Raw genomic sequence first — 72,089 nt, 5'->3', positions numbered from 1 at the left:
CTTCGTCACTCAGGAATATGCGGAGAAGTGCGCCATCAAGAGACCGTGGGGAGATGTATTATACAAAAATCTCGTACCCAAGTCCAAAGACGAAGCCATTGCTCAAGGATTCTATCCATGCATGGTGAGAGGACCACAGCCAGCTGAGGCACATCCGTCATCACTTCTCTGGTGCCGCGATGATAATCTCTTCAAGCGCAACTTTCAGTTTGCACAACAGTCAGCGAAGATAAACAAGAAGAAATTTGGGCTTGAATTCAACCCTGGTCCCTCCTCACCAAGGGCAGATGGCACACGCAACGCCAATCCAAATATCATCGGGCCGTATGCCAATCTTGCAGGCCTCATCACTCGCATCCTAGTCCAAGGGACTGCTGTGAATGACCCTCCAGTAGATACTGAGTCAGATGACGCCCCTGCTGCTCTGAAGCCAAAGCAGAAGAAGCCAAAAGCTCCAAAAGCTTCAAAACCAGTCGCTTCTCCCAAGATCGCAAGAGTGAAGCCTTTAGCAACTGCACCTCCTGAAGCCAGTGTGCAGTCAGAAGGCTTATCACGAGTGTCCAAGCCCCAAAAAGCCAAGAAGCCTCAGCCACACACAGGCAAAGAGCTCACAGCTGTTGACATTCTGCGCTGCGAAGCCATTGATCTCTCAAGCGATGAAGATCTTGGAGATGATGCTCTTGAGCAGCTCATCAAGAGCAAGGAGGAGGCTGAAATCTTCAATAATCTGCCTCTGTTTGATGTCGCCATCATCACAACTTCATCGATGAATGGTTTGACACACCAGACATAAGCTTCAATGATCTGCAGCTACCCATAGGCCTCAGCGTTGCCTTTCAAGGTGCAATCGCTTCAGAACTTGCAATAGCCCAGCGAATTGTAGAACTGAAGCAGAAAATTGATCATGAAAAGGCTCAGTTCAAGAAGCACGTGGCCAAGCTCAGTGTGCAAGAAGTGAAAAACTTCAAGATCATGTTGCACGAGCTGAAAGAAAACTTCCTGAAGACGCGTGCCGAAGCTCAAGGCTCACGAGAACGCATGAAGACTTTGGCTGAACGTTGCGTGCAAGCCTACAATGAGGCAGAAAAGCGCAAGGCACTTGGGCGTCCCGACATTGACCCCAGGATGGCCGCGAAGAAGAAAAAGAAGGCGGCTGTGCCTGAACCTGAAGCGCCAAGGTCAGAACCTGATGCTCCGATTGTCTTCCCCGCTGCAACGACTGGCTCGAAGCCAAAGAGTCAATCAACCGCCTCACAGCACAAGAAGACACGGACTGCAGAGGCTAAGGCTAAGAAGAGAAAACATTCTGAAGCCTCTCCTTCTGAACCCATTATCAAGAAGCGCAAGACCAAGAAATCTCGGGCTGCTCCCACAGAGCCCCTGATAGTTGAACCACTCTGCGTCCGCTATCCTGACGCAGATCGTCAGATGACAGTGCATGAGCCTGGTTACATAGAGGCTCCGCACGCTGAAGACATTCCAGCAGCCAACCCTAATGCTGCTGAAGACATTGGTCCCCAAGACAATGTGCAAGGTGATGCAGCCCTTCCTCAGCTTGAGACAAGCGAACAGATCAGTATTGGTCGTCCATTGACGCCAATCATGCAAGATGTGTCGTGGGCAGATCGCCCACAGGAGGAAGATGAGCCCCAACCCACTGCAACTCCACCAGCGCCTACCCTCCATAGGCTTCGCAGAGGGCCAAGGGCTCAGGCTGTTGAAGACATTCCGGCTGCATCAGCCGAAGAGCAAGCAGAAATACCACAAGCTCCAACTCCCCCGCACCAACAAGAAGCAGTTCTCAAGGAGAACGTGCCTGAAGCTGAAAATGTTGAGGCTGCCACAAACAATGCCGAAGCAAATGTGGAGCCCTCCCCAACAACAGCTTCAGAAAACACCGAAGCTACTGCTCCTGAACATTCTGTGCCTGAGTCTGCTGCCGGACCACAATTCCACTATCATATTGCGCACAGGCCCCAGGTCCAGAAGCCGATCCCACGACTACCAAGGTTCCCAGGTCCTGCATCAGCTCCTGGTTCCTTCAACATCAACGGCTTCAGGGCAGATAACACGTTTTTCGACCGCTCCAAGAACCCTTATTCAAGGGAACGGATTGTATCAGATAGGTTCTGGAGCCATCAACAGCGCAACTATTATTCATGCATCCTCTACAACCAAGGCCGCATCTTTCCTCACAAGCGCCTTGAGGTTGAAGCTGTTGAAGGTCTGCCTGGTCTAGAAGAAGCATTGGATTGCTTCAAGCAAGTGGGTTTGCTGCCATTTATCACTGACGAAGAGCACTGGAACGAAGAGCTTCTGCTCCAGTTCTATGCCACTTTGCATATCAAAGGCTATAACAGAGATCCGAAGACATGGATCCTGGAGTGGATGACAGGCAATATCCATCATGAAGCCAATGCTTTCGACCTAATTGAGCTTACCGGCCTTCCCACTCCTGGCGAATTCTTTGAAGAAGGGTGCCAACTCCATGCTGAAGCCATTGAGAGCATATTTCAGCGTCCTGAGCCAGATATGAGTCAGATGCTCTCAATGATGAAGCCATTTCCTCCAAATGCACCCTATCCAACTAGGTTCTTCGTTGAAGACTTAGAGTACCTGCCCAGAACAATATATCACATCATAAGGCAGACTCTCTGGTCAGTCAAGGGACACTCTCGATATGCAACGATTGATGGTGCAATGAAGACTCTCATCTTCTGCATTCTTCATGGCAAATGCTTCAATGCACAGGATCTCTTCATCCGTCAATTTGCTGCGTCTGCTTCAGAACTGTTTGGCTTAAAGTTTTATGCTCCTTGGGTTATGAGGCTAATCAAGCTTCACTCTGCAATCTCCTATCAACCCTCAGCCCGCAATCATAGGATATTTTTGCCCGATATGGACACATCTGCTGAAGCAATATATCCAGAGCCGGCCAAGCAACCACTAAGTCTCCAGAATGCAGAACACCAGAGCTTCACTCAAAATATTGAAGGTGTTGAAGCTCTCTCTCGCGTGTATCCAATGGCAGGCACCACACGTGCCCCTGCCTCAACTGAAGCCACCAACAGCACAGCTGCCAAGAGACCCAAGAAGCGCACTCGTGCACTCAATGACCGAGAGCTTCTTGTGGCTCTTCACCAAAAGCAAGATAGGCATCACGACTGGCTCAAGAGGCAGATGAGAAGCATCATGCAAGACGTCAATCGCCTCAGAAATATGGCAACCAAGAATGCATTTGTCACACACGAGACCTGTCGCCGCACTTGGAAGGGCCTCACCATGATGTGCCCTGAAGCTGAACTGCATGAGGATGGCTTCACAGAGCACTTCAAATTTGACTCCACGCCTCCAAGAAGAGCGGTGATGCGCAGCACACCATCACTTGAAGAGTCAGAGTTCTCTTCTTCTGCTGCCACCGTGTTTGCCCGTATTATTGAAGAAGAAGACGACGCGACATCATCTCCACCTGCTTCAACGCGCGTCGAATCTGCACCAAGCTCGTCTGCACCACCGCCAAACAACTCCACCGACCCGGCTGCGCCTGGGAACGCGTAGAAACCTCTATGTCTTCAAACCTTTTTGGTCATCACTGACAAAAGGGGGAGAAGCATATGATGGTTATAGTCTCCAAGCGGGTCACTTTGGGCGGGTGCCACTATATTTTGCTACAATTTTGCTTCGTGCTTACAACTCCCGTTCTTGCTACATTTGCTTCTTGAGTTGTAACACTTAGCCTTGATGGTCGTCTGCTACCTGCTTGTCACTCCGTTATGCGAAGATAAATTCCGCATGTGCGATGATAAATTCCGCACTTATCTCTTACTGCAGACGTCCATTTTCCATTATGCATGACATTATCTTCATATACTTTCACATGCATAATGGATTGTCATCATAAGTTGAAGTGGATCTCCACAAGTACAACCTGCCATGTGCATTTGCATTCAAAAGGCAAATTACTTATATGCACATCTTCAGGGGGAGCCCTTGCAACTTATGAAGACAAATTCCTTTACTATTTCACAAATTATGTTCCCCGTTGAAAACTTCAACTAGTTTGTCATCAATCACCAAAAAGGGGGAGATTGTAAGTGCATCTAGTGCCACCCCTAGTTGGTTTTGGAGTATTGACGACAAACCTAGTTGAGGGACTAATGTGTTTGTGAGAATTGCAGGAAAACACAGGTAGAAGTCCCTCATTGATTCGGTTTTACTACCAGAGATGACCCCTAAAAATGTACGAAGACATTGAAGACAATGGTGGTTTATGAAGATATTCATATTGAAGACAATGACATGAGAAGACTCCCTATGAAGCTTTTGAAACTCGAAGACCTAGATCCTTCGTAGTTTTATTTCATTCATGTTGCGTCATAGGAACCACCGTACTGTCAAGTGGGGTCGAAGAGAACCAGTCAGAATGACTGAAGTGATGCCTAATTCAAATCCTATGTCTTCGAGCGAAGCCTATGAGAGAAAATCTTGTCCAGAGTCAGACAAGTCAGCTTTACTTGTAGCCCAAGTAAAGTTGTCGTGTGAGTTCGAAATCCGACCGTTGGTACACGTGTCAATTCCTTAGTGACCCAGGGTCATTTCGGACAGATCAGGTCGGGTTGCCAAGTGGCTATAAATAGTCCACCCCCCCACAACCTTAAACGGTTGGCTGCTCAAATTTTAGTGCACGGCTTTTGTCGTTTGAGAGCAACCCACCTCGAAGCCTTTGAAAGAAAAATTCCCAGTGAGGAGAAAACCCCTAACCAGCCAGAGCCAGAGTAAATTGGGCATCACTTAAGTCCTCGTGTCTGTGTGATTTGAAGACTTATTACACTTGAGGACTGTGCATCCTCCATACGGTTAGGCGTCGCGTTCTGAGCATCCAAGAGAAATTGTGGATTGCCAGTGAACGAAGTCTGTGAAGGTTTGGGAGTCTACCTTGAAGACTTACCAGAGTGATTGGGCGAGGTCTGTGTGACCTTAGCTCAAGGAGAAAACGGTGAGGACTGGGTGTCTTGGACTAAGTGTCCTTGACTGGGTGTCCGGGACTGTGTGTCCTTCGGTTTAAATACCTAGCCGCTCCAACCAGACGTACTGTTGTCACAGCAACTGGAACTGGTCCAACAAATCATTGTCTTCAACGTGTCACTGGTTTCATCTTCACTTCCCTTCATTTACAGTTATTCATTGTGAAGCCATTGCATGCTTGCTTTATCTTTTGTCTTCACAACATGAATGTATGATCTGTTCGGCTTCATAACTTCTTCCTACCTGATCCTTATTACACTGAAGCTGTTTGTCATTGAGCTTTCACTCTATTGAATACATGACCATGGCTGCCCTGGTGTAACCTAACTTCCGCTGCATAGTAATAGGCATAATCTTCACTATTTGTCTTCATAACTCTCACGTTTTGAAGACTTTCATAAAAATCGCCTATTCACCCCCCCTCTAGTCGATATAACGCACTTTCAGTCATCGCGTGAACTTTGCCCTCAGGCCGACCTAAGTACAAAACTCATGTCTGGCTTGTTGTTCGTGGTAGTTTTGAAGATTACCATGCTTTGGTTTGGATCCAGATGCAGTAGAAAAGATTTCACAGGCCTAGTAAGTTTCTGATCACTAACTTTGAGAGGTTACTTAGGTCAAACGGCTGGGAGTTGGTAGATGGGCTTTGGAGGTTAGCAATCATCTACTAAGGTGATGTTGCACAAGAAAAATCAGCCACATTAGAGCAAGTAAAATCAGCCACCATTTCTGTCCAGAACAGAAAATATTTTCTGTAGCAAAAATATTCCAAAACGTGATGAAATATTTTTTTCTCAGGAAGGTGCCCTAGGGTTCAAAGAGTATTTGTGAATTTTTTTTCATATTTTTGTGGGCAAGAAAAATTGGGGTTGCTTTGGAGCACATTGAGCTAGCTAGGGTTTAAGAGAGGAAAATGAATATTTTTCATTTAAGAAAAATATTCCAATAATTGTTTTGAGATGAACCAGAATGGGACTGAGGGTTATAGAGGGAAATGGGACACTTGGGTGAAAGCCAAGGGGTGCCCAAGTGTTTAAGTCCGTATGACAAGATTCAAAACTCCAAATTTCAAATTCAAACCAACTAAAAACCAGTCAAAGAAAAGAGGGCAAAAACCAGGCTGTCACAAACCTCCCCCACTTAGATTGAATCTCGTCCTCGAGATTCAGTTGCTTGGGAAAACCATTCTGGATAATGAGCCTTAATAAATTCCTCCCGTTCCCTTGTTCATTCTGATTCTGTGTGATGCTCCCACTGAACCTTGTAGAACTTTCTTACTTTGCTACGAGTGACCCTTTCCATCTGATCCAGAAATTTAATTGGTCTCTCTTCATATGTTAATTCCTTTGCGAACTCTATCTCAGTCATAGCAGTCTTTTTCTCAGGCAGCGATATGCATCGGCTCAACTGTGAAACGTGAAATACGTTGTGCACGTTTGACAACTCAGGGGGTAGTTCCAACTGATATGCAATAGTACCCACTCATGACATAACTAGAAATGGACCAATAAATATGGGTGCCAACCTTCCACGAGTCTGAAATCTCTTGATTCCTTTCATAGGAGTGACTCGGAGGTATACGTGTTATCCGGGTTCAAAGCTGATCTAACGGTGCTTTGCATCATAATAACTCTTCTGTCGGGGTTTGGCCAATTGCAATCTGTCTCTAATTTCCTTAACTTGTTTCTCAGCTTCCATCATGAGATCTGTTCCGAAGATACGGCTATCTCCGGTTTGAGACCAATTTAATGGAGTGCGGCACTTACGGACATACAAAGCCTCATATGGTGACATTTTTAGACTGGTCTGGAAGCTGTTGTTGTAAGAGAAATCGGCATACGACAGGCACTCTTCCCATTTTGGTCCTTGGGACAAAGCACAGGCTCGCAACATATCTTCGAGTATTTGATTTACTCGCTTTGTCTATCCATCAGTCTGAGGATGATAAGCAGTACTGTATTTCAGGGCTGTCCCCAAGGCTTGATGGAGACGTGACCAAAAAACAGAGGTAAAAAGTGAACCTCGGCAGACGTGATAGTTCGGGGCACTCCATGCAGACTGACTATTCTGGATACATACAGCTGAGCAAGTTGATCTGCTCGATATGTGGTTCTGATTGGAATAAAGTGAGCAACCTTGGTTAAGGTGTCCACTATGACCCAGATTGTATTATTGCCTCGCTGAGTCTTGGGTAGTCCTGTGATGAAATCCATGCAGAGATCATCCCATTTCCATTGTGAAATTGGCAACGGTTGGAGAAGTCCGGCTGGCTTTTGATGCTCCACCTTTACCTTGTTGCATATGTCGCAACAGGCCAAAAAATAGACAATGTCTTTCTTCATTCCATCCCACCAGAATATTTGTCGAAGGTCTTCATACATTTTTGTACCTCCATGGTGAATAGAATACGAAGATTCGTGTGCTTCTGACAGGATTTTTTGCTTTAACTCCGTTTGATTGGGTACACAAAGCCTTCCACGGAAACGGAGGGTACCAAATTGATCCTTCGAGAAGTCTGAAGACTGTCCTACCACCATGTTCTTGGCACACTTCTGCAGGACAGTGTCAGCTGGTTGGGCCTTGCGGATCTCTTCCTCAAGTGTGGGGGCTACTTCCAAAATATTAGCAAGGCCGGCATCAACTATGACCAGGTTGAGCTGAGAAATGTCCTCTTGATGTTCAGGAGGCAAGGATTTCAATATGACATTCAGGCTGACAGGCTTTCAACTGAGTGCATCGGCAACCACGTTGGCCTTACCGGGGTGGTAATTTATTCCAAATTCATAATCCTTGACTAACTCAAGCCATCTTTGTTGACGAAGATTTAAATCTGGCCGAGTAAATATATACTTGAGACATTTGTGATCGGTAAAAATTTGGCACCTCTTCCCGATGAGATAGTGTCTCCAAATTTTTAGGGCATGAACCACCGCGGCCAATTATAGGTCATGAGTAGGATAATTTCCCTCATGGGGTCGTAACTGTCGTGATGCATAGGCTACTACCTTGCTGTCTTGCATAAGCACGCATCCAAGTCCTTGTCTGGAGGCGTCATAGTATACATCAAAACTACGGTAGATATCAGGAAGAGTCAGCACAGGTGCAGTCGTTAGTCGGACCTTTAGCTCATTGAAACTTTTCTCAAAGTCCTCAGTCCATTCAAACTTCTTATCCTTTTTGAGCAGCTCCATCATGGGTTTAGCAATCTTGGAAAACCCTTCAATGAAACGACCGTAGTAACCGGATAATCCAAGAAAACTCCGAATCTATGATACAGTTGTAGGTGGCAACCAATCGAGCACATCCTTTACTTTGCTCGGGTCCATGGCTATACCCTCGGCAGATAGCATGTATCCAAGAAATCCAACCTACTTGAGCCAAAATTAGCATTTACTGAATTTGGCATATAACTGATGGTCGCGGAGCCGTTGTAACATTGCTCGGAGGTGTTCTTTGTGATCTTCTTCACTTCTTGAGTAAATAAGTATGTCATCGATGAAGACTACCACAAACTTATCGAGGAAGTCCATGAATACTTTGTTCATCATATGCATGAAAAAGGCAGGGACGTTGGTGAGACCAAAGGACATAACTGTATATTCATAAAGACCATATCGAGTGGTAAATGCGACCTTAGAAATATCTTCCTTTTTAATCTTGAGCTGATGATATCATGTTCGTAAATCAACCTTGGAGAATACATTGGCCCCACTGAGCTAATCAAACAAGTCATGAGTCCTTGGAAACGAATATTTGTTTTTGATGGTGACATCATTCAGCTGACAGTAATCCACACACATGCGGAGACTGCCATCCTTTTTGTCCACGAAGACAGCAGGTGATCCCCATGGTGAAGAGCTGGGATGGATATATCCTTTCTGGAGCATTTCATCGAGTTGTTTCTTTAGCTCCACTAATTCTGATGAGGGCATCCGGTAATACTTCTTGTATAACGGTGCGGTTCCGGGCACAAGATCTATTGCGAACTCAAGCTCTCGATCTGGTGGCATGCCTGGCAGCTCTTTTGGAAATACATTAGGAAATTCACTAACCACAGGAATTAATTCCAATTCAGCCACAACAGTGAAGACCATTTCTTTCTAGGGTATGCTTCTGCGAGCATAGAATTTAGTAGTCTGCCCCTTCTGACTGGTCAAAGTGACTTCTCAGGTCGCGCAATTTATGCATACTTGATATTGAGTCAGCCAATTCATACCCAAGATAACATCCAGCTTAGCAGACTCAATAATTATCAAAGAAGTTGAAAAACAGTGATATTGATTTCCAAATTACGGCAGACCAGATTGCTCCTGATTAAGGATCCCGGGGTTTGTACCAGCATATTTTTGCCCAAAAGCGAGCAAGGAAATTTGTTTTGGGCAACAAAACTCCGAGAGATAAAAGAGTGGGAACCCCAGAGTCAAATAAAATTACTACAGGTATGCTATTAACAGGAAACATACCAATGACGACTTCGGGGTTTTCTTGGGCTTCATCTGCGGAGAGGTGATGAACGTGCCCAGTGATGTTTTGCTGGTTCGGGCATGATTCCATAAAGTTGACTTGTGATCTGAATAGAGCATTTGCCTTGCTGTTGTTGGGACATTCTCTGGCATAATGTCCGCTTTGCCCACAACTAAAGCAAGAATTGTTGCGCTGTCGCTCCTCATGGACTGGGTTGGTCACGAAATTCTTGACTTGAGTGGTGGTCTTGTTAACAATCTATTGCCAATTGGGCTTATATTCCACCTAAGTCTACTGCAGGTATGAGCCTTTTGCACAAGTTGCCCATCCTTCTTTGGTTCAAACTTGCGCTTGTGGTCATTGCTAGCAGGCTTATTATCTGATACAAGCATGTGTTCCCTTTCAGCAATGAAAGCCTTGTTCACCAGAGTTTGGAAATCTAGGAAATCAAACATACTGAGAGTACACCGGAGTTGCGGGTTTAATCCACCAAGAAATCTGTCAATCTTTCTTTCTTAAGTAGCCATGTCATGAAGGGAGTAACGTGACAGATGATTCAATTTTTGCAAATATTCACCCACAGACTGATTCCCTTGGTGGAGCACGAGAAATTCTTGCTGCTTAGTCTTCATAATTCCAGTAGGGATATGATACTTTCGGAACCGATCCTTGAATTTTGACCAGGTGATTTCTTCATTAGCAGGCCACATGGCTTTTACATTTTCCCACCATATGGCAGCAGCGCCTTCAAGATAATGAGTTGCAAATGGAACTTTATCACCTTCTTTAGTAGGAGCAATCTCAAGTTTCTTCTCAATGGTTCGCAGCCAATCGTATGCTTCCAAGGCGTCAACAACCTGATTGAAACTGGGAGGCTTGGTCCTTTGAAAATCTGATAGCTTGGAGTGATTTCCATTCTGATTCCCATTCTGCCCAATCATAGCTTGCACACTTCTTAAAATTTCAATCAGATCATTACTCCGTCTTTCCTCAAACATTCTCAGAATTTTCTCGGTGGAGGGAGGATTTGGCGGTGGAGGCGGTGGTGGAACGTACGGCTCGAGGGAGTGTCCTGCCTGTCGTGCGGAACGACGAATAGGAGTACCCTCGCGAACGTTGCTACTACTGCCTCCCCGCGGCATCCTATTGTGATTTTCCCAAGACAACGCAACCGAGATGAGAAGCATTCAAAATAAAATGGGGTAAAGCCGGCAACAAAAGCCCGAGGAAAACCGAAATGACGAAAAAAGGCAATTAAAATAGAGTCACAACATAATTATACATAGACCCATACATGAAAGATACATAACATGCCAGGTTCAACTACTCTCATACATGAAATGAAACCTCATGACTCGTACGACTACACTCGTACACCATCCCGGCGATTGTGAATACTCAGAAGCTCTACTGCTCGGCTGGTGCGGCGGCGTCCTCTCCTGAAGTGGACTCGGATCCTGAACTGACGAGGTTAACTGAGACCTCCGAGTTAAAGGTAACACGGCGACGCTACCTCGAGGGCTCTCCCTTAGGGGCAGGGGTAGGGTGAAGCATCGGAGCTGCAGGAGTAGTGAGAAGTGAAACCCACTCAACAGGGGTACTGAGAGGACTCATGGTCGCGGCACCCGAGCTACTCAGAGGAGTAACCGGTGAAACAGGGGAACTAGAACTGGCTGGAATATAAGGATTAAATCCCAGGGAGGATGGAGTAGTGGCAGATCTAGTAGAGACTAGAGCAGAGGCTAAAGCAGTACGGGCACGAGTCAGCTCTCGAGCCAGCTCGTGGATCATAAGATAGCTAGCGGTGATATAACGAGCAAGATGACTAGCAACACTATCAGCCTCCGGATCAATGATAGGGAAGCGAACACGACCATTGTCGTGCAGAGAAGGATAGTAGTAAAAACCTGGGTGGTTCTGCATTCGGACCTCGTTGTAACGAAGTTCGACAAGGACCTCGAATGCAGCAAAATGGACAGCCTGGGAAGCGGCAGAAGCGTAACCGCTCCTAGAGGTACAAGTGTAAGTGCTGGAGTCGGAACTGGTGCGTAGAGTGACCACTACGTGATACTCATACACTGGGTCAGCTAGACAGTACACATGATAGACTAGATCGTCACCGAGGGGGTACAGCCGAAGCCACATGTTACGAAGGAGATGCGGCGAGGTGAACGGCATCAGCTGCAACTGGCACAGATACCGCACCGGAGCCATCTACACTCACAACCATTAGTAGGTTAGCATAAACATAAAACAAGTGTATGCAATGCAACAACCAGCTACCAAGGCTACCGGCACTCAACTAAACTCGTATCTACTGTCCAGTTAACATGTCTTAGTCTAGCGTGGCCTACAGTCAGCGCGGCTCTGATACCAAGCATTGTGGCACCCCAGCTCAGAGCAACCGGTTTACCATGCATTGCCAGCCCAGAGACCATGTCTTCTGGCAACACACAACATCTTGGTACAGAAAATAACAGCTTTATTGATGCTAGCGGATCAAAGTTTATGTTACAACAGGTGGCGAGTCCAAGCGGCACACACGGTGCGGCTGAACAATATGTACATAATTTAGTGAACATAAAGGCCTCGATCATAACAACTATGTGGCAGCGAAACAACTTCATAGCGGAACTCCATAACACAGGGACACCGATGTGGACACGATCTAGACTCGGACGACACTCCTTTCCGACAATGCTTTCCTGAAATCTAGCATGACACGCCAGGTCAGAACACTGAATGTACTTGCAAGCTCACAATAGACATAAACATAATGACAGACAATATCATGATAATTAACCAATTATTAATAATGCAACAGTATAACCAACATGCTGTGATCATGCTCTTGAGAGAAAAATCCCTTTTTCCAACGGTGATCACTTCTTGGATCACAACAGTACCATCCTCAAAATCTTAACTAGGAATATCTCGTGATCTTTCCGGAGTTCAAAATCACGGCCCAAATTTGGTCTAAAACGATGATCCTTCCGGCGATCACAACCACGGCCAACACTTGATCTTATCCAACCCGGTGGCCTTCCCGCCATCATCAACAGTGCAGAGTTCATAACTTAGTGTGCAAGATTTATTAAATGTTGACCCATGGTGTGACCTACTTTCGAGCGTGTCCATAACAGTGGACTCGGCTATCGATAGATTAATACACTCTGCAGAGGTAGCGCACTGTACCCACATCAGGGAACCCATGGCCTCGCACTCCCATTCAGGTGGACCAACGGTGTTCCGACGAAACCCCTCCATTGCCATGACACTCTCCTGGCCACTCCGACTCACTCCCCTCTAGGCTAGTCCTGGGTGGCCCCGTGTCTACCAAAGACACATGACCACCGTCGTGGCCAACACATAAACTATCCCACACAGGGACACGGTTCCAAAAATCTCAACAACGGGCACACAAGGTTATGTTTGCTTACCGGGCCAGGGTACCGGACGCCTATAACCTTCCCTCGTTGGAGGCACCGGCCAGAGGCATGACAATGGACCGAATAAAGGCCTTACCATAAAGGCAAATGTGGTTGCACTGGAAAAACTCGATTCAATGGTACCATGACCCGGTCAACGATATATTCAAGTTGATTTATTATCAGCTTCAACTTAAAGTGAAAATAACCGGTGTCATAATATGCCATGAAATGCACCACTAACATATGCATCACATATCAACTGAAATGACTGAGTCAACTATCTCCATACCAAGCAAAAACATCAACAACTCATGATACTTCTCTGGTTAGGATCAAACCTTACTTCAACCAAAATCTTTTCTAGCAAGTTTATCATTTTCTCAAGCAAGAAAATAACTCCATATAATTAGTCATATCCATAACTATATTACTCTACCATAACAAACTTTAATTCTAGTTTCTCTACCAACTTAGTTATCTTTAAACTTTCTGTAAATCAAGCATATTAACTTAACCATGCAACTATAGAATATAAATATCATAATAGTTATCTAAATGCATGGATTAAGTCATTCATTCAAGGAGGAAAATCACAAATATTTTAATGGCACCATGAAAATGTTGTTGTGGCTTGCCTTAGTGTAGATGAGGATCACAAGCCTCCTGGTGATCCTCAAGACAAGCCTCACCCTCTGAAAATAACTATAAACACAAACATAAAACATCAAGAACCCTTCTGAAATTCACCAGAAAATCTAGACAGCAGGGAAAAATCCCATTTTTGGTGAGCTGCTGGATTTCTTTACAAAGAACACAATGCAAAAAGAATCAATTCATTTTGACTTATGGTTAAAGAGTTTTGGCTGTTTGAAGCTCTCTAAAAATATATGAAATTTGAATTAAATAGAAACAGACTGGGGGCTGACGTCGAAGGCGTAAAGCCTCGGGGCGCCACCACTCGTACTTCTTCGCGCGCGTACTGAGTTGCTGACTAGCGGGCCCCGCTAGTCAGGTGAGGGGGAGAGGGGAGAGAAACAGGGGATGGTGCAGGTTCACCGGTGCAAATGACGGCGACGTGGGATCCTTGGCCAAAACAAGAGGGGGGTCGAGAGAGGAGATGGAGGCACACCTGCCCGTACCTGTAGAGTAGCTAGGGGTGGTCGGATGGCGTCGGAATCGTCCTCTCTAGCGGAGACAGGAAGCAGAGCTCGCCGGAGACGAAGACGATGACGAGCAGAGGCGACTCCAGGGGTTCCAACCGGGCGGAACGGCACCACAGCAGAGTGGCGGAGGCCCTGGAAGGATTGCCCAGGCCTGGGAGGGGCTGGAGCTACAGAGACGACCCGAGGGGATCGCCGGCGAGCTCGAGCTCGGGGACAGCGGCTCGCGGCCTGCCCGGCTGGGCTACGGTTCTCTACGAGGTTGTGGAGTGTGTGGGAGTGGAGGATGGTGCTCGAGGAGGCTAGGGAGGGATCCATTTATAGGCGACCATCGAGGGGGGGATCGGGCTCCGCCGGTGACACCTGGACACGGCACCCGACGACGAGTGGCGTCAGAGAGAGAGGGAGAAAGCGACGCAGCTCACGCGAGGACTGTGGGCGAACGGGGATGAGCACAGGATCGAGAGGAAGGCGACGAGCACAGTGCAGAGCGCACTGTTGTGGTGGTCGGACCGTGCCCGTGCTCGCTGCGGCGAGCTCCGGCGTTGGCGAGTGCCAGGGGAGAGTTAAGGGAGCTTGCACAAAGATTGTGGCGAGGTTTGGCAAGGCTAGGCAGTCGGGGAAGCGACCACGTGAGCAACAGAGGCTCGGCGGCACTCAGAGCGCGTCGACACACAGGTTGGCATCATGTACACGCGTGGTCACCACGTGAACTTTGCCCTCAGGCCGACCTAAGTCCAAAACTCATTTCTGGCTTGTTGTTCATGGTAGTTTTGAAGATTGTCACGCTTTGCTTTGGATCCAGACACAGTAGAAAAGATTTCACAAGCCTAGTAAGTTTCTGATCAGTAACTTTGAGAGGTTACTGAGTTTAAACGGATGGGAGTTGGGAGCTGGGCTTTGGAGGTTAGCAATCATCTACTAAGGTGATGATGCACAAGAAAAATCAGCCACATTGGAGCAAGTAAGATGGTAGTTGCTATAGAAATCACCATTTCTGTCCAGAACAGAAAATATTTTCTGTAGCAAAAATATTCCAAAAATTGATGAAATATTTTTTCTCAGGAAGGTGCCCTATGGTTCAAAGAATATTTGTGAATTTTCTCAGATTTTTGTGGGCAAGAAAAATTGGGGTTGCTTTGGAGCACATTGAGCTAGCTAGGGTTTAAGAGAGGAAAATGAATATTTTTCATTTAAGAAAAATATTCAAATAATTGTTTTGAGATGAACCAGAGTGGGAATGAGGGTTAGAGAGGGAAATGGGACACTTGGGTGAAAGCCAAGGGGTATCCAAGTGTTTAAGTCCATATGACAAGATTCAAAACTCCAAATTTCAAATTCAAACCAACTAAAAACCAGTCAAAGAAAAGAGGGCAAAAAACGAGGCTGTCACATTCTGGAAGTCATGTTACTTGACCATGAAGAACCTACGAACTATGAGGAAGCGATGATGAGCCCAGATTCCATGAAATGGCTTGAAGCCATGAAATCTGAGATGGGATCCATGTATGAGAACAAAGTATGGACTTTGGTTGACTTGCCCGATGATCAGCAAGCCATCAAGAATAGATGGATCCTCAAGAAGAAGACTGACGCTGACGGTAATATTACTGTCTACAGAGCTCGACTTGTAGCAAAAGGTTTTTGACAAGTTCAAGGAGTTGATTATGATGAGACCTTCTCATCCGTAGCGATGCTTAAGTCTGTCCAAATCAAGTTAGCGATTGCCACATTTTATGATTATGAAATTTGGGAAATGGTTGTAAAGACCACATTCCTGAATGGATTTCTGGAAGAAGAGTTGTATATGATGCAACCTGAAGGTTTTATGGATCCAAAGGGTACTAACAAAGTGTGCAAGCTCCAGCGATCCATTTATGGACTGGTGTAAGCATCTCGGAGTTGGAATAAATGTTTTGATAGTGTGATCGAAGCATATGGTTTTATACAGACTTTCGGAGAAGCCTGTATTTACAAGAAAGTGAGTGGGAGCTCTGTAGCATTTCTAATATTATATGTGGATGACATATTATTGATTGGAAATGATATAGAATTTCTGGATAGCATAAAAGGATACTTGAATAAAAGTTTTTCGTTGAAAGACCTCGGTGAAGCTGCTTATATATTAGGCATCAAGATCTATAGAGATAGATCAAGATGCTTAATTGTACTTTCACAAAGCACATACCTTGATAAAGTTTTGAAGAAGTTCAAAATGGATCAAGCAAAGAAAGGGTTCTTGCCTGTGTTACAAGGTGTGAAATTGAGTCAGACTCAATGCCCGACCACTGCATAAGATAGAGAGAAAATGAAAGTCATTCCCTATGCTTCAGCCATAGGTTCTATCATGTATGCAATGTTGTGTACCAGACCTGATGTGTGCCTTGCTATTAGTTTAGCAGGGAGGTACCAAAGTAATCCAGGAGTAGATCACTGGACATTGGTCAAGAACATCCTAAAATACCTGAAAAGGACTAAGGATATGTTTCTCATTTATGGAGGTGACAAAGAGCTCATCGTAAAAGGTTAGGTCGATGCAAGTTTTGACACTGATCCAGATGATTCTAAGTCAAAAACCGGATACGTATTTATATTGAACGGTGGAGCTGTCAGTTGGTGCACTTCTAAGCAAAGCGTTGTGGCGGGGTCTACGTGTGAAGCAGAGTACATAGCTACATCGGAAGCAGCAAATGAAGGAGTCTGGATGAAGGGGTTCATATCTGATCTAGGTGTCATACCTAGTGCATCGGGTCCAATGAAAATCTTTTGTGACAATAATGGTGCAATTGCCTTGGCAAAGGAATCCAGATTTCACAAGAGAACCAAGCACATCAAGAGACGCTTCAATTCCATCCACGGTCAAGTCAAGGAGGGAGACATATAGATTTGTAAGATAGTACAGATCTGAATATTGCAGACCCGTTGACTAAGCCTCTCTCACGAGCAAAACATGATGAAATACCAAGACTCCATGGGTGTTAGAATCATTACTGTGTAATCTAGATTATTGACTCTAGTGCAAGTAGGAGACCGAAAGAAATATGCCCTAGAGGCAATAATAAAGTTGTTATTTATATTTCCTTATATCATGATAAATGTTTATTATTCATGCTAGAATTGTATTAACCAGAAACTTAGTACATGTGTGAATACATAGACAAACAGAGTGTTACTAGTATGCCTCTACTTGACTAGCTCGTTGAATCAAAGATGGTTAAGTTTCCTAGCCATAGACATGAGTTCTCATTTGATTAACGGGATCACATCATTAGAGAATGATGTGATTGACTTGACCCATTCCGTTAGCTTAGCACTTGAACGTTTTGTATATTGCTATTGCTTTCTTCATGACTTATACATGTTCCTATGACTACGAGATTATGCAAGTCCTGAGTACCGGAGGAACACTTTGTGTGCTACCAAACATCACAACGCAACTGGGTGATTATAAAGGTGCTCTACAGGTGTCTCTAATGGTGTTTGTTGAGTTCGCATATATCGAGATTAGGATTTGTCACTCCGACTATCGGAGAGGTATCTCTGGGCCCTCTCGGTAATGCACATCACTATAAGCTTTGCAAGCAATGTGACTAATGAGTTAGTTGCGGGATGATGCATTACGGAACGAGTAAATAGACTTGCCGGTAACGAGATTGAACTAGGTATTGAGATACCGACGATCGAATCTCGGGCAAGTAACATACCGATGAGAAAGGGAACAACATATGTTGTTATGCGGTTTGACCGATAAAGATCTTCGTAGAATATGTGGGAGCCAATATGAACATCCAGGTTCCTCTATTGGTTATTGACCCAAGATGAGTCCCAGTCATGTCTACACAATTCCCGAACCTGTAGATTCCGCACGCTTAACATTCGGTGACGATCGGTATTAGGAGTTTATGTATTTTGCTGTACCGAAGGTAGTTCGGAGTCCCGGATATGATCACGGACATGATGAGGAGTCTCAAAATGGTCGAGACATCAAGATTGATATATTGGACGACTATATTCAGACACCGGAAGTGTTCCGGGTGATTTCGGAGAAAATCGGAGTGCAAGAGGCTTACCGGACCCCCCCCCCCAGGAACTAATGGGACACATGGGCCTTAGTGGAGAGAGAGAGGGCCAGCCAGGGCAGGCCGCGCGCCCCTCTGGTCCGAATTGGACTTGGGAAGGGGGGCGGCGCCCCCTGTCGGTGTCAAAACCGGCGGATCTCGGGTAGGGGGTCCCGAACTGTGCGTCTAGGCCGGATGGTAACAGGATGCAGGGGACACAATGTTTTACCCAGGTTCAGGCCCTCTTGATGGAGGTAAAACCCTACGTCCTACTTGATTAATATTGATGATATGGGTAGTACGAGAGTAGATCTACCACGAGATCATAGAGGCTAAACCCTAGAAGCTAGCCTATGGTATGATTGTATGTTGTAGTTGTTGTCCTACGGACTAAAACCCTCCGGTTTATATAGACACCGGAGAGGGCTAGGGTTACACAAGGTCGTTTACAAATGAGGAGATATCCATATCTATATTGCCTAGCTTGCCTTCCACTCCAAGTAGAGTCCCATCCGGACACGAGACGAAGTCTTCAAACTTGTATCTTCAAAGTCTAACAGTCCGGCCAATGGTTATAGTCCGGCAGTCCGGAGACCCCCTAATCTAGGACTCCCTCAGTAGCCCCTGAACCGGGGTTTCAATGACGATGAGTCCGGCGCGCAGTGTTGTCTTCAGCATTGCAAGGCGGGTTCCTCCTCCGAATACACCACGGAAGAATTTTGAATATAAGGATAGTGTCCGACCCTGCAAAATAAGTTCCACATTCCATCATAGAGAGAATAATACTTCCACAAATCTTCAATCTGCTGACGCATTTTGGCAACATGACATTACGTCACGGCCCGGTGATTATTTGAACTGTTTCCTTTAACTAGCCCCGCACATAACGCGAGCCAGTTTTTTGACACGTCTTGTCAAAGCAGAGATCGTGTCCCCTGATTACGGGATTCTCACCAATACGGGTGTGGGTAACCCAATCGCGCCATCAATTACGACACTTGGGGGACAAGCGAGTTTTACCAGGCTAGTGGGGACGCTTAGCTACGGCCGCCCATATAAAGGGATAAGGATTCACCTTTTCATCCACGCCTTCTTCCTCCTTTGCTTATCCGTTTTCGCGCACTCGAGCTCCAGCGCCCAAGTCCGCATTCCCCACCTCAACCTTCTCCAGCCATGTCCGGAGCGGGAGGCAAGTGTATGGTCTCGTCCGTCATGGAGGGAGACATCAAGAAGCTGAGGAGAGCCGGATACCTGCCCGACGACATCATGCACCGGCTCCCAGATGAGGGGCAGCTCATCCCCACCCCCAGGCCCCATGAGAGGGTGGTGTTTCTCACCCATTTCCTCCGCGGACTGGGATTTCCTCTCCACCCATTTGTTCGGGGGCTCATGTTCTACTATGGCCTGGATTTCCATGATCTGGCCCCGAACTTCATCCTCAACATCTCGGCGTTTATCGTCGTGTGCGAGGCCTTCCTCCGCATCAAGCCCCACTTTGGCTTATGGCTGAAGACTTTCAATGTCAAGCCGAAGGTAGTGGGCGGCTGCCAGGCGAAGTTCGGAGGCGCCATGGTGGGCAAGATGCCCAACGTCACATGGCTCGAGGGCTCCTTTGTGGAGACAATAAAGGGGTGGCAATCGGGGTGGTTCTATATCATCGAGCCGCATGACCCTACATGGGTAGCGGCCTCTGAGTTCCGATCCGGCTTCCCCACATGGCTCACCTCCTGGCAAGAGAAGGGCCTGTCCTGGGGTAGTCCGCGAGAGCTGACCGGACTCCAAACATGCATTCAGAGCATGGTGAACAAGAAGCTCAAACTTGTCAACGTAGTCCAAGTTATGCTCATCCGCCGGATCCTCCTGTGCCAACAACGGGCCTTCAACTTGTGGGAGTTTGACCCGTCGCAGCATCGAACTCTGAACAGGCTCTTCAACACCACTCACAAAGATGCCTGGAGGGTGCTGTTCAAGAGCGCTGAGGTCCCCCCTCCTACTACTGAGGATCGCGGATTCAGCGCGAAGCGCCAAGCCAGAGCGGTAAGCTGCCTTTATCTCTTACAGGATAGATGTTTTTCATAGCTTGGCTCCATGCAGGATGTAAACTCCCTTACCTTTGACAGGATTGGCAGGAGACGGCCGGACAGATCAACTGTCCGGCTCCTTTTCCTGAAGGCCCAGTAAACGCTCTTCTGACGAAGATGCTGACTCCGGCACCTTATACGGTGCCGGAGAAGACCAAGAAGGCCAAGGGAACCCGAAAGAGTTCCCGACGCCAGGCGTCACTGGACTTACCGTCCGAGGACTCTATGGTGCAATCCTCCCCCGAAGACGAGGAGGACGCTCCCCCTCCAGACGGGGGAGACAAGAAAAGGAAGGCCGCCCAAACTGGGGAGGCCGGAGGGTCCATGAAAGGGCGAACCCTCCCTACGGACTACTCCACCGCCGCCGCCGACAGCAAAGACGAGTGGATGCCCAGGGCCAAGCCCCTGGGGAAGTCGTAAGTATTCGGATACAAGAGTAAGTCATAGTATTCCTTTGCCACACTGCTTTCCCTAACGCCGAAATATGATTATGCAGGCCGCCACGAACCAGTATCGATGTATCATCAGACGACTCCCTAGGCTCGTCGAACATGGATAGCGATCCAGTCCCGACCGCCACCTCCCCTCATCCTGCTGACGACGCCGAGGTGCCGTCTCAAGAGGCACTGGGTCGAGGGGAGACAGCCCCGGAGGCGCCTCAAGGCGACCTTCCGGACTCCCAGAGCCGAGGGGACGGGGCCCCTGAGAGCTCCGAGTTCGGCCCTCAGCCGAACAACGCGCCGGAACATCCAGTGTGTTCCGGGCTCGGGTAGGCGGCCTCCTTCTAAGAGGGGCGAGACGCCTGCACCAGCGACCTCTGTCCATCCAGAGGCACCGGACAATCTGCTGGAAGCGCTTCGCACCGCTTCCATCGACGAGGAGCACCGCACTATTATGAGTGCGGTGATCCAGAAGGTTCAGTACGCTAAGAGAGGATTGACTGAAGCCTGTGCCAGCCTTCTAACAGGCTTTGAGGTAAGTGTTTAAAGTATAGGAAAAATATTACCACATAGACAGTAGCCCCTGATGCTCTGTTCGGTGTTCACAAAGAAAAGCCGAATAGAGGATCAAACAATATCGCAGGAGTCTAATAGAAGTATATCAATATGCATATGCAGGCTTCGCTGCTGGCGTCCGCCGCACTGACTGCGGAGGTCACCGTACTGAAGCAGGACCTTAAAGGGTCCCAGGACGAGCTCGGCCTTACCAAGAGGCAGCTCGAGGAGAATAAAGGTAAGTAGCACCTAGTCTATGTATATGTATAAAAAGAATGCGATTGCAAAATGACAGGATTATCATGAATTTGCCACGGGCTGCGACCGAAGTGGTGACCCTAAAGCAAGCGTTGTCTGAGGCCGAAGATAAAGCGGCCAAGGAGCGCACCGAGTGAGAGAAGCATGAGGCTCGGGTGGGCGAGGTGCAGCAAGAGCTCCAGGCTCTCGTGGCGAAGCATGAGGCGTTGGAGCTTGACTCAAAGACGCGAGAGTCTGAGCTTGCCGCGGCCCTCAAGAGCGCAAAAAGTGCCAAGGCCGAAGCCCAAAAGGCCCTCCAGGAGATCGACGCAATGAAGAAGATAGCGGCGGGTAAGGCTTTCTATATGCAAAGCAAGCATGTAGGAATAAATTACCGATTACTTACCCAGATCCAGAGCTCTCCAGGAGCATTCGCAGATTTGCCCTGCAGTGTGTCCGATGCCGCACAATTTTACCAGGCCGAGGATGGAAGCTCAACGGAGAAGCTGTTCTGGTCTCAGTATACTGAGGCCGAACAGCCGGTTCCAATGAGCGACCAGCTAAAGTAGATGGTCGAGCTACATAAGGCGGCCGAACAGGCCATGAAGGGCTTTATAGTCCGGCTGTGGCCTGGTGATGCCCTTCCGAACAGCTTCTTCGGCCTGGTGAGGCAGCTTGTGGATGCCTGCCCGCGGCTGGAGGTCGTCAAGCGATCCGTCTGCATTGAAGGTGCAAGCCGGGTTTTCGCCCGTGTGAAATTGTAGTGGGTCAAGCTAGACACCGTGAAGCTGATCAAGGAAGGGCCGCCGGAGGGCAAGGAGCACCGCCACCCAGAGATGTACTACGAGGGTGTTCTGCCGGGTGCCCCTCTCATAGCAGATGAGTGTACAAAAGATGTAATATTTGAGTAAAACTCGCTCGTGTGATCCTGTATTTATGAAAACTTGTTTCATATGCGCGATGCAACGCTTGTTTGAATTTAAAATATTACCTTCTGTTTGGCCATTTATCCAATCTGAGGGATGGCTACTCCTCGGCTTCTGCCCCCATGCCACTAGTGCTGGTGTGTTCGGGATAAACCTGAGCACTCTTGTTCCCATGTTTGGGTCCTTCGAGGGAGGCGCTCAGCACAACGAACAAGGCAAACGGACTAATAATGCTTTATCACTCTCACTTAGCCATAGAATTCTATAATTTTAAATTTCGGCGAAGCCCCTGGTATTCGGAAGGCCGAATTTGGGGTGCGATACACGCCTTTAAGCCAGACAGGGCCGGCCCCTCGCCCTAAGCGGTATAAGTCTTTAAGGACTCAAAAACCTCGCCGAACAGCGACCAGTCTCTCGCCTTATCATGACAGTCAGTTTTAGCTTTCTCTACTGAGGTGCTAAGCCCGGCAGAACCGGGGCACAATCGCAGTAGTTCTCCTAGCGCTACCTTAGCCGATAGAGCGGAACGTAAGGTACCAAAACATAGGAGCCGGGAAAACCCAACATTTGACCAAAGACATGATTCGCAGCTCATGCATATAATGCTATAAGTTCGGGGTGCCGCACTTGTGAAAGTGTTCGGACTTTTCACACCATATTGTGGGGTATGTAAGCCCCTGGTGTATTGGCCGTACCAAAGTGTACGGTTGCAAGGCGTCGTTAATGAATACATATATGTAAAACAAGAATGCAATAATAGTCGTAATGTCATGCATTGTTTATTCAAAAAATTGCGTTAAAGTGGAATGATACAGATAGTGCGATAAGCAAAGAGTAGGACTATGTCCCTTCCAAGGGCAAGCTGAGGAATGATATTAAATCGAATATTTCACTCGTTACTGTAATCCACCTGGTAATTCTGTGGGGTGATGTATCTGTCTGCCTTGTTGGTTGCTGCATCATGTGTTCGGCAATAGTGTTGCCAGACAGTGCTTCCAGAGATTAAGGTCCTGAAAAAAGAGAAGAATAACCAAATGGGGAGCCCCTAGTGTGGTTTAAGCTGCGTCTTGGGGCATGCCGCAGTTGTGCCCCCCCTCCCCATCTGTGTCCATGGTATTTTTAATGCATAATTATGTACGTGTGGCACGAGTTTTGCCATATGGCTGGGACTGGGGTGGGGGCCGCATTGCTACGCGAGCTCAGATCGTGCCAGACGGTTTGTTTGCCGATTGCACCGAGCGCGCTTGATGGTGTCCGGGTTTTGGAACGCCGAACTGGTTGATTGCCTTGAGAGGCTGCTTTGCGCTTCTGTTGCAAGGGCCACGGTGTGCTCCTCTGTTCGGAGAGAGCGCTCTGTGTTTCCATTGAAAGTAATGACTCCGCGAGGTCCTGGCATCTTGAGCTTGAGGTATGCATAATGCGGTACCGCATTGAATCTAGCAAATGCGGTTCGCCCGAGCAGTGCATGATAACCACTGCGGAACGGGACTATATCGAAGATTAATTCTTCGTTTCAGAAGTTATCCGGGGATCCGAAGACCACTTCCAGTGTAATTCAGCCTGTGCAATGGGCCTCTACACCTGGAATGACGCCTTTAAAGGTCGTTTTTGTGGGTTTGATCCTTGAGGGGTCTATACCCAGTTTGCGCACTGTGTCCTGATAAAGCAGGTTCAGGCTGCTGCCGCCATCCATGAGGACTCGAGTGAGGTGAAATCCGTCAATGATTGGGTCTAGGACCAGTGCGGCAAATCCACCATGACGGATACTAGTGGGGTGGTCCCTGCGATTGAAGGTGATCGGACAGGAGGACCATGGGTTGAACTTTGGGGCGACTGGCTCCAACGCATATACGTCCCTGAGCACACGCTTCCATTCCCGTTTGGGGATGTGCGTTGCATATATCATGTTCACCGTCCGCACTTGTGGGGGGAACCTCTTCTATCCTCCGGTATTCGGCTGCCGGGTCTCCTCCTCGTCATCGCTATGTGGCCCCTTATCTTTGTTTTCGGCATTTAACTTGCCGGCCTGCTTGAATACCCAACAATCCCTATTGGTGTGGTTGGCTGGCTTGTCGGGGGTGTTGTGTATTTGACACGAGCGATCGAGTATGCGGTGCTCCATATAACAAGATAGATGGAAGGTACATGATACTCATTAGGAAGAGAGAAAACCTATTTATAATTAGCAGGGTATGCATGCGTATTTTAGTTGAATTAGCAGCACATACACATGGGTATCTTGAGTATGCGCATATCTATAATACATAAAGAGCAATTTGAGAAAATGCCACGTCTTTCCTAGGACTTTGCTCCCATAGCACACCTTTCTTTTTATTGGATTGTATAGAACACCTTTGACTAATGGCTAGACAAAATAGCACAAATTGAGTTTTTTCCTTCTTTTCCACGTCCAGACTCACATCTCTTTTTTGCTATGACGAAATTGCCCCCAGGTCGTTTCCTGCATACGAAACGATCAAACCACGAGAGATAGAATGAAGCATGACGCCGCTGTATGGAAGGGGAGGGAGAGAGCAAAGGATGAGATATATGGTTCTTGGGGTAGTAGCTTTCGTTACCTATATAATCTTAAAGCAGAGATGGTACTTAGATCCCCTGGAAGCATTGTTGAGGTCAATACTAAGCTAACGAAAGGTAAAGTTTACTTCCACAAATTTTTTATGACACTTAAGCCTTATGTAGATGGATTCCATGCTGGATGTAGGCCTTATCTTAGCATAGACTCAACTGCATTGAATGGAAAGTGGAATGGTCATTTAGCTGCATGCACAGCTTTAGATGGACATAATTGGATGTTTCCACTTGCATTTGGCTTTATTGAGGTTGAAGATCTTATATTTACTAATCCTAGGAGTTAATAACTACGAGCCGTTAGATATATTTCTAGATAGAAAATTGGCCGCTTCATAGATTTAGTTTTCTTTACCAAGTTGGCTCAATATCTCCCACGTTCCCAACCATCTCCGTGTGAAAGCTTTTCTCCTAGAGTCCTAGCCAACACATCTTCCTATTTTGCTTCGCCTCCCTCCGGATACGTATTAATCTAGATGTTTGCTTTGCCTCCCTCCAGTTACGTATTGATCTAGACGGTCCCCGAGTCCTCCCATTCCCTGATCTTCATGGCGCTGCATGGTTGGGAGCGTCACATCTAGCCTCAAAATCGGGAAGCTGCAATTTCAGCCATCCATGTCATCGCCGATCCTGTCCCCAGATGCTTTTCATGGGGCTGCTCCACCGAGAGAGTCACCTCCAGCCTCCGGTTTGAGAAGCTGCTGTAACGCCCTCGATGCGGCTATAGCTCCCACGTGTCGAGGCACGACTTAGAGACATAACCGCATTGAAAGCAATGTCGCAAGTTAGGCAATCAATACAACATCCCATGTAATATAGATAATAAAAGGGGAGATACATAGTTGGCTTACACTCGCCATGTCAATCAAGTACATAAATAGCATTACAACATTCAAACACTCATGGCCCGACTACGGCGCCAAAATAAAAGATAACCCAACATGCGACATGGTCCCAATCACCCCCAACTGGGCACCACTACTGATCATCAGGGAAAGACACGTAGTATCATTGAGAGTCCTTGTCGAACTCCCGCTTGAGCTCGAGCGCGTCACCTGGAGCGGAATCATCAGGCCCTGCATCTGGTTTGGAAGTAATCTGTGAGCCACAAGGGACTCAGCAATCTCGCACCCTCGCGATCAAGACTATTTAAGCTTAAAGGTAAGGCAAGGAAAATATGTGGAGCTGCAGCAAGCGACTAGCATATGTGGTGGCTATCCTGTTCGCAAAAGAGAGCGAGAAGAGGAGGCAAAGCGCGAGCGAGAAACTAGAGAGCAACCTGCGCAAACATTACTCCAACACCGTGTTCACTTCCCGGATTCCGCCGAGAAGAGACCATCACGGTAACTCACACTGTTGATTCATTTTAATTAAGTTAAGGTTCAAGTTATCTACAACCGGACATTAACAAATTCCCATCTGCCCATAACCGCGGGCACGGCTTTCGAAAGTTCAAATCCCTGCAGGGGAGTCCCAACTTAACCCATGACAAGCTGTCACGGTCAACGAAGGAATGGACCTCCTCCCGAGACGTTCCGATCAGACTCGGTATCTCGGTTCTTCAAGACACTTCGACAGGTTAAAACAAGACCAGCAACACCGCCCGAATGTGCCGACAAATCCCGATAGGAGCTGCACATATCTCGTTCCCAGGACACACTCAGATTGTCTTAGGTACGGGTAGGCCAGCCCAGAGTTGCCCCTGGTGGCCACCGGCAGCTGAGAGGTGGACCAACACTCAGAGGAGCACTGGCCCGAGGAGGTTTAAAATAAGATGACCTTTGGGCTCCGGAAACCCAAGGGAAAAGAGGCTAGGTGGCAAATGGTAAAACCAAGGTTGGGCATTGCTAGAAAATCTTTAATCAAGGCGAACTATCAAGGGGTTCCCATTATAACCCAACCGCGTAAGGAACGCAAAAATCCAGGAACATAACACCGATATGACGGAAACTAGGGCGGCAAGAGTGGAATAAAACACTAGGCGAGAGGCCGAGCCTTCCACCCTTTACCAAGTATATGGATGCATTAAGATAACAAGGCAATATAATGATATCCCAACAAGTAAATAAATGTTCCAACAAGGAACGGTCTCCAATCTTCACCTGCAACTAGCAACGCTATAAGAGGGGCTGAGCAAAGCGGTAACATAGCCAATCAACAGTTTGCTAGGACATGGTGGGTTAGAGGTTTGACATGGCAATTTGGGACGCTTGAAAGAAAGTGGTAGGCATCGTAGCATTGGCATAGAAAAAGAGCGAGCATCTAGCTAAGCAAAGATAGTAGTGATTTCGAGGGTATGATCATCTTGCCTGCAAAGTTGTTAGAGTTGACTGGATCCTCGAAAGCAAACTCAACGGGCTCCTCGTTAGCGAACTCGTCTCCCGGATCTACCCAAACAAGACAAACAAGCAACAACGACATAATCAACCACGTGCAAACTCAAACAACATGATGCAAAGATGGTATGCTATGCAGGATGCGATGCGGGATGCATATGCAAGATGTGACAAGGAATGGATGAACCTGGCCTCAACATGGAAATACAAGTGTGCCACTCGAAAGATGAGATGAAATCACTTGAAAACGATATAAAGAACGCCGGAATCGGAGTTATGGTTTGGAAATGGCAAGCAATTCAAATATGACCACGTTCTGCGATCTACAACAAGTAGCCATCTAAATGCAACAAGATGAACATGCTACAGCACTCAAACATGATAACAAAATACATGGCAGGGATCCAATCAAGATGCTTAACAAAAGCCTAGCACTAAGCTACGGCCAATTCATCCATTAATAGGTTCAAACAAGCATGGAAAAAATGCATTTGACAAACAGATTTCGGACTTGGTGAAATTAACACTGTTTGGAATTTCAGATCAGATAGCACTCTTCGGAGCATGAAAACAATATGCTACAGGATCTGAACATGGCAAAGTAAAGCATGGCATGGAGCTACTCAAAGAGCTTAACAAAAGTCCCTTAGTGACCTTGAGCCAAAAGGGATCAGAAAATACAATTGCAAGCATGTGAACATGGCAAAAACATAATCAGTTCTCAGACTTAGTGAAAACTGGAGCATGCTGAAACAGATATCAAGTAGGCATGTTTACGAGCTCGATGCACTCACTACAGAGCAAGTCATGACAATCTAACCATACACCCATCAAGAATACACAAAATGCAAGCTAGACATGGAAAGAACAATAACCTAGCATGCACGGACCAACTACAACATCCTCGGCAAAATCGCTAACAAGTAGGCAATCTGCCCAGATTCACGAAATGACAAAAGTAGAGCTCGATTGACTCAAGCTAGGGTGCTCCATAATTGCAAATAAAGACATGGATGATAGATCACTCCAAGATTAACAAAACATCCTTACTGATCATCCTCAAAAGAGGCATGGATCACTAGGAAACAACGTGAACATATGACCATATGAGATAAACAGGTCAAGGACTTAGTGGAAATGCTAAGTCCCTGAAATCAGCATTAGCAAATGCCTCACTTTGCAAGCTTGTGCTAGTCACCACACACATCATAAAAATACATGGGTTGCACCTATGGAAAGATGGCAAAACCCTTAACAAAACATATGTAGAGCTCATGGGCATACCATGCACACATTAATCATGGCAAAAATGACAAATATCTAAATGAAGCAGCAGATCTGACAATTATCTCAAATAGCACTCTTCCAACAGCATTTCGGGCATCAAGATGAACTCAAATGACAATGATGCAATGAGATGAAATTATGTACTCTCTGAGATGAACATTTTGATGTGCTACACGCCCAAAACGAAGCTACGGAAGAGGAGTTACGGCACGATGAACATAGGAAAAAAAATTAGGGTTAGGGACGGAAAGTCAACCGAATCTCAGATCTGGATCGGGTTTGCACGCGGTTCGAGGTTCGTTTCCGTTCCACCGGAGTTGACGTCCGAGTCGGCCGGATCGGAGGAAGACGAGCGTCGGGGTCGAGGTGGAGCGAGGAGGAGGCCGGCCGGAGCACGTCGGGGCGGCGAGGTCGGCGTGGCGGATGGCGGCAGAGGCGGCGGTGCGGCGTACGGTGGCGCGGGGGCCGGCTCAGGTCGCCCACGGCAGTGGAGAGGCGCGGCCGGGCCGGGGAGGGCCCCGCGTGGGCTGAGGGGGCCGGCGGCGGCGATGTGGGCACACCCGCCACGTGGCGTGACGGGAGTGGGCGGCGGCGATGTCCGGCGCGCGGACGGACGTGTCTGGCGCGCAGATGAGGAGCGGGGCTAGGGTTAGGGGTGGATTTGATCCGAGATTTGGACGGGGAAGGCCTATTTATACATAGTAGGAGCTAGGAGGCTCCAAATGGAGTGCGGTTTTAGGCCACACGATCGTGATCGAACGCTCTAGATGATGGAGAGGGTTTTTGTGGGTTTTGAACCAAAATGGAGGGGTGTTGGGCTGCAACACACACGAGGCCTTTTCGGTCCCTCGGTTAACCGTTGGAGCATCAAACGAAGTCCAAATGATACAAAACTTGACAGGCGGTCTACCGGTAGTAAACCAAGGCCGCTTGGCAAGTCTCGGTCCAATCCGGAAATGTTTAAACCCCACACACGAAAGAAAGGTAGAAATGACCACTGAAGGAGAACGAAGCGCCGGAATGCAAAACGGACAACGGGGAAAATGCTCGAATGCATGAGATGAACACGTATGCAAATGCAATGCACATGATGACATGATATGAGATGCATGACAACGAGAACAACACACGGAGACAAAAACCCGAACCCGAGAAAATAAAATAACTTAAGGCTGGAAATGGCAAGAGTTGGATTACATATTGGGTAACTCATATCCGGGGTGTTACAACACTCCACCACTACGAAAGGATCTCGTCCCGAGATCTAGGACTGAAAGAACGCCGGGTACTCAGAACGGAGGTGATCCTCGCGTTCCCAGGTAGCTTCACGGTCGGAATGGTGTGACCACTTGACTTTGAGGAATTTGAGTGACTTGTTGCAAGTCTTGCGTTCAGTCTCTTCAAGAATAGCAACTGGGTGCTCACGATAAGAGAGATCTTCTTGGATCTCAATGTCCTCGAAGTTGACGGTGCAGTCAGGAGTCTTAAAGCACTTTCGAAGCTGAGAAACATGGAACACGTCATGAACATTTGCAAAGTTTGAAGGAAGCTCGAGTTGATAGGCGAGGTCGCCTCTCTTGCTAACGATCTTGAAAGGTCCCACGTATCTAGGGGCAAGCTTCCCTTTGATACCGAAGTGATGAGTACCTTTCATTGGGGAGACGCGGAGGTAAACATGATCTCCGATCTCGAAAGCCAAATCACGGTGCTTACTCTCATAGTAGCTCTTCTGGCGGGATTGGGCTGCTTTGAGGTTATCTCGAATGACTTTGCACATTTCCTCTACCTCTGTGATTAAGTCATTTCCGAGAAGCTGACGTTCACCGGTTTCAGACCAGTTGAGAGGGGTACGGCACTTCCTGCCATACAGAATTACAAAAGGGGCCTTGCCCGAACTTGCTTGAAAACTGTTGTTGTAGGAGAATTCAGCATATGGAAGACAATCCTCCCACTTCATGCCGAAGGAGATCATACAAGCCCTGAGCATATCTTCAAGAATCTGGTTGACACGCTCGACTTGACCTCTAGTTTGAGGATGGAAAGCTGTACTGAAGCGGATGTTGGTGCCCATGGCCTTCTGAAAAGAATCCCAAAACTTGGAGGTAAAGATGCTTCCACGGTCTGAAGAGATCACTTGTGGAATACCGTGCAGAGAGACAATCCGAGAGGTATAGCGTTCCCCCAATTGAGCTGCAGTGATTGACTCTTTGATAGGCAGAAAGTGAGCCACTTTAGTGAGTTTGTCGATGAAAACGAATATAGCATCGTTGCCACGCTTGGACTTTGGAAACCCAGTCACGAAGTCCATCTCAATGTGGTCAAACTTCCATTCTGGAATGGCAAGAAGTTGGAGGAGACCAGCTGGTCTTTGGTGTTCTGCCTTCACTCTTCTGCAGACATCACACTCATTCACGAATTGAGCGATTTCGCGCTTCATTCGAGTCCACCAATAAGCTTGCTTGAGGTCCTGATACATCTTCGTGATCCCAGGGTGGATGGAGAGGGGAGAATTGTGAGCCTCATTCATGATCACTTTACGAAGGTCACCTTTGGGCACAACAATACGATCCTCGAAAAAGAGAGTGTCCTTGTCATCAAGGCGGTAGCACTTGTACTTGGGTTGACTCTTGGCAATCCCAATCTTCACCTTTTTCACCATAGCATCAAGAAGCTGAGCTTGGCGAATCTGGTCTTCCAAGGTAGGAGAGACTTGAAGGTTGGCGAGGAAACCTTGAGGAACAACTTGCAGATTGAGTTTGCGGAAAGCTTCACAAAGCTCGGGTTAATAAGGCTTAAGAATCAGACTGTTGCAGTAAGCCTTCCTGCTCAATGCGTCAGCAATCACATTGGCCTTGCCTGGAGTATACTCGATACTCAGATTATACTCTTGAATCATTTCGACCTATCGAGTCTGCCTAAGGTTGAGATTAGGCTGAGTGAAGATGTACTTGAGACTCTTGTGGTCAGTGAAGATGTCCACTTTTCTTCCCAAAAGGAGATGTCTCCAAGTCAAAAGAGCATGCACAACTGCCGCCAACTCGAGATCATGAGTGGGGTAGTTCTTCTCATTGGGCTTCAACTGGCGAGAGGTATAAGCAACAACTTTCTTCACTTGCATCAATACTGCACCAAGACCTTGGAGAGAGGCATCACAAAAGACCTCGTACGGCTTGGATTCATCAGGCGGAGTCAGAACTGGAGCAATGATCAATTTCTCTTTCAAAGTGTTGAAAGCAATGTCACACTCCGGAGACCAAACGTACTTGGCGTGCTTCTGGAGAAGATTTGAGAGAGGCTTTGCGATCTTAGAAAAGTTTTCAATGAATCTTCGGCAATAGCTTGCGAGACCAAGGAAGCTACGGAGTTGCTTCACGTTCTTAGGAGGTTCCCAATTCACAATTGCAGACACCTTCTCAGGATTCACCGCAATGCCCTTGGCAGAGATGATATGACGAAGATAAAGAACCTCATCGAGCCAAAATTCGCACTTGGAGAACTTGGCGTAGAACTGGTGTTCCCTCAGCTTATCGAGTACCAAACGCAAGTGCTTGGCATGATCTTCCTTGTTATTCGAGAAAACCAGAATGTCATTGAGATAGACCAAAATGAAGTCATTGGTGTAGGCGTTGAAGATGAAGTTCATCATGCGAGAGAAAGTCGGAGGAGCGTTGACGAGGCGAAAAGACATGACAGTGTATTCATATGAACCATAGCTTGTCCTGAAAGCCGTCTTGGGAATATCTTGCTCACGGATTTGAATCTGATGATAACCCATACGGCGATCAAGCTTGGAGAATACTTGGGCACCCTTGAGTTGTTCGAACAGCTCGTTGATGTTGGGAAGTGGGTATTTGTTCTTGATGGTCTTCTTGTTCAATGGAAGGTAATCAACACAAAGTCGGTCCGTCCCATCCTTCTTCTTCACAAAAAGAACACCACAACCCCACGGAGAAGAACTAGGCCGGATGAGACCCATTCTCTCTTGAATATCGAGTTTCTTCTTCAGCTCCTTCAACTCTTCAGGTCCGAGCTTGTAAGGACGCTTGCACACTGGTTCCGTACCAGGCTCAAGATCGATGACGAATTCAACTGGCCGGTGCGGAGGCATTCCTGGAAGCTCCTCTGGAAAGACGTATTGATATTCGCAAACGACTGGAATTTGCGAGATAGAATCCAGTTCACCCTTCTCATTGAGAGAAAATAGACGGATGGTATTATCCCGAGCGGCAAAGACAATTACATCCTCAGACGAATGAGTCAATTGAATCTGCCTGGCTGCACAATCAAGATGTGCCTTGTGCTTAGAAAGCCAATCCATTCCGAGAATAAGATCAATATCCGAGTCCCCAAGAACCGTAGGAGAAGATAGAAATTTGTAGTCTCCCAAAGTGATTGTAACATCCGGAGAAATGGAGTTAGCATGCATGCGCCTACCGAGAGAGACAACTGCTAATGGACTAGGCAAAATTTGCAAAGCCAAACCATGCTTAGATGAAAACGGTCTCGAGATGAAACAATGCGATGCACCCGTGTCAAAAAGAACTCTTGCAGGAATATCGTTAACAGGAAGGTTACCCATGATGACATCTGACGAATCCTCTGCCTGAGCTGCGTTCATCAAGTTGACCTTGACGTGCTTGGGGTTATGCTTGACCACAGCTGTACTTGCCGATCTCACAGGAGGAGGAGGAGGAGGAAGACGCCTCTGGTTGAAACACTTGTTTGCATAGTGACCCTTCTGTTGGCACTTGTTGCACGTGACCTCTGAAAGCGGACGGTGATACGGAGCACTTGATCTTGGAGCTTGAGACGAAGTCTTGTTCTGAAAGCCAGGGTTGGGTGGGTGGGAAGATCCACTGCCACCTTTGCTCTTCTGCTGATACGGCTGACGGAACGGAGGAGGAGGAAGCCAATACTTCTGCTGCTTGGCCACTTGAGTAGAGGAAGAAGGAGTAACATCTCTGACTCGCTTCTTGGAAGCATCACACCTCAGCTGAGCAGCCTCTTGCTTCAATGCCATGTTGTAGAACTCATCGTATCTCAAGGGCTCAAAGAGGACAAGAGCTAGCTGAATTTCTTCCCTGAGACCACCCCTGAACTGATAGATCATGCTCTTCTCATCAGGTACGTCCTGCTTGGCAAAGCGGGCGAGCTTTTGGAACAACTTGTTGTAGTCATAGATAGACAAAGAGCCTTACTTCAGGTTGCGGAATTCCTCACGCTTGCTTTCAACCACGCTCTGGGGAATATGATGAGCTTTGAAGTCTTGACGGAATTAATCCCAGGTAATCGCACGTCCACCTCTGGAATCCTTGTATTGCCGGAACCATTCTGCAGCTTGATCTTTGAGTTGGAAGGATGTGAACTTGACGAAGTCCTCAGGCCTGACGTTACTGCACTCGAAATGCTTGCACAGATCCATGAGCCAATCATCAGCATCAGTTGCCTCAACACAATTGATGAAAGTCTTTGGCCCGTTAGCAAGGAACTGGTTGAGTGTAGCAAAGTGATTCTGATTGTTGCCTTGGTTCCCTTGGTTGCCTTGATTGCGCTCTTGAAGAATTTGCATGATCAACTGTGTGTTTGCATTGGTTGCGGCCATCACAGCTTGCCATGCCTCCGGACGAGGTGGAGGTGGTGGCGGATCTTGATTCTGATTCTGATTGGTGCTCTTAGCGGGAGCCATCCTGAAGAGGTTGACCACCCTTAGCACATTGACAGATAAAATGAAGCTGAATCCAACGGAATGAAAATTGCAACATAAAGTCTTCACATCCGAACAAAATGAACGAATGCATTCCTCTTGAAATGGTCACATATCCATAAATTGAGAAGCCACTTAGAATTTAGGTAGAGAAATAAATCAACAAGGTACGGATCAAGAACGAATACTCGGTAAGAAATCCCAATCTCAAACCAAATATCCATGGAAGAAGAGCTAGAGCTACTTGAATTCCCACCTATGAAACTCCCGAACCTTTCCGGTTATGCAATCAGGTGTTGGGGATACAGGGGAAGCATAATATCTCACCCAAAACTAGCAAATCCTACATCCAGTTGTATCCATCCTTCAACACATAACCGAGAAAAACTTCGAAAACCATCTACCTCAACCTTCGAAAAATATCCGTTATACAAGTTATGGCGATACTCCCGAACTCCCGCCCCAGTACTGGGTGGCGTCAAGGTTATCTCACCAATGAACTCCATAAAAGAGATTTTCGATGTCGGCGTACTAAACTCAGGTATTCCAGAACTGCAACGATAAAATTATGACAACAACACCTCAGAGCTCAACTCCCCGGGACACTTCCACAAAACCCCTGACAGGAGTCACCAAGACAATGTTCTCGTCATAAAACCATCGGAACGATCCCAAGATATCCGCGTGATCCTAAAAAAATTTAGTGAAATTTGAGAAGAGAAGAGTCAAAACTCTACGTCAGGATGCCTTACCAGAGCGATGAGGAGACTGGGAAGTAAAAAGAATTCCTAAACTCTCCGATATATAGTTCCTAAATGACTCAAAACATTTTTCTAGACTCAACAACGGCTGCTAAAATGATCAAGCAATGGGGGTCCTAAGGTCGGGGAAGGCTCTGATTACCAACTTGTAACGCCCTCGATGCGGCTATAGCTCCCACGTGTCGAGGCACGACTTAGAGACATAACCGCATTGAAAGCAATGTCGCAAGTTAGGCAATCATCACAACATCCCATGTAATATAGATAATAAAAGGGGAGATACATAGTTGGCTTACACTCGCCACGTCAATCAAGTACATAAATAGCATTACAACATTCAAACACTCATGGCCCGACTACGGCGCCAAAATAAAAGATAACCCAACATGTGACACGGTCCCGATCACCCCCAACTGGGCACCACTACTGATCATCAGGGAAAGACACGTAGTATCGTTGAGAGTCCTCGTCGAACTCCCACTTGAGCTCGACCACGTCACCTAGAGCGGAATCATCAGGCCCTGCATCTGGTTTGGAAGTAATCTATGAGCCACAGGGGACTCAGCAATCTCGCACCCTCGCGATCAAGACTATTTAAGCTTAAATGTAAGGCAAGGAAAATATGTGGAGCTGCAGCAAGCGACTAGCATATGTGGTGGCTATCCTGTTCGCAAAAGAGAGCGAGAAGAGGAGGCAAAGCGCGAGCGAGAAACTAGAGAGCAACCTGCGCAAACATTACTCCAACACCGTGTTCACTTCCCGGACTACGCCGAGAAGAGACCATCACGGTAACTCACACTGTTGATTCATTTTAATTAAGTTAAGGTTCAAGTTATCTACAACCGGACATTAACAAATTCCCATCTGCCCATAACCGTGGGCACGACTTTAGAAAGTTCAAATCCCTGTAGGGGAGTCCCAACTTAGCCCATGACAAGATGTCACGGTCAACGAAGGAATAGACCTCCTCCCGAGACGTTCCGATCAGACTCGGTATCTCGGTTCTTCAAGACACTTCGACAGGTTAAAACAAGACCAGCAACACCGCCCAAATGTGCCAACAAATCCCGATTGGAGCTTCACATATCTCGTTCTCAGGGCACACTCAGATTGTCTTAGGTACGGGTAGGCCAGCCCAGAGTTTCCCCTGGTGGCCACCGGCAGCTGACAGGTGGACCAACACTCAGAGGAGCACTGGCCCGGGGGGGTTTAAAATAAGATGACCCTCGGGCTCCGGAAACCCAAGGGAAAAGAGGCTAGGTGGCAAATGGTAAAACCAAGGTTGGGCATTGCTGGAAAAGCTTTAATCAAGGCGAACTATCAAGGGGTTCCCATTATAACCCAACCGCGTAAGGAACGCAAAAATCCGGGAACATAACACCGATATGACGGAAACTAGGGCGGCAAGAGTGGAACAAAACACTAGGCGAGAGGCCGAGCCTTCCACCCTTTACCAAGTATATAGATGCATTAAGATAACAAGGCAATATAATGATATCCCAACAAGTAAATAAATGTTCCAACAAGGAACGGTCTCCAATCTTCACCTGCAACTAGCAACGCTATAAGAGGGGCTGAGCAAAGCGGTAACATAGCCAATCAACGGTTTGCTAGGACGTGGTGGGTTAGAGGTTTGACATGGCAATTTGGGAGGCTTGAAAGCAAGTGGTAGGCATCGTAGCATTGGCATAGCAAAAGAGCGAGCATCTAGCAAAGCAAAGATAGTAGTGATTTCGAGGGTATGATCATCTTGCCTGCAAAGTTGTCAGAGTTGACTGGATCCTCGAAAGCAAACTCAACGGGCTCCTCGTTAGCGAACTCGTCTCCCGGCTCTACCCAAACAAGACAAACAAGCAACAAGGACACAATCAACCACGTGCAAACTCAAACAACATGATGCAAAGATGGTATGCTATGCGGGATGCATATGCAAGATGTGACAAGGAATACATGAACCTGGCCTCAACATGGAAATCCAAGTGTGCCACTGGAAAGATTAGATGAAATCGCTTGAAAACGATATAAAGAACGCCGGAATCGGAGTTACGGTTTGGAAATGGCAAGCAATTCAAATATGACCACGTTCTGCGATCTACAACAAGTAGCCATCTAAATGCAACAAGATGAACATGCTACAGCACTCAAACATGACAACAAAATACATGGAAGGGATCCACTCAAGATGCTTAACAAAAGCCTAGCACTGAGCTATCGCGTTTTCATCCATTAACAGGTTTAAACAAGTATGGCAAAAATTAACACTTGTCTGGAATTTCATATCAGATAGCACTCTTCGGAGCATGAAAACAATATGCTACAAGATCTGAACATGGCAAAGTAAAGCATGGCATGGAGCTACTCAAAGACCTTAACAAAAGTCCCTTAGTGACCTTGAGCCAAAAGGGATCAGAAAATACAATTGCAAGCATGTGAACATGGCAAAAATATAATCAGTTCTCAGACTTAGTGAAAACTGGAGCATGCTGAAACAGATATCAAGTAGGCATGTTTACGAGCTCGATGCACTCACTACAGAGCAAGTCATGACAATCTAACCATACACCCATCAAGAATACACAAAATGCAAGCTAGACATGGAAAGAACAATAACCTAGCATGCACGGACCAACTACAACATCCTCGGCAAAATCGCTAACAAGTAGGCAATCTTCCCAGATTCATGAACTGACAAAAGTAGAGCTCGATTGACTCAAGCTAGGGTGCTCCATAATTGCAAATAAAGACATGGATGGATAGATCACTCCAAGATTAACAAAACATCCTTACTGATCATCCTCAAAAGAGGCACGGATCACTAGGAAACAACGTGAACATATGACCATATGAGATAAACAGGTCAAGGACTTAGTGGAAATGCAAAGTCCCTGAAATCAGCATTAGCAAATGCCTCACTTTGCAACCTTGTGCTAGTCACCACACACATCATAAAAATACATGGGTTGCACCTATGGAAAGATGGCAAAACCTTAACAAAACATATGTAGAGCTCATGGGCATACCATGCACACATTAATCATGGCAAAAATGACAAATATCTAAATGGAGCAGCAGATCTGACAATTATCTTAAATAGCACTCTTCCAACAGCATTTCGGGCATCAAGATGAACTCAAATGACAATGATGCAATGAGATGAAATTATTTACTCTCTGAGATGAACATTTTGATGTGCTACACGCCCAAAACGGAGCTACGGAAGAGGAGTTACGGCACGATGAACATAGGCAAAAAAATTAGGGTTAGGGACGGAAAGTCAACCGAATCTCAGATCTGGATCGGGTTTGCACGCGGTTCGAGGTTCGTCGCCGTTCCACCAGAGTTGACGTCCGAGTCGGCCGGATCGGAGGAAGACGAGTGCCGGGGTCGAGGTGGAGCGAGGAGGAGGCCGGCCGGAGCACGTCGGGGCGGCGAGGCGCGTCGGCGGCGAGGTCGGCATGGCGGACGGCGGCAGAGGCGGCGGTGCGGCGTACGGTGGCGCGGGAGCCGGCTCGGGTCGCCCGCGGCAGTGGAGAGGCGCGGCCGGGCCGGGGAGGGCCCCGCGTGGGCTGAGCGGGCCAGCGGCAGCGATGTGGGCACACCCGCCACGTGGCGCGACGGGAGTGGGCGGCGGCGATGTCCAGCGCGCGGACGGACGTGTCCGGCACGCAGATGAGGAGCGGGGCTAGGGTTAGGGGTGGATTTGATCCGAGATTTTGACGGGGAAGGCCTATTTATACATAGAAGGAGCTAGGAGGCTCCAAATGGAGTGCGGTTTTAGGCCACACGATCGTGATCGAACGCTCTAGATGATGGAGAGGGTTTTGGTTGGTTTTGGACCAAAATGGAGGGGTGTTGGGCTGCAACACACACGAGGCCTTTTCGGTCCCTCGGTTAACCGTTGGAGCATCAAACGAAGTCCAAATGATACGAAACTTGACAGGCGGTCTACCGGTAGTAAACCAAGGCCGCTTGGCAAGTCTCGGTCCAATCCGGAAATGTTTAAACCCCACACACGAAAGAAAGGTAGAAATGACCACCGGAGGAGAACGAAGCGCCGGAATGCAAAACGGACAACGGGGAAAATGCTCGAATGCATGAGATGAACACGTATGCAAATGCAATGCACATGATGACATGATATGAGATGCATGACAACGAGAACAACACACGGAGACAAAAACCCGAACCCGAGAAAATAAAATAACTTAAGGCCGGAAACGGCAAGAGTTGGATTACATATTGGGTAAATCATATCCGGGGTGTTACAACACTCCACCACTACGAAAGGATCTCGTCCCGAGATCTAGGACTGAAAGAACGCCGGGTACTCAGAACGGAGGTGATCCTCGCGTTCCCAGGTAGCTTCACGGTCGGAATGGTGTGACCACTTGACTTTGAGGAATTTGAGTGACTTGTTGCGAGTCTTGCGTTCAGTCTCTTCAAGAATAGCAACTGGGTGCTCATGATAAGAGAGATCTTCTTGGAGCTCAATGTCCTCGAAGTTGACGGTGCGGTCAGGAGTCTTAAAGCACTTTCGAAGCTGAGAGACATGGAACACGTCATGAACATTTGCAAAGTTTGAAGGAAGCTCGAGTTGATAGGCGAGGTCGCCTCTCTTGCTGGCGATCTTGAAAGGTCCCACGTATCTAGGGGCAAGCTTCCCTTTGATACCGAAGCGACGAGTACCTTTCATTGGGGAGACGTGGAGGTAAACATGATCTCCGATCTCAAAAGGCAAATCACGGTGCTTACTCTCATAGTAGCTCTTCTGGCGGGATTGGGCTGCTTTGAGGTTATCTCGAATGACTTTGCACATTTCCTCTACCTCTGTGATTAAGTCATTTCCGAGAAGCTGACGTTCACCGGTTTCAGACCAGTTGAGAGGGGTACGGCACTTCCTGCCATACAGAATTACAAAAGGGGCCTTGCCCGAACTTGCTTGAAAACTGTTGTTGTAGGAGAATTCAGCATATGGAAGACAATCCTCCCACTTCATGCCGAAGGAGATCATACAAGCCCTGAGCATATCTTCAAGAATCTGGTTGACACGCTCGACTTGACCTCTAGTTTGAGGATGGAAAGCTGTACTGAAGCGGATGTTGGTGCCCATGGCCTTCTGAAAAGAATCCCAAAACTTGGAGGTAAAGATGTTGCCACGGTCTGAAGAGATCACTTGTGGAATACCGTGCAGAGAGACAATCCGAGAGGTATAGCGTTCCCCCAATTGAGCTGCTGTGATTGACTCTTTGATAGGCAGAAAGTGAGCCACTTTAGTGAGTTTGTCGATGAAAACGAATATAGCATCGTTGCCACGCTTGGACTTTGGAAACCCAGTCACGAAGTCCATCTCAATGTGGTCAAACTTCCATTCTGGAATGGCAAGAAGTTGGAGGAGACCAGCTGGTCTTTGGTGTTCTGCCTTCACTCTTCTGCAGACATCACACTCATTCACGAATTGAGCGATTTCGCGCTTCATTGGAGTCCACCAATAAGCTTGCTTGAGGTCCTGATACATCTTCGTGATCCCAGGGTGGATGGAGAGGGGAGAATTGTGAGCCTCATTCATGATCACTTTACGAAGGTCACCTTTGGGCACAACAATACGATCCTCGAAAAACAGAGTGTCCTTGTCATCAAGGCGGTAGCACTTGTACTTGGGTTGACTCTTGGCAATCCCAATCTTCACCTTTTTCACCATAGCATCAAGAAGCTGAGCTTGGCGAATCTGGTCTTCCAAGGTAGGAGAGACTTGAAGGTTGGCGAGGAAACCTTGAGGAACAACTTGCAGATTGAGTTTGCGGAAAGCTTCACAAAGCTCGGGTTAATAAGGCTTGAGAATCAGACTGTTGCAGTAAGCCTTCCTGCTCAATGCGTCAGCAATCACATTGGCCTTGCCTGGAGTATACTCGATACTCGGATTATACTCTTGAATCATTTCGACCTATCGAGTCTGCCTAAGGTTGAGATTAGGCTGAGTGAAGATGTACTTGAGACTCTTGTGGTCAGTGAAGATGTCCACTTTTCTTCCCAAAAGGAGATGTCTCCAAGTCAAAAGAGCATGCACAACTGCCGCCAACTCGAGATCATGAGTGGGGTAGTTCTTCTCATTGGGCTTCAACTGACGAGAGGTATAAGCAACAACTTTCTTCACTTGCATCAATACTTCGCCAAGACCTTGGAGAGAGGCATCACAAAAGACCTCGTACGGCTTGGATTCATCAGGCGGAGTCAGAACTGGAGCAGTGATCAATTTCTCTTTCAAAGTGTTGAAAGAAATGTCACACTCCGGAGACCAAACGTACTTGGCGTGCTTCTGGAGAAGATTTGAGAGAGGCTTTGCGATCTTAAAAAAGTTTTCAACGAATCTTCGGCAATAGCTTGCGAGACCGAGGAAGCTACGGAGTTGCTTCACGTTCTTAGGAGGTTCCCAATTCACAATTGCAGACACCTTCTCAGGATTCACCGCAATGCCCTTGGCGGAGATGATATGACGAAGATAAAGAACCTCATCGAGCCAAAATTCGCACTTGGAGAACTTGGCGTAGAACTGGTGTTCCCTCAGCTTATCGAGTACCAAACGCAAGTGCTTGGCATGATCTTCCTTGTTCTTCGGGAAAACCAGAATGTCATCGAGATAGACCAAAATGAAGTCATTGGTGTAGGCGTTGAAGATGAAGTTCATCATGCGAGAGAAAGTCGGAGGAGCGTTGACGAGGCCAAAAGACATGACAGTGTATTCATATGAACCATAGCTTGTCCTGAAAGCCGTCTTGGGAATATCTTGCTCACGGATTTGAATCTGATGATAACCCATACGGAGATCAAGCTTGGATAATACTTGGGCACCCTTGAGTTGTTCGAACAGCTCGTTGATGTTGGGAAGTGGGTATTTGTTCTTGATGGTCTTCTTGTTCAATGGACGGTAATCAACACAAAGTCGGTCCGTTCCATCCTTCTTCTTCACAAAAAGAACACCACAACCCCACGGAGAAGAACTAGGCCGGATGAGACCCATTCTCTCTTGAATATCGAGTTTCTACTTCAGCTCCTTCAACTCTTCAGGTCCGAGCTTGTAAGGACGCTTGCACACTGGTTCCATACCAGGCTCAAGATCGATGACGAATTCAACTGGCCGGTGCGGAGGCATTCCTGGAAGCTCCTCTGGAAAGACGTCTTGATATTAGCAAACGACTGGAATTTGCGAGATAGCATCCAGTTCACCCTTCTCATTGAGAGAAAATAGACGGATGGTATTATCCCGAGCGGCAAAGACAATTACATCCTCAGACGAATGAGTCAATTGAATCTGCCTGGCTGCACAATCAAGATGCGCCTTGTGCTTAGAAAGCCAATCCATTCCGAGAATAAGATCAATATCCGAGTCCCCAAGAACCGTAGGAGAAGATAGAAATTTGTAGTCTTCCAAAGTGATAGTAACATCCGGAGCAATGGAGTTAGCATGCATGCGCCTACCGGGAGAGACAACTGCTAATGGACTAGGCAAAATTTGCAAAGCCAAACCATGCTTAGATGAAAACGGTCTCGAGATGAAACAATGCGATGCACCCGTGTCAAAAAGAACTCTTGCAGGAATATCGTTAACAGGAAGGTTACCCATGATGACATCTGACGAATCCTCTGCCTGAGCTGCGTTCATCAAGTTGACCTTGACGTGCTTGGGGTTATGCTTGACCACAGCTGTACTTGCCGATCTCACAGGAGGAGGAGGAGGAGGAAGACGCCTCTGGTTGAAACACTTGTTTGCATAGTGACCCTTCTGTTGGCACTTGTTGCACGTGACCTCTGAAAGCGGACGGTGATACGGAGCACTTGATCTTGGAGCTTGAGACGAAGTCTTGTTCTGAAAGCCAGGGTTGGGTGGGTGGGAAGATCCACTGCCACCTTTGCTCTTCTGCTGATACGGCTGACGGAACGGAGGAGGAGGAAGCCAATACTTCTGCTGCTTGGCCACTTGAGTAGAGGAAGAAGGAGTAACATCTCTGACTCGCTTCTTGGAAGCATCACACCTCAGCTGAGCAGCCTCTTGCTTCAATGCCATGTTGTAGAACTCATCGTATCTCAAGGGCTCAAAGAGGACAAGAGCTAGCTGAATTTCTTCCCTGAGACCACCCCTGAACTGATAGATCATGCTCTTCTCATCAGGTACGTCCTGCTTGGCAAAGCGGGCGAGCTTTTGGAACAACTTGTTGTAGTCATAGACAGACAAAGAGCCTTACTTCAGGTTGCGGAATTCCTCACGCTTGCTTTCAACCACGCTCTGGGGAATATGATGAGCTTTGAAGTCTTGACGGAATTAATCCCAGGTAATCGCACGTCCACCTCTGGAATCCTTGTATTGCTGGAACCATTCTGCAGCTTGATCTTTGATTTGGAAGGATGCGAACTTGACGAAGTCCTCAGGCCTGACGTTACTGCACTCGAAATGCTTGCACAGATCCACGAGCCAATCGTCAGCATCAGTTGCCTCAACACAATTGCTGAAAGTCTTTGGCCCGTTAGCAAGGAACTGGTTGAGTGTAGCAAAGTGATTCTGATTGTTGCCTTGGTTCCCTTGGTTGCCTTGATTGCGCTCTTGAAGAATTTGCATGATCAACTGTGTGTTTGCATTGGTTGTGGCCATCACATCTTGCCATGCCTCCGGAGGAGGTGGAGGTGGTGGCGGATCTTGATTCTGATTCTGATTGGTGCTCTTAGCGGGAGCCATCCTGAAGAGGTTGACCACCGTTAGCACATTGACAGATAAAATGAAGCTGAATCCAACGGAATGAAAATTGCAACATAAAGTCTTCACATCCGAACAAAATGAACGAATGCATTCCTCTTGAAATGGTCACATATCCATAAATTGAGAAGCCACTTAGAATTTAGGTAGAGAAATAAATCAACAAGGTACGGATCAAGAACGAATACTCGGTAAGAAATCCCAATCTCAAACCAAATATCCATGGAAGAAGAGCTAGAGCTACTTGAATTCCCACCTATGAAACTCCCGAACCTTTCCGGTTATGCAATCAGGTGTTGGGGATACAGGGGAAGCATAATATCTCACCCAAAACTAGCAAATCCTACATCCAGTTGTATCCATCCTTCAACACATAACCGAGAAAAACTTCGGAAACCATCTACCTCAACCTTCGAAAAACATCCGTTATACAAGTTATGGCGATACTCCCGAACTCCCGCCCCAGTACTGGGTGGCGTCGAGGTTATCTTACCAACGAACTCCATAAAAGAGATTTTCGATGTCGGCGTACTAAACTCAGGTATTCCAGAACTGCAACGATAAAATTATGACGACAACACCTCAGAGCTCAACTCCCCGGGACACTTCCACAAAACCCCTGACAGGAGTCACCAAGACAATGTTCTCGTCATAAAACCATCGGAACGATCCCAAGATACCCGCGTGATCCTAAAAAAATTTAGTGAAATTTGAGAAGAGAAGAGTCAAAACTCTACATCAGGATGCCTTACCAGAGCGATGAGGAGACTGGGAAGTAAAAAGAATTCCTAAACTCTCCGATATATAGTTCCTAAATGACTCAAAACATTTTTCTAGACTCAACAACGGCTGCTAAAACGATCAAGCAATGGGGGTCCTAAGGTCGGGGAAGGCTCTGATTACCAACTTGTAACGCCCTCGATGCGGCTATAGCTCCCACGTGTCGAGGAACGACTTAGAGACATAACCGCATTGAAAGAAATGTCGCAAGTTAGGCAATCATCACAACATCCCATGTAATATAGATAATAAAAGGGGAGATACATAGTTGGCTTACACTCGCCACGTCAATCAAGTACATAAATAGCATTACAACATTCAAACACTCATGGCCCGACTACGGCGCCAAAATAAAAGATAACCCAACATGTGACACGGTCCCGATCACCCCCAACTGGGCACCACTACTGATCATCAGGGAAAGACATGTAGTATCGTTGAGAGTCCTCGTCGAACTCCCACTTGAGCTCGAGCGCGTCACCTAGAGAGGAATCATCAGGCCCTGCATCTGGTTTGGAAGTAATCTGTGAGCCACAGGGGACTCAGCAATCTCGCACCCTCGCGATCAAGACTATTTAAGCTTAAAGGTAAGGCAAGGAAAATATGTGGAGCTGCAGCAAGCGACTAGCATATGTGGTGGCTATCCTGTTCGCAAAAGAGAGCGAGAAGAGGAGGCAAAGCGCAAGCGAGAAACTAGAGAGCAACCTGCGCAAACATTACTCCAACACCGTGTTCACTTCCCGGACTCCGCCGAGAAGAGACCATCACGGTAACTCACACTGTTGATTCATTTTAATTAAGTTAAGGTTCAAGTTATCTACAACCGGACATTAACAAATTCCCATCTGCCCATAACCGTGGGCTCGGCTTTCGAAAGTTCAAATCCCTGCAGGGGAGTCCCAACTTAGCCCATGACAAGCTGTCACGGTCAACGAAGGAATAGAACTCCTCCCGAGACGTTCCGATCAGACTCGGTATCTCGGTTCTTCAAGACACTTCGACAGGTTAAAACAAGACCAGCAACACCGCCCGAATGTGCCGACAAATCCTGATAGGAGCTGCACATATCTCGTTCTCAGGGCACACTCAGATTGTCTTAGGTACGGGTAGGCCAGCCCAGAGTTTCCCCTGGTGGCCACCGGCAGCTGACAGGTGCACCAACACTCAGAGGAGCACTAGCCCGGGGGGGTTTAAAATAAGATGACCCTCGGGCTCCGGAAACCCAAGGGAAAAGAGGCTAGGTAGCAAATGGTAAAACCAAGGTTGGGCATTGCTAGAAAAGCTTTAATCAAGGCGAACTATCAAGGGGTTCCCATTATAACCCAACCGCGTAAGGAACGCAAAAATCCGGGAACATAACACCGATATGACGGAAACTAGGGCGGCAAGAGTGGAACAAAACACTAGGAGAGAGGCCGAGCCTTACACCCTTTACCAAGTATATAGATGCATTAAGATAACAAGGCAATATAATGATATCCCAACAAGTAAATAAATGTTCCAACAAGGAACGGTCTCCAATCTTCACCTGCAACTAGCAACGCTATAAGAGGGGCTGAGCAAAGCGGTAACATAGCCAATCAACGGTTTGCTAGGACATGGTGGGTTAGAGGTTTGACATGGCATTTTGGGAGGCTTGAAAGCAAGTGGTAGGCATCGTAGCATTGGCATAGCAAAAGAGCGAGCATCTAGCAAAGCAAAGATAGTAGTGATTTCGAGGGTATGATCATCTTGCCTGCAAAGTTGTCAGAGTTGACTGGATCCTCGAAAGCAAACTCAACGGGCTCCTCGTTAGTGAACTCGTCTCCCGGCTCTACCCAAACAAGACAAACAAGCAACAAGGACACAATCAACCACGTGCAAACTCAAACAACATGATGCAAAGATGGTATGCTATGCGGGATGCATATGCAAGATGTGACAAGGAATGCATGAACCTGGCCTCAACTTGGAAATCCAAGTGTGCCACTGGAAAGATGAGATGAAATCGCTTGAAAACGATATAAAGAACGCCGGAATCGGAGTTACGGTTTGGAAATGGCAAGCAATTCAAATATGACCACGTTCTGCGATCTACAACAAGTAGCCATCTAAATGCAACAAGATGAACATGCTACATCACTCAAACATGACAACAAAATACATGGCAGGGATCCACTCAAGATGCTTAACAAAAGCCTAGCACTGAGCTATAGCCAATTCATCCATTAACAGGTTCAAACAAGTATGGCAAAAATTAACACTTGTCTGGAATTTCAGATCAGATAGCACTCTTCGGAGCATGAAAACAATATGCTACAGGATCTGAACATGGCAAAGTAAAGCATGGCATGGAGCTACTCAAAGAGCTTAACAAAAGTCCCTTAGTGACCTTGAGCCAAAAGGGATCAGAAAATACAATTGCAAGCATGTGAACATGGCAAAAACATAATCAGTTCTCAGACTTAGTGAAAACTGGAGCATGCTGAAACAGATATCAAGTAGGCATGTTTACGAGCTCGATGCACTCACTACAGAGGAAGTCATGACAATCTAACCATACACCCATCAAGAATACACAAAATGCAAGCTAGACATGGAAAGAACAATAACATAGCATGCACGGACCAACTACAACATCCTCGGCAAAATCGCTAACAAGTAGGCAATCTGCCCAGATTGACGAAATGACAAAAGTAGAGCTCGATTGACTCAAGCTAGGGTGCTCCATAATTGCAAATAAAGACATGGATGGATAGATCACTCCAAGATTAACAAAACATCCTTACTTATCATCCTCAAAAGAGGCACGGATCACTAGGAAACAACGTGAACATATGACCATATGAGATAAACAGGTCAAGCACTTAGTGGAAATGCAAAGTCCCTGAAATCAGCATTAGCAAATGCCTCACTTTGCAAGCTTGTGCTAGTCACCACACACATCATAAAAATACATGGATTGCACCTATGGAAAGATGGCAAAACCCTTAACAAAACATATGTAGAGCTCATGGGCATACCATGCACACATTAATCATGGCAAAAATGACAAATATCTAAATGGAGCAGCAGATCTGACAATTATCTCAAATAGCACTCTTCCAACAGCATTTCGGGCATCAAGATGAACTCAAATGACAATGATGCAATCAGATGAAATTATGCACTCTCTGAGATGAACATTTTGATGTGCTACACGCCCAAAACGGAGCTACGGAAGAGGAGTTACGGCACGATGAACATAGGCAAAAAAATTAGGGTTAGGAACGGAAAGTCAACCGAATCTCAGATCTGGATTAGGTTTGCACGCGGTTCGAGGTTCATCGTCGTTCCACCGGAGTTGACGTCCGAGTCGGACGGATCGGAGGAAGACGAGCGCCGGGGTCGAGGTGGAGCGAGGAGGGGGCCGGCCGGAGCGCGTCGGGGCGGCTAGGCGCGTCGGCGGCGAGGTCGGCGCTGCGGACGGCGGCAGAGGCGGTGGTGCGGCGAGGTCGGGCGCGGCGGACGGCGGCAGAGGCGGCGGTGCGGTGTACGGTGGCGCGGGGGCCGGCTCGGGTCGCCCGCGGCAGTGGAGAGGCGTGGCCGGGCCGGGGAGGGCCCCGCACGGGCTGAGCGGGCCGGCGGCGGCGATGTGGGCACGCCCGCCATGTGGCACGACGGGAGTGGGCGGCGGCGATGTCCGGCGCGCGGACGGACGTGTCTGGCGCGCAGATGAGGAGCGGGGCTAGGGTTAGGGGTGGATTTGATCCGAGATTTGGACGGGGAAGGCCTATTTATACATAGGAGCTAGCAGGCTCCAAATGGAGTGCGGTTTTTGGCCACGCGATCGTGATCGAACGCTCTAGATGATGGAGATGGTTTTGGTGGGTTTTGGATCAAAATGGAGGGGTGTTGGGCTGCAACACACACGAGGCCTTTTCGGTCCCTCGGTTAACCGTTGGAGCATCAAACGAAGTCCAAATGATACAAAACTTGACAGGCGGTCTACCGGTAGTAAACCAAGGCTGCTTGGCAAGTCTCGGTCCAATCCGGAAATGTTTAAACCCCACACACGAAAGAAAGGTAGAAATGACCACCGGAGGAGAATGAACCGCCGGAATGCAAAACGGACAACGGGGAAAATGCTCGAATGCATGAGATGAACACGTATGCAAATGCAATGCACATGATGACATGATATGAGCTGCATGACAACGAGAACAACACACGGAGACAAAAACCCGAACCCGAGAAAATAAAATAACTTAAGGCCGGAAACGGCAAGAGTTGGATTACATATTGGATAAATCACATCCGGGGTGTTACAGCTGCATATTTGGAAAATTGAAAAACCGTCTCTCGGTAGGGTTCCAAAGACCCAACGAGTACATGATCCAGCGATCCTCTTCCTCATCTTGGTAGCGCTGCGTGTGCTCTCCATGTTGTCCTAAGGTACAATGTTTACTCCGTACTGTAATAGTGTAATTTATCTAGAAACAGGTACAATCTGATCCATTAGCTCTGGGACTCACTAATTCCATCGTCACCAACCTAGAGTCTCCTCGGCTTTCATCTTCTGACTGACCACACAACTATCATCCAATTTTATTTCCTGTAGATGAGCTAAAACTATCTCATGATGATGCGTGTAGCAGAAGAGTGGTGTACTGATGGATAACGACACTTTTGAGTAGATCTGTGGTGGCTGTTGATTCCCCTGCCGCTCTCTCCTGCTCCTACAAAACTATCAGTCATCATTGACAAATGCAGACACAATAAGAGTAAGGATGGTTGGGAGGAAGATGAAGGAGTTGATGTCCTCTCGCTACCGTGGATGACAGGGAGGCGTCAAATCTGGGCCATGAAAGCTTGATCAGTGTGGCAAGCATGCCTGCCCAACAAGCGGCAGGACGAGATTAAGTGATTAACCCATGTTCTCATGCAGGTGGTATATTCCTCAAACTCTAGAGTACGCATCTTATCTATTCCCATTTTTAATCATTATGCAATTACTCTTCTCCTCTTTATCTCATGTTGTTAGGCGATGCACTTTAGTTGAAAAAATGTTAACTTTCTGAAGCGTCAGCTGTAGTGGAGGGGTCACCCTCATAATAATTACTAGGTTGATCAATCAACTGGCAAGATAATCATGGTATGCATATTCTCTTATAAGTTACTCTTGGTAAGTGAATTTCAAGTCAGCTATTTCTACCTCCATATAGTAGTTGCGTCCATTCTGCTATGCAAAACTAATCTTACCTCACGTGTTCTTAAGATAAAGACTTTTAGATTTGATAAATGAGGAGACAGCCTGCTGAATCAGCAACTTTCAGGGTATCAGATATAGCCGTCTTAAATACCCTTCATTATTGCTGATGGCAGTTATATTCTTCATAAGTTCTTATCTTAATTCTCAATAAAAAAATGATACAACACCCTATTGTTTTTTTTTTAATCCTTTCTATATGTGGTTCTATGATACATAACTCAGTATCTTCGAGGTGCGCCTTAAATTTTGTACTCAATGATTTTGGCCACGTGTCCTCACAGCTTAAGGATATGGAAATCATTATTAGCTAAGTTTCATGTTTATATTTTTCCTGGAAAACTAGGATACTGCCCTGACAAAATGTAATAGAAATATATTCGAGTTTAAAATATACATTGCATGAAAAATAGAGTACTACGCCTCTCTCAATCAATCAATGTACCTTTGAACAATAGATTCAAATTATATTTCACACAGATGCCTTAAGGCATTTTTTTATAACGACTCTATCACATCTGCACACTTTAATTCCCCTATTCTCAGTCTGAGGTACTGACATTTTTATTTTCTGAAAGCCCCTCAAATATGAATCAAACAATTTTGCCAACTCCTAAGCGAGACAACACTGCCTTTTTGTAACAAGAACTAATACGTGCAGATACAGCTGACATTTAGGGGTGTAAACTGGTGGTGCAGGTCACACAGGCATACCTAAGAAACATGTGTTCATAAGGGTTGTTACTGATGACAAATATTTTCATGTTTATGATTTCTTCTCGCAGAGATTTCGTAGCTCTTCTTGCGATGTCCAACTGTTCAGTGTATTGTTGATCTAGCAAACCGTTAACCCTGCTTTCCCAGTTCTTCTATCACAACATGTACTGTACTATAAGAAAACATCTGAGCTAAAGAGCTTTACATAAGAATAGGTTAATCCTAGGGTTCAAGAACTAATAATTGAATACACAAGTTTACTATTGGTACTCAGGACATAAATGACAGAACTCTGCATTCCCAATTTCTCTACCACATATATTGTAAATTTGTAATACAATTGTACTACAAGAAACCATTTGAACCGACTTAAGAGTTCAAGCACTAAGAATTGAACCTACAAGTCTACTCTTAGTAGTCAGGACATAAATGAAAAAACAGTTTGCTTCTTCTAAAGTTCTTGATTTTTAGAAGGAAAATGGAAAGGAATGTGTACTATTTATTCCTTGAACCGAATATATAACTTTAGCTTTGTTTGTGATACTGATGTACAATTATCAACAAAACTACTCCTGTTATTTAAGATTGCTAATGACCTTGAGGAATCAAGGACAATAATTCCTGCTGCTAGATTAGTATTTCTGCAGCTGAAGACTCGAGAACCGACAATAGACGAACCGGTACTTCTTCAGGTAAAAACAACTTTATTTTTTGACTCCAGTTTGGTATATCATTTAAGTTAATATGATACCTCTCTTTCACTATTAATATATAGCACCCATAGCATGCCAACAAATCTCCAGTTTGACCTTCCACTGTTGAGAATAATTCAGCGCAGGTTTTGCTCTACTGGAACATTAAAAATTATGTTGCCTGAAACGAATATGTAAGTATGAACAAGTTTTGGGATGACGGATCCCTTCTTCAGCAATTACCCGGCGTTGATGAGATCGACGGTCGGAGGAAGGCTGCCGAGGTTCACAACTAAAGAGGTCAGTCTGCTGAAGGGGTTGCTAGACTACATGGGGCTCAATTACTACACCACATTCTATAGAAGGATGACCATTCCACTGTCATTTAGTACTGGCAGAATGATATCATGGCAGATAACAAATCAATCAGCCTCCGTAAGCAATGTCTTCTCTCGGCATTCCAAACCTAAGTTGGTACTCCTGTGTGTCTCTGGCATATGCATTTTCAGCATTCAGAAATTAGAAGTCAATTGGAGCTAAAGGTAACCATCATTTTAGCAACATGCAGACTAATATTTTTGTGCTGTAATGTTGCATTTGAGTTTTCAAAATCAACTACCGGCACATGACTGAACAATGCTCTCACTCCCTGCCGCGAGTTGTTCTTGGATGTCCATAGAGATTTGTTCTCACAAAGTGTTCTATAATTAGCGGATGTGTGTAATCATTATGTATGTCGTTGATCTCATATACATATAAGTGTATTTGCATATGTCGTTCGAGGAACTATTCATGTGTTACAGTAGTAACATACATCCACGTGTTCAACTAGATCTGAAGAGCATATCCAGTTGAAACCAAGTTATGGTAAAACTCTCGAAGTCATTTTGTAACAGCTTTTGAAAAAGGATCTTTTAAAAATACAACATGTTAGCAGATTGATATGCTATTAACATTTGGATTTTCGATCATATTTCAAATTCAGAGGTAGTTACAAAATTAAAAATGATGTTTACTATAATATATGACTGAGGATGAAAATTATATTTGACTAAGTCTAAATTACTTATCAAACAACAGTCTAGAGTCATACACATGATACAACACAAACATAACAGATGAACATGTTTTGTTTTTGCTCCACAAGTTATGACGAAAACTATATTTGCATGTCTTTTAAGTAGTATTGCAAAAGGGAGTCCCATTTTTTAAATGCTATACTTAACATATAAAATAAATAGTGCAAACACAATATACCATTTAACCAAAAAAATGTTTTATTATATTTTTTAAAATGACTAGCCCGTGCGGAAGCACGGGTTGATGACTAGTGAAGATAATTGGACATGGTTCATGACACAGTTGCATAGGGCATTAAGGCCAATTTCAAAGCTTGCTATATGTACGGATGGATGCAAAGGCCTCGAAAATGCAGTTAAGAAAGTTTTCCCTCAAGCAGAAAAGAGGGAGTGCTTTAGGCATTTAATGCAGAATTTTTCAAAAAGATATAATGGTGACATAATTGGACGCGTGTGGGCTGCTGGTAAGACACATAGACCTTCAATGTTTGAGTACCACTTCTCCAAGGTTCAAGAATCTAGCCAAACTGTGGGCAAGTACTTGCAAGAGTACCATAATTTGAAGTGGATGAGGTCTAGTTTTGACACTGAGATCAAGTGCGATTACATTCATAACAACCTTGCAGAGACCTTCAATAATTGGATAAAAGGAACCAAAGATCTTCCCGTAGATGTGTTAGCTGACATGCTTAATGGAAAGATAATGAAATTGGTTGCAACAAGGAGAACAATTGGGGAGAAGTTACAAGGACGAATGTTGCCAGCAGTTGTACAACAAGTGAATAATAGAACAAGGGGGCTTGGGCACTTGAAAGTTACCAGATCAAGTAATTGGAAAGGTGAGGTCAGGGACATCAACAAAGACAATTTGAGGCATGTGGTTAACATAGAGAAAAGCCAGTGCACGTGCCTTGAGTGGCAGCACACAGGTAAACTGTGTGAGCATGCACTTGTTTTCTTGATTGGAAAAAGGAACGTGAAAATGGAAGATTATCTTCATGAGTACTACTCTCTAGAAAGGTTTAGGGCAGCATATAGGGGGGTTGTAGAGCCCCTCACAGATAGATCACAATGGCCTAATGTTAAATTAGACTTTGTATTGCATGCACCACTCCCCAAAAGTTACGTAGGAAGAAAAAGGAAGTTGAGATTTAGAAGTTGCCTTGAAAAGGGAGGAGGACATTATAAAAAGAAACCACCACCAAAAGGTCAATTAGGAAGCCAAAACAGGTGCAAGAAGTGTAACCAACTTGGACATAGGCAAGCTAGATGCCCAACTAATGGAGTGAAGAAAAGGTCATTTATATTTATTCACATTTGCTCAACTCATATTTTCACTTCTATTGCTCAAGTTTGTAACATTGTTTCAATTTGTCGACAGGAAACCGAAACCTAGAAAGATAAAACCAAACACCGAAGTAGATGTTGAATGTACAATCCCAGGAGATGCTCTCCTACAATTCAGCCCTCGTCCTATTACAAGGAGGTAAAAAATAATGCTTCTTTTCAATTTATCAAGTGGGCGTGAGGTATTTTTTCTCAAACTACATATTGTGCAGCCAAACATCTCTTTGTAGCCCTCTTAGAGGGATGTCTCCATTGGTTTCCCCACAAGCCAGCCCTCGCCCTATGACGAGGAGGTTTTTTTTGGCTTATTATCTTCAATATCTCTACAAATGTGGCATGTTTTTATCTTTAAAAAATGCCTTTTCCTGTAGTCAATCATCTCTTTGTAGCCCTCTTGGTGGGATGTCTCCATTGGCTGTCCCACAAGCTAGTCCTCGACCTGTGACGAGGAGGTAATTATCTTCTGGACTATCTTTAATATCTCTACAAATGTGGCATATTTTTACCTTAAACTATGTTTTATCGGTAGTCAATCATCTCCTCGTAGCCCTCTTGGAGGGATGTCTTCATTGGGTGTCCCACAAGCTAGCCCTCGACCTATAACCAGGAGGTAAATTTCTTTTGGCTTATCTTTAATATCTCTACAAGTGTGGAATGTTTTTATCTTAAACAATGTTGTTTTGTGTAGTCAATCATCTCTTCGTAGCCCTCTTGGAGGTACATCTTCATTCACTATCCTACAAGGCAGCCCTGGTCCAACCACAAGGAGGTGAAAAGAAATCTGATGTTTTTATTGAATTATGTATAACATCGGTCTTATTTTTTAATGCATGAAATTGACGTATTATGCAGGCAAATTTCTATGGAAACAGGGACTCCCGCTTCTCCACCAAAAGTAGTTGCGAAGGCCGCAAAAAAGCTCACACCAAGGAAGAGAAAAAGAGTGTAGCTTGCCATTCCGTGATATTGTTATGCCTTTAGTGATCTGCATTAAGTCGATGCCACTTCTGTAAGAAGTCGATGCTTTTCAATTGAATTCATGTCTTTCAGTGTGTTGTGATCTTTTTTCTAGGATAATGTCTTGTGATCTTGTCGTGTGTGTACTGAGATGATTATTCACTTTTTGTTCTGGATGCAACTTGTCAGACTAGGACTCACCTTATGCTTCCAGTATAAATTCATATCTATTAGTTCTGGATTGTCATATATATTCTTGTGATATGTGAAGAAGGTACAGAAATATAGAGAGGTCATGTCAAAATTTTACGTGAAAATGCTGTAGAAATTTTGATTATATCTATACCAACAAAATAATATATCATTACATGCTACATCCCAATCTGAATTTTGATTACATACATACGAACAAGCATCCATATCTTCTTACAACAATTGCTACACAGCCGTCAACACGTAACAAATTTGTTAGTGTATCTCACTGGTATTTGAGCCATATGCTAACAAAGCTAGCAACCAGAGCAACCAGTAGCTACAACTACAACTAATGGACCAGCATGTACAACAAGCACTTCTCCAGCCAGCACAGCCACGAGAAGCTATGTCTGGACGGGGGACACGCTACATACGTACGGGCGGCAAGTGGGACATGACGAATGACAAGGCGGTGCTGCCGGAAAGGAGGCACGGTGAGACGGCGACTCGCCGGGGAGCTGGCACAGTGAGGCGGCGGCGTTGGGAGGAGTCACGACGATGCGGCGTTGTGCTCTGCGTTCTGTGATCGTTTCATATCACCAGGAAACAGCCGGGGGCAATTTCGTCCTAACAAAAAAGAGATGTGGGTTTGGACGTGGAATAGAAGGAAAAAAACCAATCTGTGGTATTTTATCCAGCCATTAGTTAAAGGTGTGCTATACTATCTAATAAAAAGAAAAGTGTGCTATGGGATCAAAGTGGGAAGAAAGACGTGGCATTTTCTCAAATTGCCCATACATAAATAGTTGATCCTCACTAAGTCTAATTCTCTCAACATGCAGTCCTCCACATCATCAAATGTGCCACGTCATCATCCACTAGACTATTTTGTAGGACAAGCATACGCCAAATTAATTGTTCCATCTCCAATAGTCCAATGTACATGCATACCCTTTGTTCACATATAATTACTTTCAAAAGTAATAGCTTTCGACTTAGGTCATTTCATTCATATAGAATGTATCCAAAATTAATCTTTAAGCTCCCGCAGCAAGAAATCACCTAGTTTTTATTAGGTACAATACCCTGAGTATGTGTATTTTGATTAGGTATAACACCAACACATAAATATTATCATTAGGTATAATACTTAACAACCACATACCCGAAATATTTATGGATATGCGAGATGTAAAGTACTCAATATATTTCCACGTATGTGCATACTCGACGTATTTATCCACAACTACATACCCGACATGAAATGTATTAGTACATACCCAGAAAATATGTATATATGCGATATTTATGGGTACATACACATAAATTTCACATCTAGGTATGTACGTATGGTACATACGAAGAAATATCTTGAGTATGAATTTATATATTGGATACTCTCAAGTTTCACATATTCGTATCTCAGGTATACACATACCAAAAAATATGACAAGTATATTCATACAAATGGATAAAAACGAGACGTACCAAATTAGAAAGTCTAAAATGGTTGATGCTATCTCAAACATGGATTATTTTACATGCAAGTAAATTGGGAAACAAATTAATGATGGTGCATGTCACTTCGAACAAAAAGGCTTAGCGGGTTGGACCCGATCAAGGTGCCAGGCACCTAGGTGCCTCAAACAATTTACCCAAGCACATATATACAAGACGGCTGTTTGGGACACCTAGGTGCCCGGGCTCCTTGCCTTTTCACCACTTGCATTTAGATGTGTGCTATTGCAACGGGTATGTGTATTAATGCATTAATCGCTAATTGGGTACCATAAATAAGACTCATGCGCATCATGCATCAGAACAATTCTGTAGTAGAAAAAAGGAAAGAGAATAACATGCATGCAATGTTGCATATTTGGAGTCATTAATAGAAATAGGAGAGAGAAAAATCAGAAATAAGAGCCTGTTTGGGACTGCTCTGCCCCTTAAAATTCAGCTTCGCTCCAGAAAACACAAGCCAAACGGGGTAGCTCCACGATATGCCACTCCACAAAAAAACTAGAATCCGAGGCACAACTCCCAGTTTTTTATGAAGCTCTTCAGGAGGTCCTCCGAAAAACTCTAGAAGCTGGAGTTGCGTGGAAATAACCCACCACTGCCACCAGTAAGTGGATACCCCTTCGTTTCTCCCCCCTCGACCAATCAAATAGATCCTTTCCACCAAATTTCTCATTCTTGAAGCTGGAGCTAGATGGAAGCCAAACATTCTCTTTGGTAGCGCTACAACTTCTGGATGAAACTACTCCAAAGTGAATTTAGTGGAGCAAAACTGATTTTGGTGAAGCGGAGCAGTCCCAAACAAGCCCTAAATGCCTCTTGATTTGTATACAATTCATGTTCTTAGGTTAATGGAGATATTTTTTCGTGCATGTATTAATAGGAGGTATATCGTACTATTACATGGGATGTATTTTTTCAATATTATCTAATTTAAACAAATGTTAGTAATGTTGAAAGGATCGAGAAGAGGGGTCTACAGGGGGGTGATTAGACCCTCAAAAAGTAAAAGTGGCAATTTTTAAGTTCTTGAAGTTGAGGTGGAGTTTTAGCATAAGTTTAAGCATTCACAATACATTTCAAGCAAGCATGACAAGAGTATGAGCAGCGGAAATAGTAAAGCATGCTAATTGCAATAAAGTGAAGGAATGATATTGGAGTGTGCAAATGCAATGAAGACTCGAAGATTTTGGCGTGGTTCCGATAGGTGGTGCTATCGTACATCCACGTTGATGGAGACTTCAACCCATGATGGGTAACGGTTGCGCAAGTCCACGGAGGGCTCCACCCACGAAGGGTCCACGAAGAAGCAACCTTGTCTATCCTACCATGGCCATCGCCCACGAAGGACTTGCCTCACTCGGGTAGATCTTGACGACATAGGCGATCTCCTTGCCCCTACAAATTTGTTGGTTCAACTCCACAATCTTGTCGGAGGCTCCCAAGTGACACCTAACCAATATAGGAGACACCACTCTCCAAAAGGTAATAGATGGCATGTTGATGATGAACTCCTTGATCTTGTGCGTTAAATGACAGTCTCCCCAACACTCAACTCTTTCTCACAGATTTGGATATTGTGGAAAGATGATTTGAGTGGAAAGCAACTTGGGGAAGGCTAGAAATCAAGATTCTTTTGGTTCGATTGGAGGTGGTTCTCTCTTAGAAAATGTAGGTTGGAAGTGTAGGCACGTTTTGATGACTCTCTCACAAATGGAGAAGGGGGTGGAGGGGTATATATAGCCTCCACACAAAATCCAACCGCTACACACATTTCACCCAACTCGGTCAGACCAAATAGAAGAACTCGGTGAGACCGATTTAGTTCAAAATGTGAACGTTAGGAATTTCGGTGGGACCGACTGGAACAACTCGGTCAGAACGATGCGCTGGGGTTAGGGCAAAACCTCACCTCGGTGAATCTGATTGCTTGAACTAGGTGAGGCCGATTTCAGCAAGGAGCAAACAGAGAGTTGGTCAAGCAAACTCGGTGGGACCAATTGCACATTTCGGTGAGATCGAAATAATTACAACGGGCAACAAAGAGTTTGTAGGCCCACCTCGGTGAGACCGAGATCTGTATTGGTGTGACTGAGGAGTTAGGGTTTCTCGCAGTGGCTATGTCAAATGAATTCGGTGGGGCCGAGTTTGACTTTGATTTTTGGACATATTTCGAAATGAGAAAGTGGTTGAGGGCTTTGGAGCAATATCACTAAGCACTTTGAGCAAGTAGATCATTAAGCAACATCTCATCCTCTTTTAATAGTATTGACTTTCCTATGGACTCAATGTGATCTTGGATCACTAAAATAAAAATGAAGAGTCTTGAGCTTTTGCCAATATGTGTCCTTAGCATTTTGATAGGGTTCCACATCCTCTTGTCCTTGCCACACCATTGTTGAACTTGTCTGAAATACACTAGATAGAAATATTAGTCCAACAAGAGGATGTTGTCATTAATTACCAAAATCACCCAGGGAGCACTTTGTGCTTTCAAATGTGTTCAAGGAGAATAATTCGTATCTCACATGTTAGACCAAATATCTCAAGCATATCCATAAATTTCACATACCAACAGTTGTATTGTGGCTGAAACATTTTCCCGCTTTTATTATCTGATAGCTATCAGAAAACTATCGTACAAAAATGCAATGCATTCTTTTTTCACTTTAGAAAAGCATTCCAAGGAATGGAAACCCACAAATATTTTAAAATATTGTGGGTATGTCATATCCGATGCATTTTACATTATAAAAGTTAATAAGTGTGACATACCCATAAACCATATTCCACAAAATTTATACCCATTATATGTGACATACCTAGCAATAATATACTGCAAAAAAATAAATAGTTGCCATATTTAAAATATATAAAGATTGATATAACCAACAAAATAGCAAAACTGCCGACACGCCTAGAAATTACTAAAACAACACACAAAATAAAAAATGATATACACATCAGTTCTTTATACATAATGGAGAGTATGTGATACATACGATACATATATCTTTCCCTAATAATAAAGCATGGATTTAGGGGTGGATTAACAAGCAACTCAGCTCGTTAAGATCATGCTCGTTAAGGCTCGGCTCGTCAAGCTCGTTAAGATTAACGAGCAGAAAACCCTGCTCGGCTCGGCTTCTTTGAAGCTCGTTAAGCTCATGAGCGCTCCCGAGTGCTCATTAATAGATTATAATGTGTTATGATATACATGGAGAATGTGTATATATGGTTTTCTAGATGAAATATGGTGACTACAAAAAGAAATGCAGTAGCTTGTTGTGTCATATGTCCATTAGATAAAATAGATGGGCTGAGGTGCTACAAAAAGTTTGTCACGTAAGGTGAAAATATATGTTGTGTTGTTACTAACGAGCTTAACGAGATACTCGTGAAACTCGTTAGCTCACTCATTAAGCTCGTTAAGCTTAACGAGCTAAAATCAATGATTGGCCCTGTTCGTTAAGAAGCGAGCTATGAGCTTAATGAGCCAAACTATCGAGTGCTCATTAAGCTCGTGAGCTACGAACTTTTGGTCCAGCCCTACACGGATTGACTCCGTCGGGTTCACCATCATAGTAGTTTTGCATAAAAGTCCTCGTGTTATTCGGTATTCAACCTGCAGTCATTGAAATAAGTCAACCGAACTGGTACGAATGAGATTAAAAAAATAATCGCACGATCCTACCTCTAATCCTATCTTCTCCTCTAGCGCTCCACCCCCGGCCGCCGCGCCGCCTCCCCGATCCCGTCGCTCCGCCGCCCTCCATCTCCCAATGTCCTCCACTTCCAGCCATCCCTAGCGTAATCCACCTTCTCTTCTCTTCTTTCCTGGCCAAGTCGGCCCGTCTAATGGTGTTGGTGTCCAGGAGCGTGGTTGTGGCGAGGGGCTACATGGCGAGGGAGTTGGGGAGGAGGAGCGTCGCGGTGAGGGTGGCGACGAGCACGATGACCGAAAAGAAGAGCTTTTCCTGGCGCGCCAAGAGAAGGGTGACGTCCTTCCAAGGGTGACCGCCAGACCCTGCCGATCTGATGCTTGCTTGCCGCTCCGCCGCCCCCGCTGCTCACCGCTCCGTTGCAGTTCATATCTCGGCCTCTTCCACCTCCATCTGATTCTGTCGTGGACTCAACACAGCAGATGCCCTAGCAAAAGGACTTAGACGTGGAGCCATCGCAACGTAGTTAGCTTGAAGGGGTTAAACGGGACAAAGTACACGGAGAGTTTTTTACCCAGGTTCAACCCCTATCAACGAGGTAAAAAGCCTACTCCTGCTTTAGGTTGTATTGCTTGGGTTTCGATGACCAGGGAGAGAATACGCTTGACCTAGCCCTCGATTGATTCCTACTTGTCTTAACCTGCCGCCGGGTCACCCCTTTATATACACAGGTTAATGCCTGGCAGCTTACAGAGCCCCGGTCAGCTCATACAGAACGTATCCGGCTTAGTAACTAACTAAGGTTGCCTTACAATAAAAGTTAACATATGGCGGTTCATGCCCATGGGACTCAGTCGTCCCCGGATCTTGGGCCTTCAATAAGTTTGCTCTATGGACCCTCATCTTCACATCTTCCTGGGCTTCCTCATCATGAGGCGCCAGTGGTATGACCCGGCCCCTCCTGGGTAGTTCATACCCAATAGTTATATCCCCAACATTAGGCCCCAGGTTGATTTGAACTTGTTCACATCAATCTTCAGTGTTATTCGTCTTCGTCTTCCTCCTCACAATGCCAACACGCGCCTGAGCTTCGCTGCCGTCGACCTTGTCAACTTCCTCAATCCTGGCCGCTGCATCAACCTGAACAAACCAGAGCACCGCGGCGCTCCTTCGCTGTCCAGCAGCATCAGTAAGTACCTCTTCTTCCTCACAATAGATCTCCATTAGGGTTAGCCCCAGTTCATCGGAGTTCCTTTCTGTTCTTCCCTACACTTCTCTAGATCGCATAGTTAATCTGAAGATGATATTGAAACTGCGCAGTAGCAGTGTAGCATCCCTTTTCCAATTGCAATAGGCACTTTTTCTGTACAAGATCCATCCGAACACATGAATCCTTCAACTGCCTTCACTTTTAGGTCTAAATTTATTTTATTTTCCAAACTGTTGTAGATCCAAAATTGTAGCGTTGATCTATGGAATATGTTTGTCCATCACTTAGCAAATCCTCACTTATAGATCTGAAACATATCAACTGCTCGGGCTGCTTAACTGATAAACCGTAACCTGCCAGGTACCATTAGTCCCCTTTTAAGCCGTCGATTTATATATCCGCATACCTCAGTGTTTATCATCCAGCTTAACACGTTGGCTTTTTATAGCACTTTACCTTTGAATCAATGGCCGGCTTAATAGCATAATTTTAAACCGACAATATTTCCTTTTTAGGTCTTCTCAAAATGACCAAAACTGTCACCTCTTGCAACTGGGTCGCTTCCCCGGTTACCGAACAAACGTTGAATGAACACGTTCAAGTAGGCGTGTTAGACGCAAAGAATGTCATTCATTGGAGAGCCCAGGAACAGAAACCATCCCTGAATCAAAAGAGGGCGAAGTCGTTGTTTTCACTGATCACATGCTCCGGGGGTTCACTCCGCCCGGCTCAAAAAATTTCCGTGATGTGCTGCATTTCTTCCAACTCCATCCTCAAGACATTGGACCCAACTCCGTCACAAACATCTGCAATTTTCAAGTGTTTTGTGAAGTATACCTTCAGCTGGAGCCTGCTGTAGAGCTGTTTAGAGAGTTCTACTATTTAAACCGCAAAACTGAATTTACGGACAGGCCCATCCTAGAATTAGGCGGCATCTCAATTCAGAGGCGGAAAGATGCCACCTTCCCAGCCTCCAAACTATCCAATCACCCCAAGGATTGGAACCAAACATGGTTTTATTGCCAAGACACCTCTCCAGAAGGGGAAAATCCTCTGTCGGGTTATCGTGAGAGCCGGCTCAGTAATAGGCACCCCCTCCCCGATCGGATCATTACAGCAGAACGGGGCAAGTATATGCCCATCTTTTCAAAGATCGGGCCTTAATGGCTAATGGTTTAACCGGAATCGACCTGGTTCGATGATGGGTCGCCTGGAGATTTATGCCCTTAAGCTGCCGCTCCGACTTGATGTGTGAGTACACATGCGATTTAAAAAATCCACAATGCCACTGCCAGATTCAGCTAACAGATGATGATATCAACGACATGACCAAGTCTCTGCTGAATGAGAGCTTGGTAGATTGCAGCAAAACTGAACTAAATTCTTTCTGCGCCCTCAATAAGCCGCCAGTCGTAAGCTTTTAAACAATTTTCAGTTGAATCATATCTTCACTTAAATTGCCCTCTTATACCCCATTGATTTTTGCAGGCTGATTCACCCTTCCGGAGCAGGAAACTGCAAGATAAGACGGCCAAGAAGGTCTGGACAAAGAATAAGGATCCAAAGAAGCCTGCCAAGAAGAAGACCAATCCTTCCAAGTTATTTAACTTGGATGATGATGAGTCGGAGGTAGAACTTGACTCCCTTGGCTCATTTTTTGTACATCTTATTGACAATGGTCACTATAAGGATGACAGGGAAGGCAGCCACGCAGATGGTGAAGAGGTAATTATTCTCTCCTTCGGCTCAGAACATTTGCCAAGACAGAAAACTCGACAAGCGAGCCGGATAGTAAGTTCTTTTCTCACCCTTTAGCTTATCTGGATCCCAACTTTCTTTTGAAGAAACAACAACATGAAGCTCGTCGCACAACCCGGAACAGCAACGGAGGGATTCTTTCTTCCGGCTTACCCAACACACCGATTCCACGCAAGCATCGTGCCGAGGTTTCACAGAACTTCTACTTAACTTGTCCCATGGCAGGACTTTTTCGACAACCTCTTAACCTGTCTGACTCAAACTAGCAGGGAAGCTCACTTTCTTCTTCACGCGATTCCACTTGGACCCAAGTTCCTCTTTTCAAGACTGTGCCTGGGTAAGGATACTGCCTATTTATTTTCAACCGTGTTTTCAATTGTCATATTCATCATGTCCTGTACTTTGTTTTCAGTTCCATGGCCAAGCCCAGCAAGAAGCTGAATGAGAACAAGCCGACTGAGGATTCAAATCCTTCTAAGATGGACAAGCAAACAACAGAAATTTCTCACCAAGCTGCTGAAACCTCGGTTGATGAGCCGCCACCAGAGGAACACCATGCTCATACAGATTCCATGGACGTTGATCTGGAGAATACTAAGCCTCCCAGCCCCGCTCAGCCGGTTAAAGAAACTGAAGATGTAACAATCACTGGGACGGCTTATACAGCTCCAGGCAATCCTACCGCCCTATCCAAGCACAGCGCAAACGAAGAACTCTCTGTTGCTGATAAGGGCAAGTGGAAAATAGACTTGGAGAGCTATGCCCATTTCAATGCCCAAGAAGTTAATTCGAGCTATCTAAACCGCCTTCTACCAGCCGTGACTTTGAAGCCAGCTTGGTCAACCTCATGAAGGAGCATTTTGAGGTAAGCACTTCAATCTTTCATATAAACATATCTCTATCAGCCGCTAAGTCTACTGGATATGATAATTGAATATGTTGTAGACTTTAAATAACTTTTAGAGTCTTTCATTCATGTCATGGAACACTAATTGTAGAATCAAACAAGTAGCTGATACGTCCATTTTGCATCATGTTTTCTTACTGTTATTTATGATATTTTTATCCATAATAAATATTTTTGGAGTAATTCTAATGCCTTTTCTCTCATAATATGCAAGGTATACATCAAGAGGGAGAATTCAGGCAGCTAGAAATTTGGACATGAAAAAGCTATGTCAGGCTACCTATTCTGCACAACTCCAAATGATCTGAAACTTCATGAGGATTTTTATGGAATATATATGGAATATTGGAGCCAATAAGTACCATAGGGGGCCCACCAGGTGGGCACAACCCACCTGGGCGTGCTAGGGAGCCTAAGCGCACCAGGGAGCCCAGGCGCGCCCTGGTGGGTTGTGCTCACTCAGGCCCACATCCGGTGCCCATCTTCTGGTATATAAGTCATTTTGACCTAGAAAAAATAAGGGGAGGACTTTCAGGATGTGGCGCCGCCGCCTCAAGGTGGAACTTGGGCAGGAACACTTTTGCCCTCCGGCGGAGTGATTCCGCCAGGTGAACTTCCCTCCCGGAGGGGGAAATCATCGTCATCATCATCACCAACAACTCTCCCATCTTGGGGAGGGCAATCTTCATCAACATCTTCAATAGCACCATCTGCTCTCAAACCCTAGTTCATCTCTTGTGTTCAATCTTGTTACCGGAACTATAGATTGGTGCTTGTGGGTGACTAGTAGTGTTGATTACATCTTGTGGTTGATTACTATATGGTTTATTGGGTGGAAGATTATATGTTCAGATCAAATATGCTATTTAATACTCCTATGATCATGAGCATGTTTATCATTTGTGATTAGTTAATTTTGTTCTTGAGGTTACAGGAGAAATCATGTTGCAAGTAATCATGTGAACTTGATATATGTTCGATATTTTGATAGTATGTATGTTGTGATTCCCTTAGTGGTGTCATGTGAACGTCGACTACATGGCACTTCACCATATTTGGGCCTAAGGGAATGCATTGTGTAGTAGCAATTAGATGATGGGTTGCGAGAGTGACAGAAGCTTAAACCCCAGTTTATGCGTTATTCCGTAAGGGGCCGATTGTATCCAAAAGTTTAATGCTATGGTTAGAATTTATTCTTAATACTTTTCTCGTAGTTGCGGATGCTTGCGGGAGGGTTAATCATAAGTAGGAGGTTTGTTCAATTAAGAACAGCACCTAAGCACCGGTCCACCCACATATCAAATTATCAAAGTACCAAACACAAATCGAACCAACATGATGAAAGTGACTAGATGAAATTCCCGTGTACCCTCAAGAAAGCTTTGCTTATCATAAGAGACTGTTTTGGCCTGTCCTTTGCATCAAAAGGATTGGGCTACCTAGCTGCACTTTTGTTACAACTATTGTTACTTTCCCATTACAAATTATCTTGCTATCAAACTACTCTGCTACTTACAATTTCAGCACTTGCAGACATCACCTTGCTGAAAACCACTTGTCATTTCCTTCTGCTCCTCATTGGGTTCGACACTCTTACTTATCGAAAAGAGCTACAATTGATCCCCTATAATTGTGGGTCACCAAGGCTATTTTCTGGCGCCGTTGCTGGGGAGTGAATTGCCTTTCGTAAGGAAATATTTTTATAGTGTGCTAAAATTTATTGTCACTTGTTACTATAGAAAACAATCCATTGAGGGGTTTGTTCGGGGCATCTTCACCTTGTACAGAACCACAATTAGCTGCCCCTCAACCTACTGCACCTACTGGAAATATTGAATATGAAATTCCTTCTGGTATGATAGAACAACTGCTAGCTAATCCTTATGCAGGAGATGGAACTGAACATCTAGATATGAACTTGATATATGTAGAACAAATTTGTGGATTGTTCAAGCTTGCAAGTTTACCCGGAGATAAAGTTATGAAATGGTTTTCCCTTTATCTTTGAAGGGAAAAGCATTGTCATGGTATAGGCTATGTTATGATATTGGATCATGGAATTGGAATTGTTTGAAATTGGAGTTCCATCAAAAAAATTATCCTATGCATCTAGTTCATCGTGATCGAAATTATATATATAATTTTTGGCCTCGTGAAGGAGAAAGTATCGCTCTAGCTTGGGGGAGTCTTAAGTTAATGTTATATTCATGCCCCAATCATGAGCTCTCAGGAGAAATTATTATACAGAATTTTTATGCTCGGGTTTCTCGTAATGATCAAACCATGCTTGATACTTCTTGTGATGGTTCCTTTATGAAGAAGACTATTGAATTACAGTGGGATCTTTTGGAAAGAATTAAACGCAACTCTGAAGAATGTGAACTTGACGAAGGTAAAGAGTTAGGTATTAAACTTAAGTATGATCGTGTTAAATCTTTTATGGATACCGATGCTTTTCAAAAGTTTAGCACTAAATATGGACTTGACTCTGAGATAGTAACCTCCTTTTGTGAATCATTTGCTACTCATGTTGAACTCCCTAAAGAGAAGTGGTTTAAATATCACCCACCTATTAAAGAAGAAACTAAAGAACCAGTACCAGTTAAAGAAGAAACTATAGTTTATAATGTTGATCCAGGTGTTCCTTCTGCTTATATTTTGAGAAACCACCTTTCCCTGTTAGGATAAAGGAACATGCTAAAGTTTCAACTGTGGTTAACAAAAGCTATATTAGAACACCTTAAACTGATGAACAAATCAAAGTCAAACCTAGTATTGCTATGGTTAAAGATCTCTTGGAAGAAGATATGGATGGGCATGTTATTTACTTCTGTGAAGAAGCTGCTAGAATTGCCAAACCTAATAAAAAGGACAAACATAGACCTGTTGTTGGCATGCCTGTCATCTCAGTTAAAATAGGAGATCACTATTATCATGGTTTATGTGACATAGGTGCGAGTGCGAGTGCTATTTCCTACACATTATATCAATAAATTATGAATGACATAGCACCCGCAGAAATAGAAGACATAGATGTTACTTTAAACTTGCTAATAGAGACACGATATCACCGATTGGGATTGTTAGAGATGTTGAAGTCTTGTGTGGGAAAATAAAATACCCTACTGATTTTATTGTTCTTGGTTCCCCGCAAGATGAATTTTGTCCCATTATCTTTGGTAGACCATTCATGAACACCATTAATGCTTATAGATTGCAAGAAACAAACTGTCGGTGTTAGTTTTGGTGATGAGTCTCACGAGTTTAATTTTTCCAAGTTTAGTAGAAAGCTTCATGAAAAAGAATTGCCTAGTAAGGATGAATTAATTGGTCTTGCTTCTATTGATGTTCTACCTACTGATCCTTTAGAACAATATTTGCTAGACCATGAAAATGATTTACATATGCATGAAAGAGATGAAATAGATAAAATTTTCTTTGAGCAACGTCCTCTACTCAAACACAACTTGCCTATTGAAACTCTAGGAGGTCCTCCTCCACCTAAAGGTGATCCTGTGTTTGAATTAAAACAATTGCCAGACACTTTGAAATATGCTTATCTTGATGAAGAGAATATATCCTGTTATTATTAGTGCTAACCTTTCAGAACATGAAGAAGAAAGATTATTGAAAGTTCCGAGGAAGCACCGAGCTGCTATTGGATATACTCCTGATGATTTAAAGGGCATTAGTCCCACTCTATGTCAGCACAAAATTAATATGGAACTTGATGCTAAACCCGTTGATGATCACCAACATCGGTTAAATCCGAAAATGAAAGAAGTGGTAAGAACGGAAATATTAAAACTTCTAGAAGCAGGTATAATCTATCCTATAGCTGATAGTAGATGGGTAAGTCATGTTCATTATGTTCCTAATAAAGGAGGTATAACTGTTGTTCCTAATTATAAGAATGAACTTATTCCACAAAGAATTATTACAGGCTATAGAATGGTAATAGATTTTAGAAAATTAAACAAAGCAACTAGAAAAGATCATTACCCTTTTCCTTTTATTGATCAAGTGCTTGAAAGAATATCTAAGAACACACATTTTTGCTTCCTTGATGGATATTCTGGATTTTCACAAATACCCGTTTGTCAACCTGATATACAAAAGACTAATTTTACTTGTCCTTTTGGAACCTATGCTTATAGACGTATGCCTTTTGGTTTATGTAATGCACCTGCTACCTTTCAAAGAAGTATGACTGCTATATTCTTTGACTTTTGTGAAAAGATTGTTGAGATTTTCATGGATGACTTTTTTGTTTATGGGAAGTCTTTTGATGATTGTTTAAGAAATCTTGACCGAGTTTTGCAGAGATGTGAACAAACAAATATTGTCTTGAATTGGGAGAAATGCCACTTTATGGTTAATGAAGGCATCGTCTTGGGTCACAAAATAGCTGAAAGAGGTATTGAAGTGGACCAAGCTAAGGTTGATGCAATTGAGAAAATGCCATGTTCTAAAAATATAAAAGGTATTCGTGGTTTCTTAGGTCATGTTGGTTTCTATAGGAGATTTATCAAAAACTTTTCTAAAATTTCTTGGCCTCTCACTGGTCTCTTGCAAAAGGATGTTCCCTTTGTTTTTGATGATGATTGTTTAGAAGCCTTTGAAACACTCAAGAAAGACTTAATTTCTGCACCTATTGTTCAACCACCTGATTGGAACTTGCCTTTTGAAATTATGTGTGATGCTAGTGATTATGTTGTTGGTGCTGTACTAGGACAAAGAGTTGATGAGGAACTTAATGTTATTCATTATGCTAGTAAAACTCTAGACAGTGCTCAAAGAAATTATGCTACTACTGAAAAAGAATTCTTAGCAGTGATGTTTGCTTGTTAGAAGTTTAGACCTGATATTGTTGATTCCAAAGTAATTTTTCACACAATCCATGCTGCTATTAAATATCTTATGGAAAAGAAAGATGCTAAACCTAGACTTATTCGATGGGTTCTCTTGTTACAAAAATTTGATTTTACATATCATTGATAGAAAAGGAGCTGAGAACCCAGTAGATGATAATTTATCTTTGCTTGAAAATGTGCTTGATGACCAACTACCTATTGATGATAGTTTTCCTGATGAGCAGTTAGCTGCAATAAATGTTGCTCATAATACTCCTTGCTATGCTGACTATGCTAATTACATTGTTGCTAAATATTTACCACCTAGCTTTACTTACCAACAAAAGAAAAAAAATCTTCTTATGATTTAAGACATTCCTTTTGGGATGACCCACATCTTTATAAAGGAGTAGATGGTATTATTAGATGTTGTGTACCTAAGCATGAACAGGGACAAATCCTATGGAAATGACACTCCGAAGCTTATGGAGGGCATCATGCTGGAGATAGAACCGCTCATAAGGTATTGCAATCTGGATTTTATTGGCCTACTCTCTTCAAGGATGCCCGTAAGTTCGTCTTATCTTGTGATGAATGTCAAAGAATAGGTAATATCAGTAAGCATCAAGAAATGCCTATGAATTATTCACTTGCTGTTGAACCCTTTGATGTTTGGGGATTTGATTACATGGTACATTTTCCTTCCTCTAATGGGTATACACATATTTTGGTTGTTGTTGATTATGTTACTAAATGGGTAGAAGCTATTCCAACCAGTAGTGCTGATCACAACACCTCTATTAAAATGCTTAAGGAATTTATTTTCCCAATGCTGAAGGAAGTAAAATGCTTGCCAAGTATGATGTTAACCAAAGAATTTCATCACCCTATCATCCTCAGTCTAGTGGTCAAGTTGAACTTAGCAATAGAGAAATAAAATTAATTTTGCAAAAGACTGTTAATAGGTCCAGGAAGAATTGGTCTAAGAAATTAGATGATGCACTTTGGGCTTATAGAACAACATACAAAAACCCTATGGGTATGCCTCCATATAAAATGTTTTATGGAAAAGCTTGTCATTTGCCTCTTGAGTTAGAACATAAAGCATTTTGGGCAGTCAAAGAACTCAACTATGATTTCAAACTTGCTGGTGAAAAGAGGTTATTTGATATTAGCTCATTAGATGAATGGAGAAACCAAGCTTATGAAAATGCAAAATTATTCAAAGAAAAAGTAAAAATATGGCATGACAAAAGAATCCAAAAGCGTGAGTTTAAAGTCGGAGAATATGTTCTTTTGTACAACTCTTGTTTCAGATTCTCAAAATGGGAAGGCCCCTATGTTATCGAGGAGGTTTACCATTCTGGAGCCATCAAAATAAATAATTCTGAAGGTACTAACTCGAAGGTCATCAATGGGCAAGGAATAAAGCATTATATCTCAGGTACGCCTGTTAATGTTGAAATTAATGTTATTCAAACATTGAGACCGTAAGAACACATAAAAGAGTCCTTCCGGAACACTCCAGAATCATGAGAATAAGGAGGTACATGATACGGTAAGCAAACAGACTCCAAAAAATCCGCAAAAATATTTTTTTATCAGTTTTGGAATATTTAAATTTTTTGGAAATAAATAAACTTCCAGGAAGCGTCCCCTGGTGGGCATAAGACACTAGTGCGCGCCAGGCCTGCCTGGCACGCCCAGGTGGGTTGTGCCCACCTGGGACACCTTCCAGACTCCATTTTTCTTCCGTAAGCTTGTCCTCCAAGATAAAAAATCTATATATACTTCCCAAACCTATTGATCACCGTATCGCGGAGAAAATCCTCTGTTCTCTTTTCTCGTTGTTTTCTGCGCAGTTCTGGAAATATGTCGTCCCAAGACTCCGACGAAGAGAGCTATGTCTCACATCTCATTGCTGACCCAAAGACCTATGGGGACCTATCCCCTTATGGTCGAACTACAGATGACGAAGAGGATGCTCACTTGATGAAGATCGATGATTAAAGCTCGGAGGAGGAGGATGTCCCTCTACCTCAACCTGGGGATATGCACGTGGAATTCAAGAAGTCAAGTCTTCCCAAGAGAGCTAACCGGTCTAGAAACCAATCTATTCCTTTTTGTTTTAGGCAGAAAAGCAAAGGGGATTTATGTGACAAGATATTGAAGCTAGAGTTGGAAGTCGATGATTTAAAGGAAGAAATTTCTCTCCTCAACTATAATATGAAAAAGTTGAAGGCACAATTGTCATCATCACCATCATCATCTTCACCACCAAAGGAGAATTGAGTATCGGGTATGGGCACTCCCCTTGGCTTCCGCCAAGCTTGGGGGAGGTGCACCGGTATTGTATCATCCCACTATCTTATTACTTTTACTTATTTTAGTTTGATCTTTTGCTTTAGATGAATAAAAGTTAGTTCGATCCTTTCTTCTTTGAGAGTTGATACGTCTCTGTCGTATCTATAATTTTTGATTGTTCCATGCCAATATTCTACAACTTTCATATATTTTTAGCAACTTTATATACTATTTTTGGGACTAACATATTGATCCAGTGCCCAATGCCATTTCCTGTTTGTTGCATGTTTTTTGTTTCGCAGAAAATCCATATCAAACGGAGTCCAAACGGGATAAAAACTTATGAAGATTTTTTTTGGAATATATGTGATTTTTTGGAAGAAGAATCAACATGAGACGATGCCCGAGGGGGCCACGAGGCAGGGGAGCCCCCCAGGGGGGTGGGCGCGCCCCTGACCCTCGTGGCCACTGTCGGTGTCAAAACCGGCGGATCTCGGGTAGGGGGTCCCGAACTGTGCGTCTAAGGTCGATGGTAACAGGAGACAGGGGACAAGATGTTTACCCAGGTTCGGGCCCTCTCTATGGAGGTAATACCCTACTTCCTGCTTGATTGATCTTGATGAATATGAGTATTACAAGAGTTGATCTACCACGAGATCGTAATGGCTAAACCCTAGAAGTCTAGCCTGTATGACTACGGTAATGAGCATCTGCCCTTTCCGGACTAAATCCTCCGATTTATATAAGCATCGGGAGGATCTAGGGTTACACAAGGTCGGTTACAAAGAAAGGAATCTACATATTCGGTCGCCAAGCTTGCCTTCCACACCAAGGAGAGTCCTGTCCGGACACGGGTGCAGTCTTCGGTCTTCGTATCTTCACAGCCCATCAGTCTGGCCCATGGCTAACAGGTCGGACGCCCGATGACCCCTTAGTCCAGGACTCCCTCAGTAGCCCTGGAACGAGGCTTCAATGACGAGGTGTTCGGCGCATGGATAATCTTCGACATTGCAAGGCGGGTTCCCCCTCCAACGGCTTCCTAGTAATGTATTCGGCTTTTAGTTCAATGTCGCATCCCTCAGC

The 72,089-nt window shown here is 45.0% G+C and overlaps 1 protein-coding gene across 1 annotated transcript; it reads left to right on the top strand.

Annotated features, from left to right (window-relative positions):
- Positions 1-24,872: 24,872 nt before the first annotated feature.
- Positions 24,873-54,591, top strand: LOC147974870 (uncharacterized). Its single transcript, XM_087520181.1, has 7 exons — positions 24,873-25,228; positions 52,548-53,591; positions 53,677-53,781; positions 54,014-54,094; positions 54,172-54,252; positions 54,331-54,411; positions 54,495-54,591. Exons 1-7 carry the CDS (start codon positions 24,873-24,875, stop codon positions 54,589-54,591), a joined length of 1,845 nt encoding a protein of 614 aa, XP_087376307.1.
- Positions 54,592-72,089: the final 17,498 nt, after the last annotated feature.

Source organism: Triticum urartu, chromosome 4A (assembly GCF_056163025.1).
Source record: "Triticum urartu cultivar PI428250 chromosome 4A, HENAU_Tu73, whole genome shotgun sequence".
NCBI lineage: Eukaryota > Viridiplantae > Streptophyta > Magnoliopsida > Poales > Poaceae > Triticum > Triticum urartu.
The sequence above is the reverse complement of the archived record's forward strand: the minus strand, read 5'-3'. Positions and strand labels throughout refer to the sequence as shown.

Bases quoted from the DNA above. Each gene is read 5' to 3' on its own strand.
- LOC147974870 (XM_087520181.1), top strand. From the start codon at position 24,873: ATGAAGCATGACGCCGCTGTATGGAAGGGGAGGGAGAGAGCAAAGGAT. The intron at 53,592-53,676 runs GTCATTTATATT...ATTTGTCGACAG, and splicing joins ACTAATGGAGTGAAGAAAAG to GAAACCGAAACCTAGAAAGA. The intron at 54,095-54,171 runs GTAATTATCTTC...TTTTATCGGTAG, and splicing joins CCTCGACCTGTGACGAGGAG to TCAATCATCTCCTCGTAGCC.